This window comes from Carassius carassius, chromosome 22 (genome assembly GCF_963082965.1).
Source record: "Carassius carassius chromosome 22, fCarCar2.1, whole genome shotgun sequence".
In the NCBI taxonomy this organism is placed as follows: Eukaryota; Metazoa; Chordata; class Actinopteri; order Cypriniformes; family Cyprinidae; genus Carassius; species Carassius carassius.
Window position 1 is genome coordinate 24,672,483 of NC_081776.1, and position 72,089 is coordinate 24,744,571.

A 72,089-nucleotide genomic window follows, 5' to 3' on the forward strand; every position below is an offset into this window, starting at 1 on the left:
AAGCTCTGCCGTGGTGGTGCTGTTGTTAGCTGTATGATCATCCACCTGAAGCACTGCCATGGTGGTACTGTTGTTAGCTGTATGATCATCCACCTGGGGCGCTGCCATGGTGGTGCTGTTGTTAGCTGTATGATCATCCACCTGAAGCGCTGCCATGGTGGTGCTGTTGTTAGCTGTATGATCATCCACCAGGGGCGCTGCCATGGTGGTGCTGTTGTTAGCTGTATGATCATCCACCTGAAGCGCTGCCGTGGTGGTGCTGTTGTTAGCTGTATGATCATCCACCTGGGGCACTGCCATGGTGGTGCTGTTGTTAGCTGTATGATCATCCACCTGAAGTGGTGCTGTTGTTAGCTTTATGATCATCCACCTGAAGCGCTGCCGTGGTTGTGCTGTTGTTAGCTGTATGATCATCCACCTGAAGCGCTGCCGTGGTGGTGCTGTTGTTAGCTGTATGATCATCCACCTGGGGCGCTGCCGTGGTGGTGCTGTTGTTAGCTGTATGATCATCCACCTGGGGCGCTGCCGTGGTGGTGCTGTTGTTAGCTGTATGATCATCCACCTGAGGCGCTGCCGTGGTGGTGCTGTTGTTAGCTGTATGATCATCCACCTGGGGCGCTGCCGTGGTGGTGCTGTTGTTAGCTGTATGATCATCCACCTGAAGCGCTGCCGTGGTGGTGCTGTTGTTAGCTGTATGATCATCCACCTGGGGCGCTGCCATGGTGGTGCTGTTGTTAGCTGTATGATCATCCACCTGAAGTGGTGCTGTTGTTAGCTGTATGATCATCCCCCTGGGGCGCTGCCGTGGTGGTGCTGTTGTTAGCTGTATGATCATCCACCTGGGGCGCTGCCGTGGTGGTGCTGTTGTTAGCTGTATGATCATCCACCTGGGGCGCTGCCGTGGTGGTGCTGTTGTTAGCTGTATGATCATCCACCTGAGGCGCTGCCGTGGTGGTGCTGTTGTTAGCTGTATGATCATCCACCTGAAGTGGTGCTGTTGTTAGCTGTATGATCGTCCACCTGAAGCGCTGCCGTGGTGGTGCTGTTGTTAGCTGTATGATCGTCCACCTGGGGCGCTGCCGTGGTGGTGCTGTTGTTAGCTGTATGATCATCCACCTGAGGCGCTGCCGGTGCTGTTGTTAACTGTATGATCATCCACCTGAAGCACTGCCGTTGTGGTGCTGTTGTTAGCTGTATGATCATCCACCTGAAGTGGTGCTGTTGTTAGCTGTATGATCATCCACCTGAAGTGGTGCTGTTGTTAGCTGTATGATCATCCACCTGAATCGCTGCCGTGGTGGTGCTGTTGTTAACTGTATGATCATCCACCTGGGGCGCTGCTGTGGTGGTGCTGTTGTTAGCTGTATGATCATCCACCTGAAGCGCTGCTGTGGTGGTGCTGTCGTTAGCTGTATGATCGTCCACCTGAATCGCTGCCGTGGTGGTGCTGTTGTTAACTGTATGATCATCCACCTGGGGCGCTGCCGTGGTGGTGCTGTTGTTAACTGTATGATCATCCACCTGGGGCGCTGCCGTGGTGGTGCTGTTGTTAACTGTATGATCATCCACCTGGGGCTCTGCCGTGGTGGTGCTGTTGTTAACTGTATGATCATCCACCTGAGGCGCTGCTGTGGTGGTGCTGTTGTTAGCTGTATGATCATCCACCTGAGGCGCTGCTGTGGTGGTGCTGTTGTTAACTGTATGATCGTCCACCTGAAGCGCTGCTGTGGTGGTGCTGTTGTTAGCTGTATGATCATCCACCTGAAGTGGTGCTGTTGTTAGCTGTATGATCATCCACCTGAGGCGCTGCTGTGGTGGTGCTGTTGTTAGCTGTATGATCGTCCACCTGAAGCGCTGCCGTGGTGGTGCTGTTGTTAACCGTATGATCGTCCACCTGAAGCGCTGCTGTGGTGGTGCTGTTGTTAACTGTATGATCATCCACCTGAGGCGCTGCCGTGGTGGTGCTGTTGTTAACTGTATGATCATCCACCTGAAGCACTGCCGTGGTGGTGCTGTTGTTAACTGTATGATCATCCACCTGAAGCGCTGCCGTGGTGGTGCTGTTGTTAACTGTATGATCATCCACCTGAAGCGCTGCCGTGGTGGTGCTGTTGTTAGCTGTATGATCATCCACCTGAGGCGCTGCCGTGGTGGTGCTGTTGTTAACAGTATGATCATCCACCTGAAGCGCTGCCGTGGTGGTGCTGTTGTTAGCTGTATGATCATCCACCTGAGGCGCTGCCGTGGTCGTGCTGTTGTTAACTGTATGATCATCCACCTGAAGCACTGCCGTTGTGGTGCTGTTGTTAGCTGTATGATCGTCCACCTGAAGCGCTGCCGTGGTGGTGCTGTTGTTAGTTGTATGATCGTCCACCTGAAGCGCTGCCGTGGTGGTGCTGTTGTTAGCTGTATGATCATCCACCTGAAGCACTGCCATGGTGGTACTGTTGTTAGCTGTATGATCATCCACCTGGGGCGCTGCCATGGTGGTGCTGTTGTTAGCTGTATGATCATCCACCTGAAGCGCTGCCGTGGTGGTGCTGTTGTTAGCTGTATGATCATCCACCTGGGGCGCTGCCATGGTGGTGCTGTTGTTAGCTGTATGATCATCCACCTGAAGCGCTGCCGTGGTGGTGCTGTTGTTAGCTGTATGATCATCCACCTGAAGTGGTGCTGTTGTTAGCTTTATGATCATCCACCTGAAGCGCTGCCGTGGTTGTGCTGTTGTTAGCTGTATGATCATCCACCTGAAGCGCTGCCGTGGTGGTGCTGTTGTTAGCTGTATGATCATCCACCTGGGGCGCTGCCGTGGTGGTGCTGTTGTTAGCTGTATGATCATCCACCTGGGGTGCTGCCGTGGTGGTGCTGTTGTTAGCTGTATGATCATCCACCTGAGGCGCTGCCGTGGTGGTGCTGTTGTTAGCTGTATGATCATCCACCTGGGGCGCTGCCGTGGTGGTGCTGTTGTTAGCTGTATGATCATCCACCTGAAGCGCTGCCGTGGTGGTGCTGTTGTTAGCTGTATGATCATCCACCTGGGGCGCTGCCGTGGTGGTGCTGTTGTTAGCTGTATGATCATCCACCTGAAGTGGTGCTGTTGTTAGCTGTATGATCATCCCCCTGGGGCGCTGCCGTGGTGGTGCTGTTGTTAGCTGTATGATCATCCACCTGGGGCGCTGCCGTGGTGGTGCTGTTGTTAGCTGTATGATCATCCACCTGGGGCGCTGCCGTGGTGGTGCTGTTGTTAGCTGTATGATCATCCACCTGAGGCGCTGCCGTGGTGGTGCTGTTGTTAGCTGTATGATCATCCACCTGAAGTGGTGCTGTTGTTAGCTGTATGATCGTCCACCTGAAGCGCTGCCGTGGTGGTGCTGTTGTTAGCTGTATGATCGTCCACCTGGGGCGCTGCCGTGGTGGTGCTGTTGTTAGCTGTATGATCATCCACCTGAAGTGGTGCTGTTGTTAGCTGTATGATCGTCCACCTGAAGCGCTGCAGTGGTGGTGCTGTTGTTAGCTGTATGATCATCCACCTGGGGCGCTGCCGTGGTGGTGCTGTTGTTAGCTGTATGATCATCCACCTGAGGCGCTGCCGTGGTGGTGCTGTTGTTAGCTGTATGATCATCCACCTGAAGTGGTGCTGTTGTTAGCTGTATGATCGTCCACCTGAAGCGCTGCCGTGGTGGTGCTGTTGTTAGCTGTATGATCGTCCACCTGGGGCGCTGCCGTGGTGGTGCTGTTGTTAGCTGTATGATCATCCACCTGAAGTGGTGCTGTTGTTAGCTGTATGATCGTCCACCTGAAGCGCTGCAGTGGTGGTGCTGTTGTTAACTGTATGATCGTCCACCTGAAGCGCTGCTGTGGTGGTGCTGTTGTTAGCTGTATGATCATCCACCTGAAGTGGTGCTGTTGTTAGCTGTATGATCATCCACCTGAAGTGGTGCTGTTTTTAGCTGTATGATCATCCACCTGAAGTGGTGCTGTTGTTAGCTGTATGATCATCCACCTGAAGTGGTGCTGTTTTTAGCTGTATGATCATCCAACTGAGGCGCTGCCGTGGTCGTGCTGTTGTTAACTGTATGATCATCTACCTGGGGCTCTGCTGTGGTGGTGCTGTTGTTAACTGTATGATCATCCACCTGGGGCGCTGCCGTGGTGGTGCTGTTGTAAGCTGTATGATCATCCACCTGGGGCGCTGCCGTGGTGGTGCTGTTGTTAGCTGTATGATCATCCACCTGGGGCGCTGCCGTGGTGGTGCTGTTGTTAGCTGTATGATCATCCACCTGGGGCGCCCGCGTGGTGGTGCTGTTGTTAGCTGTATGATCATCCACCTGGGGCGCTGCCGTGGTGGTGCTGTTGTTAGCTGTATGATCATCCACCTGGGGCGCTGCCATGGTGGTGCTGTTGTTAGCTGTATGATCATCCACCTGAAGTGGTGCTGTTGTTAGCTGTATGATCATCCACCTGAAGTGGTGCTGTTGTTAGCTGTATGATCATCCACCTGAAGTGGTGCTGTTGTTAGCTTTATGATCATCCACCTGAAGCGCTGCGGTGGTGGTGCTGTGTTTAGCTGTATGATCATCCACCTGAAGTGGTGCTGTTGTTAGCTGTATGATCATCCACCTGAAGCGCTGCCATGGTGGTACTATTGTTAACTGTATGATCATCCACCTGGGGCGCTGCCATGGTGGTGCTGTTGTTAGCTGTATGATCATCCACCTTAAGCGCTGCCGTGGTGGTGCTGTTGTTAGCTGTATAATCATCCACCTGGGGCGCTGCCGTGGTGGTGCTGTTGTTAGCTGTATGATCATCCACCTGGGGCGCTGCCGTGGTGGTGCTGTTGTTAGCTGTATGATCATCCATCTGAAGTGGTGCTGTTGTTAGCTGTATGATCATCCACCTGAAGTGGTGCTGTTGTTAGCTTTATGATCATCCACCTGAAGCGCTGCCGTGGTGGTGCTGTTGTTAGCTGTATGATCATCCACCTGAAGTGGTGCTGTTGTTAGCTGTATGATCATCCACCAGAAGCGCTGCCATGGTGGTGCTGTTGTTAGCTGTATGATCATCCACCTGAAGCGCTGCCATGGTGGTGCTGTTGTTAACTGTATGATCATCCACCTGAGGCGCTGCCATGGTGGTGCTGTTGTTAACCGTATGATCGTCCACCTGAAGCGCTGCCATGGTGGTGCTGTTGTTAGCTGTATGATCATCCACCTGAAGCACTGCCATGGTGGTACTGTTGTTAGCTGTATGATCATCCACCTGGGGCGCTGCCGTGGTGGTGCTGTTGTTAGCTGTATGATCATCCACCTGAAGCGCTGCCGTGGTGGTGCTGTTGTTAGCTGTATGATCATCCACCTGGGGCGCTGCCATGGTGGTGCTGTTGTTAGCTGTATGATCATCCACCTGAAGTGGTGCTGTTGTTAGCTTTATGATCATCCACCTGAAGCGCTGCCGTGGTGGTGCTGTTGTTAGCTGTATGATCATCCACCTGGGGCGCTGCCGTGGTGGTGCTGTTGTTAGCTGTATGATTATCCACCTGGGGCGCTGCCGTGGTGGTGCTGTTGTTAGCTGTATGATCATCCACCTGAGGCGCTGCCGTGGTGGTGCTGTTGTTAGCTGTATGATCATCCACCTGGGGCGCTGCCGTGGTGGTGCTGTTGTTAGCTGTATGATCATCCACCTGAGGCGCTGCCGTGATGGTGCTGTTGTTAGCTGTATGATCATCCACCTGAAGTGGTGCTGTTGTTAGCTGTATGATCGTCCACCTGAAGCGCTGCTGTGGTGGTGCTGTTGTTAGCTGTATGATCGTCCACCTGGGGCGCTGCCGTGGTGGTGCTGTTGTTAGTTGTATGATCATCCACCTGAAGTGGTGCTGTTGTTAGCTGTATGATCGTCCACCTGAAGCGCTGCCGTGGTGGTGCTGTTGTTAGCTGTATGATCGTCCACCTGAAGCGCTGCCGTGGTTGTGCTGTTGTTAGCTGTATGATCATCCACCTGGGGCGCTGCCGTGGTGGTGCTGTTGTTAGCTGTATGATCATCCACCTGTGGCGCTGCCGTGGTGGTGCTGTTGTTAGCTGTATGATCATCCACCTGAGGCGCTGCCGTGGTGGTGCTGTTGTTAGCTGTATGATCATCCACCTGGGGCGCTGCCGTGGTGGTGCTGTTGTTAGCTGTATGATCATCCACCTGGGGCGCTGCCGTGGTGGTGCTGTTGTTAGCTGTATGATCATCCATCTGGGGCGCTGCCGTGGTGGTGCTGTTGTTAGCTGTATGATCATCCACCTGGGGCGCTGCCGTGGTGGTGCCGTTGTTAGTTGTATGATCGTCCACCTGAAGCGCTGCCGTGGTGGTGCTGTTGTTAGCTGTATGATCATCCACCTGAGGCGCTGCCGTGGTGGTGCTGTTGTTAGCTGTTTGATCATCCACCTGGGGCGCTGCCGTGGTGGTGCTGTTGTTAGCTGTATGATCATCCACCTGGGGCGCTGCCGTGGTGGTGCTGTTGTTAGCTGTATGATCATCCACCTGAGGCGCTGCCGTGATGGTGCTGTTGTTAGCTGTATGATCATCCACCTGAAGTGGTGCTGTTGTTAGCTGTATGATCGTCCACCTGAAGCGCTGCTGTGGTGGTGCTGTTGTTAGCTGTATGATCGTCCACCTGGGGCGCTGCCGTGGTGGTGCTGTTGTTAGCTGTATGATCATCCACCTGAAGTGGTGCTGTTGTTAGCTGTATGATCGTCCACCTGAAGCGCTGCCGTGGTGGTGCTGTTGTTAGCTGTATGATCGTCCACCTGAAGCGCTGCCGTGGTTGTGCTGTTGTTAGCTGTATGATCATCCACCTGGGGCGCTGCCGTGATGGTGCTGTTGTTAGCTGTATGATTATCCACCTGGGGCGCTGCAGTGGTGGTGCTGTTGTTAGCTGTATGATCATCCACCTGAAGTGGTGCTGTTGTTAGCTGTATGATAGTCCACCTGAAGCGCTGCCGTGGTGGTGCTGTTGTTAGCTGTATGATCGTCCACCTGAAGCGCTGCTGTGGTGGTGCTGTTGTTAACTGTATGATCATCCAACTGAGGCGCTGCCGTGGTGGTGCTGTTGTTAGCTGTATGATCATCCACCTGGGGCGCTGCCGTGGTGGTGCTGTTGTTAGCTGTATGTTCATCCACCTGGGGCGCTGCCGTGGTGGTGCTGTTGTTAGCTGTATGATCATCCACCTGGGGCGCTGCTGTGGTGGTGCTGTTGTTAGCTGTATGATCATCCACCTGGGGCGCTGCCGTGGTGGTGCTGTTGTTAGCTGTATGATCATCCACCTGGGGCGCTGCCTTGGTGGTGCTGTTGTTAGCTGTATGATCATCCACCTGGGGCGCTGCCATGGTGGTGCTGTTGTTAGCTGTATGATCATCCACCTGAAGTGGTGCTGTTGTTAGCTGTATGATCATCCACCTGAAGTGGTGCTGTTGTTAGCTGTATGATCATCCACCTGAAGCGCTGCCATGGTGGTACTATTGTTAACTGTATGATCATCCACCTGGGGCGCTGCCATGGTGGTGCTGTTGTTAGCTGTATGAACATCCACCTTAAGTGCTGCCGTGGTGGTGCTGTTGTTAGCTGTATAATCATCCACCTGGGGCGCTGCCGTGGTGGTGCTGTTGTTAGCTGTATGATCATCCACCTGGGGCGCTGCCGTGGTGGTGCTGTTGTTAGCTGTATGATCATCCATCTGAAGTGGTGCTGTTGTTAGCTGTATGATCATCCACCTGAAGTGGTGCTGTTGTTAGCTTTATGATCATCCACCTGAAGCGCTGCCGTGGTGGTGCTGTTGTTAGCTGTATGATCATCCACCTGAAGTGGTGCTGTTGTTAGCTGTATGATCATCCACCTGAAGCGCTGCCATGGTGGTGCTGTTGTTAACTGTATGATCATCCACCTGAGGCGCTGCCATGGTGGTGCTGTTGTTAACCGTATGATCGTCCACCTGAAGCGCTGCCATGGTGGTGCTGTTGTTAGCTGTATGATCATCCACCTGAAGCACTGCCATGGTGGTACTGTTGTTAGCTGTATGATCATCCACCTGGGGCGCTGCCGTGGTGGTGCTGTTGTTAGCTGTATGATCATCCACCTGAAGCGCTGCCATGGTGGTACTATTGTTAACTGTATGATCATCCACCTGGGTTGCTGCCATGGTGGTGCTGTTGTTAGCTGTATGATCATCCACCTTAAGTGCTGCCGTGGTGGTGCTGTTGTTAGCTGTATAATCATCCACCTGGGGCACTGCCGTGGTGGTGCTGTTGTTAGCTGTATGATCATCCACCTGGGGCGCTGCCGTGGTGGTGCTGTTGTTAGCTGTATGATCATCCATCTGAAGTGGTGCTGTTGTTAGCTGTATGATCATCCACCTGAAGTGGTGCTGTTGTTAGCTTTATGATCATCCACCTGAAGCGCTGCCGTGGTGGTGCTGTTGTTAGCTGTATGATCATCCACCTGAAGTGGTGCTGTATGATCATCCACCTGAAGCGCTGCCATGGTGGTGCTGTTGTTAGCTGTATGATCATCCACCTGAAGCGCTGCCATGGTGGTGCTGTTGTTAACTGTATGATCATCCACCTGAGGCGCTGCCATGGTGGTGCTGTTGTTAACCGTATGATCGTCCACCTGAAGCGCTGCCATGGTGGTGCTGTTGTTAGCTGTATGATCATCCACCTGAAGCACTGCCATGGTGGTACTGTTGTTAGCTGTATGATCATCCACCTGGGGCGCTGCCGTGGTGGTGCTGTTGTTAGCTGTATGATCATCCACCTGAAGCGCTGCCGTGGTGGTGCTGTTGTTAGCTGTATGATCATCCACCTGGGGCGCTGCCGTGGTGGTGCTGTTGTTAGCTGTATGATCATCCACCTGAAGTGGTGCTGTTGTTAGCTTTATGATCATCCACCTGAAGCGCTGCCGTGGTGGTGCTGTTGTTAGCTGTATGATCATCCACCTGAAGCGCTGCCGTGGTGGTGCTGTTGTTAGCTGTATGATCATCCACCTGAAGCGCTGCCGTTGTGGTGCTGTTGTTAGCTGTATGATCATCCACCTGGGGCGCTGCCGTGGTGGTGCTGTAGTTAGCTGTATGATCATCCACCTGAGGCGCTGCCGTGGTGGTGCTGTTGTTAGCTGTATGATCATCCACCTGAAGTGGTGCTGTTGTTAGCTTTATGATCATCCACCTGAAGTGGTGCTGTTGTTAGCTGTATGATCATCCACCTGAAGTGGTGCTGTTTTTAGCTGTATGATCATCCACCTGAAGCGCTGCCGTGGTGGTGCTGTTGTTAGCTGTATGATCATCCACCTGAGGCGCAGCTGTGGTGGTGCTGTTGTTAGCTGTATGATCATCCACCTGAGGCGCTGCCGTGGTGGTGCTGTTGTTAGCTGTATGATCATCCACCTGGGGCGCTGCCGTGGTGGTGCTGTTGTTAGCTGTATGATCATCCACCTGGGGCGTTGCCGTGGTGGTGCTGTTGTTAGCTGTATGATCATCCACCTGGGGCGCTGCCGTGGTGGTGCTGTTGTTAGCTGTATGATCATCCACCTGGGGCGCTGCCGTGGTGGTGCTGTTGTTAGCTGTATGATCATCCACCTGAAGTGGTGCTGTTTTTAGCTGTATGATCATCCACCTGAAGCGCTGCCGTGGTGGTGCTGTTGTTAGCTGTATGATCGTCCACCTGAAGCGCTGCTGTGGTGGTGCTGTTGTTAACCGTCTCTTTATCATCACTTTAATTATCCCCTTGCTTTAAGTAAATTGTTTTCTATAAGCCCTTGCTGATAAAAAGTTGAAGCATATTCCCCTTAGTTGTATGGTGAGATTAATTTATTTTTATAATGTCACTAGAATGGTCTCTTTTTTGTTTTGCTCATATTGGGAGTTTAAGAAGTAAATGATGTAAATACAACATTCTGTATATATTGGCAGATAGTCTGTTTTCCTTTTCCCTTTTTTATTTTCAATGTGCTGGACCAGGCAGTTTGTGCTTGTTTGTGTGTGCTTAGAGAAACGAGTGTGGATGTGTGTGTGTGTTTATGTGTGTTGCTCTTCCAACCAATCCCATGTCCCTCTCTCTTATCTACTTCTGACTGAATATGGTTAAAGGCTTATTAGTTATTCACTTAAATATTCGGAGTCTACTTCATAAAATTGATCTTCTTAGAGCATGGCTCTCTTATAACAAACCTGCTGTTATTACTCTGTCTGAAACTTGGTTAAATAGTAATGTACGTGATGATGAAATAAATCTCAATGGTTATAACGTATATAGAGCAGACAGAGGCAGTCGTGGTGGAGGAGTTGCTAATTATGTTTCTACAAGTTTATCTTCTGAACTGATTATTGCTAGTGAAAGCCCCATGCATTTTGAATGTCTTTTTGTTAGAATATGTTTTCATCAAAACAAACGGTTGATCATAGGAAACATATACAGACCCCCTAATTCTCCATCCGAATCAATATATAATATTCTTAGTACTATTATTCCTTAAATTGTCTTGATGAAATTATAGTATTGGGAGATTTCAATTGAAATTGGCTTGATAGGTCCTCTTTGAAAGAGAGGAATCTGTTTGAAAGCCTAAATCTTATTCAATTAATACGAGAGCCTACCAGAGTGGAGGGGAACTCCAGGTCTCTCTTAGACTGGATCTTGGTCACGCATCCCGATAGAATTGTTGATTCAGGTGTTTTATCTGATTGCTTTAGTGACCATTCAGTTATCTTTTGTATCTGGAAAATAAGGTTACCTCGTCTACCACCTAAAATAATTAAGGTAAGACAATTTAAAAATATGAATAATGATGCATTTATTCAAGATTTGTTATCTATTAATTGGAACAGGATGGAATTAATTCCTTATGTTGATGATGCCTGGAATTTCTTTTATACTGAGGTATTAAAAGTTATAGATAAACATGCTCCATGGGCATCAGTCAAAGTGAAGGGTAGACATCTACCATGGATTGCTGGTGATTTAATATATCTATTTAAGCAAAGGGATAAGGCTTGGGAAAAATACCATTTAACAAAAGATCTGGCAGATTGAATTAAATATAAGCGATTAAGAAATGTATGTACTGTCAAAACAAGAAATGCCAAATTGTTAGTCCATGTTAGCCTAGGTCAATTAAATAACATTAATAGATGCAACTTTTGGTTTTAATAAGGTACTAGGAAATATTGGAATCAGCAATAACTAAGACTGTTTTCCCTTATAGTCTTACCTACTTTAAATAATGGAAGATAAAGTGGAGAGGGAAGGGAATGAGGAAGAGCTTTAGCATTTAGCAATTCAACTTTTTTTTCTCATGAGATGGTGACAGTTCTAAAATGTTTCTTTATTCCTAACTTTCTTTTTAATTCACAATAAGCTGTATTTCTTTGTTCACTCTTTGTGATGATTGTTTTTTGTGTTTTTTTTCTAATGAATTCTATAATATTGAATTCTACAACATTATAAGAATTATATAACATTATCCATGGTAATGTTCTGTCTGAAAATTATTCTGATTGGCTGGCAGGTGTACATTAAAATCGCACACAGGTTCAAGTCAGTTTAATCACCGTTCTGTATTAATGTACTGCTTTTATTGACACACACACACACACACACACACACACTGGCACACAGAAACTTGTCAACGCTGCCTCACAACTTTTATTGATAAATAGCTTAGATACTTCAAAACAGTGATCCTCATCTTCGCTAAGAAATAAGATTAAGAAATAGTGATTAAGTAACTAAACTCACAGCTTACCTTTTTATAGAGAAATACGCAGATGCAGGTAATTCACACACACAACTGTGTGAATTTTGTAGAGTTAATAATTTGAAAAACGTAATTACAGATTGAAACGTCTGAAAGTTACACCTGCAAATAATATAAACTATACATAAAAATGTACTTCTTAACTCAACTTCAAGCATTACTTCCAGTGTTGGTCCACACACACACAAAAAAGCAGAGCAAACCGAGACCTCATTGCTTTCATAAATCACAAGGGAACTGAACCACAAACAGACTCAAAAGCGCACCGTACTCTGACCACCCCCTTAGGTCTTTTGGTGGGGTCTGATGTCACTTGGTTTGTCCACATATATGAGCTCAACTGCTCTGAGAGCGTTTTGAGGGCTCAAGCCAACTAGGTGTGTAAACACCATAAGATTAAATGCTTTATGAGTATTTTTCATTGTTAATTTATGTAGTCAACTAATGTCACCAAATGGAACCTAATTATAAAGTGTTGCCATTTATATATTTATAATTTTACCAAACAGCAAGTATTAAGAAAGTTGTCACAGAACACAGACTCAATAGCCGTGTTTCCACTGGGGAGCTTAAACCGGGCGTGCTAGTGCGTGCCAGGGCCAGTCGCGTTTCCACTGTCACTTCCGGGGCTTGATCATGCCTCGCCGGGGCTTCCTCTGGGCCAACGGCCAGGGTATTTTGGCCCGACAAAAACCTTGGGCCAAAGCGGGCCAGCTGGGGCTAGAGGAGTGGTTATGAACAAAGGCGGGGTTTCTCCGTGTCTGGAGAGCGTCAGTGCAGATAATTTCAGAAAGATAACAGCTTTAACACCAGCATTAAAGACTTTTTAAAATAAGTTGAGCTCAAAACTCACTCTTAGTCAGCAGCGAGTGTTTGAAATAACTTGACCTGATGTGGATTACATTCACTAAACAAGGCAGAAATATTTATAAGCGATGACTGTGCATGCTAAACATTAACGTTACCATAGTAAACATGGTAAATGCAACCACTTGGAGAAATCAGACATCAGCTTCTTATTCTCTATCACAATTGTGTATTTATTAAGTAACATATTTTATCTGTCGTCTTGTCTGAGAGTTTAGCTCAACGTAGCATAGCCTATCATCAAAATATAATAACCTAATGATTTTTGTTCGGGAGCCTTATAAAAATAGAGAGTCTGCGCTGCGGATCTTTTCAGAACACTTTTTTTTTAAATAACTTCTGCTCAAAACTCACTTTCAGTCAGCAGGAGTCTTTGCAATAACTTGATCTGATGTGAATTATAATCACCATACAAGGCAGAAATATTTATAAACGATGCAAAAGACTGCACACTAAACATAAACATTACCATAGTAAATATGGTAAATATGACCGCTTGAAGAAATCAGACGTCAGCTTCTTATTCTCAATCACAATCGTGTAATTATTTAGTAACTTATATTATTTGTCATAAGTCTCGTCTCGAGAGTTTAGCTCCATGTAGCCTATCATAGAAATATAATAATGTTTTATGTTTGGGAGCTTTTATAAAAATAGAGATATTATCATTCATTCTTAATGTGATTAAATTAATTCTTAATGACGCTACTGTGGCTACAAATAAATAGAAACAGACTCGACTTTATAAGCAGGTTATTTTCATAAGCGTTAAAAATAAATAAAATATAAATACATTTATTTCTGTGTGATTAATTTTGAGTCCAGACCAATTAATTCATTATGATCAATGTATCACGTATTCTATAGTAAAACATCGATGCTTTTGAATTTAAATATTTAACAAAGCATGCAAACAAAAGTCCACTTTTATCATGTTAGTTTTGTGATCACGCTAGTTCCAGTGACTTGTTTCTTAGTTTTCTGATAACTTCTGTTTGTCGGTGAGGCGTTTAAAGCCCGGGGCTATGAGCCCCGCCCGGCCCGTTTTAAGCACTGGCTCGCACTGGCCCGACAGTGGAAATACGGCTAATGGCACAGGTGAGTTGAAGTGAGTGACTCGGTTTATTTGCTATTTAGCAGGTGAATGGCAGTGATTGTGGAATACAGTAGGTGGCCAACCAAAACAGTGGTTCTACCGCCGCCACGTCTGCAAAGCGCATTTGCAGCTTGTGACCGCTGAGTGGCACTTTAAGATTATTAGTTTTCAAACAAGCACATTTTCGCAAATAGCCGTCAGCTTTGCCTCGCTGATGTGTTACATTTGACTTCTGCAGTCAGGAAAATTAAAGAAAAACACCGTAGTTAAAATATTGAATATTCATAGATGAAAGTTATGAAGTTATGTGCGTTTATTAGAATGAATTCAATTAGGATAAATGTCCATTCTATGAACCTGTGCTTATATTTTCTCTAAGCTGCACAGTATTACTGTCAAGCTTCATGTATGCATTGTTTCCTGCTCGTCTCATGTTGACGTTGTCACGGTAATTGTTTGATGTGGGGCTTACCGCTAATCATCAGTGATCAGTGGCAGCTGAATCTAATTCCAACAGCCTACTTTATGCACGTCCAACGAGTGCTTCAGAGGTTGCTAGAAATTAGGCTTTTTGTCAAGACGGAGAAATGTGTTTTTCATGCACAGTCTGTTCCTTTTAATGGGGTACATCGTTTTGACTGAGGGAATGCGTATGGATCCTGAAAAGGTTAAGGCTGTGGTAGACTGGCCAAGTCCAGATTCTCGTAAGGCCCTACAGAGATTTCTTGGGTACGCCAACTTCTACAGGCGTTTTAATCACAACTTCAGCCAACTTGCTGTGCCTCTGACCGCCTTGACCTCCCCCAGAACTATGTTCAGGTGGTCAGACACAGCCAAGGCTGTGTTTGCCAAACTGAAAGGTTGCTTTGTTTCAGCCCCCATCTTAATTACCCTTGATCCATCATGTCAGTTTGTGGTGGAGGTTGACGCGTCCGAGGTGGGGGTAGGTGCAGTGCTATCCCAACATTCTCCCACAGACAAGATGGACCCTTGGGCCTTTTTGTCCCATTGGTTGTCCCCTGCCAAACATAATTATGACATTAGTAACCGAGAGTTGTTGGCAGTCAAGTTAGCATTGGAATAATGGCGCCACTGGTTAGAAGGTTGGGGGTACCTTTTATAGTATGGACTGATCACAAGAATCTAGAATACATTAGAACTGCCAAAAGATTGAACTCCAGGCAGGCTCGGTGGGCACTTTTTTTGATTTTACTCTCTCGTACTGCCCGGGTTCCAAAAACATCAAATCCAATTCTATATTGCAAATTTTTGACCGTTCCGAACGCCGTCTACCGAGTGTATTTTACCCAAGACATTAGTGGTCTCCACACTCACATGGGAGGTCGAATTGAAGGTCAAGATGGCCTTAGAAGGGGTAATGCCTCTGCCTGGTTGCCCACCGAATTGGTTATTTGTGCTGGATAGATTACGTTTCGACGTCATTCAGTGGGGGCATTTTTCCAATGTGGCTTGTCATCCAGGAGTTAATTGTACTAAGTTTTTGGTCAAGAAATAATTCTGGTGGCCACTTATGGCTCACAACTTTCACAGTCTTGTTTTGGCTTGCTCGGTTTGCGCCACTGGTAAGACTTCCAATCGACCCCCAGACAGTTGACTTCAACCCCTGCCGTTCAAGAACCTGGTCCCATAATTGCGCTAGATTTTATTACCGCCCTCCCAGGGCAACACAGTAGTTTTGACCGTGGTGGACCGGTTCTTGAAAGTGGCCCACTTTATTCCCCTGCACAAATTACCCTCAGCCAAAGAGACAGCATTGACCGCCATTGACATGGCCTCCCGACAGACGTGGTTTCCGAAAGGGGACCCCACTTTGTGTCCAAATTTTGGCGAGTATTTTGTAGATTGCTGGCAGCAACTCACAGTCTGTCCTCAGGGTTTCAACCCCAGAGCAATGGTCAAACCGAGAGAGCCAACAAAGATTTGGGAAGGGTGTTGCGATGTTTGGTCTCTAAGAATTCTTCCTCATGGAGCCAAAAACTGTCAATGGTGGAGTACGCCCACAATACGTTACCAGTGTCATCGACAGGCCTATCTCCGTTCGAGTGTACTTTAGGATAGCAGTCACCAATTTTTCCCAGTCTGGAATCTGAAGTCACGGTCCCCTCCGTTCACGCCTTTGTCCAGAGGTTTAACTGCACTTGGCCAAAAAGTGTGACTTTCTACCAAGAACATTCCTCTCCATTCCGTTATAAGCTTGCTCCCAAATTCATTGGCCCGTTCACTGTCACCAAGATCATTAGTCCGGTGGCAGTCCGCCTTAATCTTCCTCCAACGTGCAGGAGAATTCATTCCGCATTTAATGTTTTAAAGATAAAGCCTGTGTTTCGTTCTCTGATTAATCCGCCTGCCCCAGTTCCCCCCTGTCTCGACTTGTAGATGGGGAACCTCCTTATCGTATTCTGGACTCAAGACGGAGGGGACGCGGATTTCAGTACTTGGTGGACTGGGAGGGTTACGGTCCGGAGGAGAGAAGTTGGGTGCCTGCTAGAGACATCCTGGATCACTCTCTTATCGATGATTACAATCAGAATTGTAATGTTGATGGTGTTGAAATTATTCAGCCAAGTGATATCTCAGATCATTTTTTAGTTCAGTGCAAACTTCATATAGCCAAAATTGTAAATTCTACTTCTTGTTACAAGTATGGAAGAACCATCACTTTTACCACAAAAGACTGCTTTTTAAGTTATCTTCCTGATGTAACCAAATTCCTTAGCATATCCAAAACCTCAGAACAACTTGATGATGTAACAGAAACTATGGACTCTCTCTTTTCTAGCACTTTAAATAAAGTTGCTTCTTTACGCTTAAGGAAGGTTAAGGAAAACAGTTTGACACCATGGTATAATGAGCATACTCGCACCCTAAAGAGAGCAGCCCGAAAAATGGAGCGCAGCTGGAGGAAAACAAAACTAGAGGTATTTCGTATTGCTTGGCGGGAAAGTAACATATCCTACAGAAAAGCATTAAAAACTGCTAGATCCGATTACTTTTCTTCTCTTTTAGAAGAAAACAAACATAACCCTAGGTATTTAATCAATACAGTGGCTAAATTAATTAAAAATAAAGCCTCAACAAGTGTTGACATTTCCCAACACCACAGCAGTAATGACTTTATGAACTACTTTACTTCTAAAATCGATACTATTAGAGATAAAATTGCAACCATTCAGCCGTCAGCTACAGTATCACATCAGACAGTGCACTATAGACCCCCTGAGGAACAGTTCCACTCATTCTCTACCATGAGAGAGGAAGAATTGTATGAACTTGTTAAACTTGTTAAATCATCTAAACCAACAACATGTATGTTAGACCCTATACCATCTAAGCTCCTAAAAGAGGTGCTTCCAGAAGTCATAGATCCTCTTCTGACTATTATTAATTCCTCATTGTCATTAGGATATGTCCCCAAAACCTTCAAACTGGCTGTTATTAAGCCTCTCATCAAAAAACCACAACTTGACCCCAAAGAACTAGTTAACCAATCTCGAATCTCCCTTTTCTGTCCAAGATACTAGAAAAGGTGGTATTTTCACAATTATATTCCTTTTTAGAGAAAAATGGTATATGTGAGGATTTCCAGTCAGGATTTAGACCGTATCATAGTACTGAGACTGCTCTCCTTAGAGTTACAAATGATCTGCTCTTATCATCTGATTGTGGGTGTATCTCTCTATTAGTTTTATTGGATCTTAGTGCTGTGTTTGACACAATTGACCACAACATTCTTTTGCATAGACTTGAACACTTTGTTGGAATCAGTGGAAGTGCATTAGCATGGTTTAAATCGTACTTATATGACCGCCATCAGTTCATAACAGTGAATGAAGATGTATCCTATCGATCACAAGTGCAGTATGGAGTACCTCAAGGCTCAGTACTAGGGCCGCTACTCTTCACGCTTTATATTTTACCCTTGGGAGATATCATCAGGAAACATGGTGTTAGCTTTCACGTTTATGCTGATGATACTCAGCTCTATATTTCTTCGCAGCCCGGTGAAACACATCAATTTGAAAAACTAATGGATTGCATAGTCGATATAAAAAACTGGATGACCAGTAATTTCTTACTGCTAAATTCTGAAAAAACAGAGGTGTTAATTATAGGACCTAAAAACTCCGCTTGTAATAACCTAGAACACTGTCTAAGACTTGATGGTTGCTCTGTCAATTCTTCATCATCAGTTAGGAACCTAGGTGTGCTATTTGATCGCAATCTTTCCTTAGAAAGCCACGTTTCTAGCATTTGTAAAACTGCATTTTTCCATCTCAAAAATATATCTAAATTACGGCCTATGCTCTCAATGTCAAATGTAGAAATGTTAATCCATGCATTTATGACCTCAAGGTTAGATTATTGTAATGCTTTATTGGGTGGTTGTGCTGCACGCTTAGTAAACAAACTACAGCTAGTCCAAAATGCAGCAGCAAGAGTTCTTACTAGAACCAGGAAGTATGACCATATTAGCCCGGTCCTGTCAACACTGCACTGGCTCCCTATCAAACATCATATATATTTTAAAATATTGCTTATTACTTATAAAGCCCTGAATGGTTTAGCACCTCAGTATTTGAATGAGCTCCTTTTACATTATAATCCTCTACGTCCGCTACGTTCTCAAAACTCAGGCAATTTGATAATACCTAGAATATCAAAATCAACTGCGGGCAGCAGATCCTTTTCCTATTTGGCGCCTAAACTCTGGAATAACCTACCTAACATTGTTCGGGAGGCAGACGGCAGATCTTGCAGTTTAAATCTAGATTGAAGACCCATCTCTTTAACCTGGCTTACACATAACATACTAATATGCTTTTAATATCCAAATCCGTTAAAGGATTTTTAGGCTGCATTAATTAGGTAAACCGGAACTGGGAACACTTCCCATAACACCCTATGTACTTGCTACATCATTAGAAGAATGGCATCTACTCTAATATTAGTCTGTTTCTCTCTTATTCCGTGGTCACCGTAGCCACCAGATCCAGTCTGTATCCAGATCAGAGGGTCAATGCAGTCACCCGGATCCAGTACGTATCCAGACCAGATGGTGGATCAGCACCTAGAAAGGACCTCTACTGCCCTGAAAGACAACTAGAGCCCCAGATACAGATCCCCCTGTAAAGACCTTGTCTCAGATGACCACCAGGACAAGATCACAGGAAACAGATGATTCTTCTGCACAATCTGACTTTGCTGCAGCCTGGAATTGAACTGCTGGTTTCGTCTGGTCAGAGGAGAACTGGCCCCCCAACTGAGCCTGGTTTCTCCCAAGGTTTTTTTCTCCATTCTGTCACCGATGGAGTTTTGGTTCCTTGCCGCCATCACCTCTGGCTTGCTTAGTTGGGGTCACTTCATCTACAGCGATATCATTGACTTGATTGCAAATAAATGCACAGACACTATTTAAAATGAACAGAGATGACATCACTGAATTCAATGATGAACTGCCTTTAACTATCGTTTTGCATTATAGACACACTGTTTTCCTAATGAATGTTGTTCAGTTGCTTTGACGCAATGTATTTTGTTTAAAGCGCTATATAAATAAAGGTGACTTGACTTGACAAAAGTAAAACTGCAAATGAAAGATACTGGCAAAACTAAAGAATTGGAGATGGTCCCAGACTGATCATGGGGAGCACCGTGTGAGAAATCCATGTTAATATAGATAGCCAACTTTGGGCCCATGCGTCAATCATTTTCAAGTTCTCACAGAAGTTATGTAGCACAATACATGCTGTGACAATTTAATTGATGTTGCTTCTCTAATTTCTAGAGTAATTTCTTTTCATTAGAATCCACCATCTGCCCTTAAGGGGTCCAAATACATGCTCTGACTCATTGAAGCTGTGCCTTCAGGGAAAGCCTTCATAACATTCTTGCTTAGACTATGACACGTATCATGTATAAACACTCACCCTATGCCTAACCCATAAAATATTAACAAAATAAAACAAACTCACGGGAGATACTCAGGAGATAACACAGATAGGACAGAGTTTAGGTCCAACCCTAATCAAACACACCTGAACCAGTTAATCAAGGTCTTAATAGGCATGCTAGAAACTTTCAGACAGGTGTGTTGTTGGAAGCTTGAGCTAAACTCTGCAAGACACTGTCCCTCCAGGACCAGGCTTGGAGACCCCTGGGATAAATAAAGTAATACCTGGTGAAAAGAGTGAAAAATCAAGACAATACAGGGAAAATCTAGGTCATACAATGGGGCAAACATGAAAGAACACACTAGACTTTGCTGTAATTTTACAGTTACTTACCACTTAAAACCCCAGTAAACTACCATATATATGTTTTACGTTAGCTACTTTAATATGCAATGCATTATGCATATTTTAGTGCCATTTACAGTAATTTACTGATGGGAATTTTCGGTACTTTACTGTTTGCCCCAAAATGGTAGTGCTACTGTAAATTGTTCTGCGGATGAAAAACATGAATCTGTTTTGCCAATATAATGTCTGGGTAAGCACAAGTGTGGTGAAATAAATGTATTTTTAAAATGATTAAAAATAAAATATATAAACTTTGCTTACACCACACTAAATTTAGATTTTATTTGTGTGCAAATCCAGCGCAACAACCTGGCAGAGGTTATATAAACTGAGGCTTGTTTCGGGTACATGCATAACGGACTTCCCCTGTGAGTGAGTGGCCAGACGTCAGCTGCTTTTCCTTTGGTAAGTACATATATCAATTAAATTAAAAAATATGAAGAAAGTAAATATAAAATCCATTTAGGCATAGGCTATTACCAGAGGTGAAAAGAGTACGAAAATATTCTACCCAAGTACCATTACATGAATGAAATTTTACTTAAGTACAAGTAAAAGTACAGTACCAGTCTAAAAATCTACTCAAGTAAAAGTAAAAAGTAGCTTGTCACAGTAAAAATTACTTACACTTTACATTTTAACAGTGGAAGGGAGGTAAAAATGGGAACAAGGGTCTCAGGGCCACAGCCCTGCACAGTTTAGATATAACCCAAATTAAATACATCTGATCCAGCTAATCTAATCATTTAGGCTTATTTGAAAACTACATGTGTGTGCTGGATCACGGTTGGAGCTAAACTCTGCTGGGCTGCGTCCCTCCAGGAACTGAGTTTGACACCTTTGGGATAGGCCTTTAAATCTCAAACCAGTTGAAGGAATCAGTTATTTATAATAATAAGACATTTGGGCTGTTACCAGGCAAATTAAATCAGTATCAGCAAAATTCATCTTTTCAATGCAAAGAAGCTGCATCTGAAGTGGCATTTCGATGTATTTAATCACTGTTTAATGCAGGACATGAATGCATTTAACCTGCAGTTACACATGCAAAAATAATGTTTTGAAATAGAAGACATAAAATGTTTGTACTCATTTGAAATTATAAAAAAATATAAAATAATACATTAAATGTGAAATTAAAAAAGCCAGTAGGTGTCAACATGTCACTGTTAAAAAGTGAGTCATTGCGATTGAACCAAATTATTTGAACGGTTGATTCATTCAGGAACAAAACTGTCACGATCATCAGCTGGAGTACTCATGATCTCCAGTAGAGGGCACTCCACTCAGGACTTTTGTATTTGATGTCCCTTTCCATTCCCTACTTCATTTCCCAGAATCCCGTTCTTAGGGCTAATCACAACCAGGTGTTCCCCATTACCCCTCCCCTATATAAACTTTGTTTGGAAGTCTTGTTTAGTTCTGTCTGGCATTTCCTAGCGTTTTCCCTGTGTTTGTTCCTTCCGTGTTTGATATTGGATTTGTGTATACCGCCTATGATTCTCTGTTGTCTGCCCCGACCTCTGCTTGTTACAGTTACTGATTCAGGATATCCTTGACATACCTGACGCTGTACTCTGATCATTGCCTGTCTGACCATTCTCTTTAATAAACTATTGCATATGGATCCGAATGTCTCTGACTCCTCGTTCCAAAAACGCCATCATTCCTCAGAGACAAAAAATGTTAGGAATAATTTTTGTTGTCAATAAACAGGCACTATGGTGTCTAAACCACAAGTCTCTTAATTAACTTTTTGGAACACCCAGTCTTCGTGTGATACTGATTTACTATGTGAAATTATATAAATGTATACATTTTTTGCCCCTATATTTTCAGTTTTGTGATAATGTTAAATGCATTTTAACAATCCGAAACGCACAGTGAAACAACAGTCTAAATGCGAGCACACACTAGTCTAATCTACTAGACTTCATGGCACTCTGTAGGAGTGTTTTGCTAGTTTTTTGGCAAAATACTGATAATGTCAAATCACACATCGTTAAAACAACAATTACGGTATTATCACAGACCACACACACCATGCACCACTGTCTTTTTAGCTAATTTGTGCAAAACCTTTCTGCTAAACTGTCAAAGCTTCATTTTAACCACCAATGCAACAATGCAAATATTAACCTTACCTCTACATGCTTGTAAATGGTTGATGTCGAAATTTAATCAACTGCTAGTTTGGTCTCCCTAGGCAAACACAGCTTAGGCTAAACTGCATAATAGAGCATAAATATGGCCATAGGGTTCAGTTTATTTCCTTCTTGTTCAATTTCAGCAGGGTCTGCATGCTCAGAGTATATTCTGGCAAACCAATCATATTTGTTTACCAATCATATTTCGTAATCGGCAAATCAAACTGTGTTACATGCCACTACCAACACGTGGGTAACTTGCAAAGCACAGTGTTTCTCCGTGTTTTTTCAGCACGATACCATAGAAAGTACGAGTTTTGAGAAGTAGAAGGTGGGGCAACAGTTAAAACATTTCAAAGTTAAAGTTCATGCAAACAGATATTAATAGACAAGTTTCAGTGAAATATTTATGGTTTAGGCCTATAAAAAAACTCAGTGTTAAAGCAGAGCACAAACAATTATATTTGGAACATTAGAATACTGTAGAGGATATCCAGTATGCGGTCGCTTTCGCGTATTAACTGCAGGACTAAAGAACACAATCTTTTTAGGGATCACATGCATAGTTATGTCCAATAACAATATAACACGATATAAGAAAAATCTGAGATGGTTTAAATGTCCTTTAAAAAAGAACGCAAACCACTTTTGGTATGGTGGAAATTTTAAGATCAACTTGGAGATGTTGTTGGACAGGAGACTTGCTCAGACTTTGAGATGAATTTGGCCATGAAACACTAGAAGAATCTAGAAATATAACAAGCAATCTGTCACAGAGCCGACAATATTCACTATACAATGACAGTTTTATCACCAAGGAACCAATCTAGAGCACAGGTAAAATGTATCTCAGGGAATGTCAGTGGTTGCAGCTCCAAGCGGCCAATGGGTCGTTGATACCGTATGTGGGTTATCTTGAGTTGGACGTGGAGCTGTGTGGTCAGGTAATTCCAGGGTGTGGCGTGCTGGTTGTAAGAGATCCTCCTGGTGGCACCGGGGCCCAAGTCCCTGGTATTTTGGGGATAAATGTGTTGAGCCGGTGCTATCAGGAACTCTTCGGGCAGCACGGCCCGGCCCTTTTTGATGCCCCGTCAGTGTCCGAGGCCTCCAGGCCGGTGTTTCAAGCATTGCAATACTGTTGCCAGGTGAGGGCTACCCCGCAAGATGGCCAGATAGGCAAGGTCCGGTTGCGGGGTCGTAGGGCATGTCGTATTCCGGGCGGCACCATGAAAGTCGTGGCTGCCACTTGTTCCGGACACTTTGCTGGGGTGCTTTTTGAACCTCCAGAAATGGGTTTGCCTGCGGGTCTTTTGGCGTCATCTGCATTAATGCGGGTAACCCGAGGCACTGTGTATAGGGCTGTGACGGTTGCCGTGACAACCGCGTCACCGCGGTGGTCGGTTGCTACCGCGGTTGTCTACTGCCACCGGCGGTAGTGCACGTGACGTCACAAACTCTATAGCAAGCATAATAAAAAGTTTTGTATATAAGTGTAATAACTGTAATAGTTGCAAATTCTAAGTCTAGGGTTATTAACAAATTACCTCAAACACAGCGTTTCCTTTAGATATGCAGATTTGAGCGCAGGAAAATACAGTTTATGCATTCAGCAAATTAATTTAGTGTTGGGCAATGGATCTTGTTGGGAAAGCAAATACCGCATCACCGATCTGAAGTCATCTGCATTCATGTCACCCATCAGCGTTTGCACAAGTTCTCGTGATCGCAAACGCTGGCTGGTCAGGTTTGGTGAGGCTTTCTCCAAACTGGCCAAATACGAACGAGACAGCGATGAATAAACGATGGTAACAAGAAATATGGCAACGATTCCTATTTCAAAGAGAGCGCATGCAGATGAGGAGTTACTGAGCTCGCTTGGTGGCGGAAAAGTAAACCGGACGCAACACAACCACGTTGCGACAGGTTTAGTCTGTCTAGTGTCTATACAGGACATTTGAATAAAATTCACAATTTTTACATCACGATTTATCATGTCGTATTGTGCTGCATCCAGTGTAGCATCACTGATTATAATGAGTATTTTGTCGCGCTGCGTCGCTCGCGTCCTTTAGATAGGGGGTATTTAACTTTCTTATTTAGTCTACTTTCTTGTTTAACTGAATTATTTCTTTGAAATTTATTTTAGTGTTTTGCAGGTGGCGTTCACTGACAGAAGTGCTCAAATAAACACTAACTGACGAGTTAAATAGGATGTGTTAGAGGAGTGAGACAGTGCTGGGCTGATTTCTAGACGTGCATACATATAAATATATCCTGTATATAATATATATAAAATATATTACATGCATGCACAGTTTAAGTCAGCTTTAATCACCTTTTTTGGTAATTCCATGAATTAACTGACCACGACACTGCTTGCACATAGTTTATTTCGCAGTTTGATATGAAAGGATACGCACAAAGGAAGCGCACGCAGCCTTTGAGCACAGGACCGTCCGCGCTCGCTTAACTTGCACCTGATAATAAAGTGAAGTGGAGCGCGTGTCTGAAATGTCTCCTGTTCAGTCATTCTGCGACTGAATAAATTCACTTCTTGTCTTGAGAAAAAGTGACGGAAGCAGCAGTTGTGAGTGGGTGGCCATCCCCGCCCCTACGTAAAATAATTTGAATACGTTAAACTGGAAAAAAGTTATCGCCTTCGTTAACGAGCAAATTTTGACAGTAATATATTTATATATATATATATATATATATATATATATATATATATATATATATATATATATATATATATATGTGTGTTTTTTTTTTCTTCTTTTTTTTTTCTTTCTTTTTTTTTTTCAAACACCGCGCCACCGGCGGTTGTTGGTCCATGACTACCGCGGTGGTAAAAATCAGCCACCGTCACAGCCCTAACTGTGTATGTACCAGTCGACAATGTAGGTAAAACCGATATAATGCTTTTTCGTAACTCCGTTTTGGGCACTTTGCACCGGGTATTTATTGTGAGCCTGCCCCAGGGTGTCTCGGAAGTTAAATCTGTTTTGGTGTCAGTGAATCTTCAGATTCCCACAGTTCTTCCTTCAGTGCAGGAACAAATCAAGCATTTTGATTTGTCTGTGTTGACAGTGACTGAACAAGAACAGATGAGGTCTCTGCTGTTAAGGTTTCATACGGTTTTCTCTGCGTACGACGGCGAGTTGGGATGTACCCAACTCCTCTCTCATGACATCCCCTTGACCGATTCGGTTCCAGTCCGACAACGGTACCGGCGGATACCTCCGTCAGAGTACGATGTGGTAAAAACGCATATAAACCAATTGTTGGATACAAGCATTATTAGAGAGAGTTGCAGTCCTTACGCCTCCCCCATTGTGTTGGCCAAAAAGAAGGATGGTACGTTACGTATGTGCGTAGACTATCGCCAGCTGAACACAAAAACCCGAAAAGATGCTTTTCCTCTGCCGCGAATAGAGGAAACCTTGGACTCACTGACGGGGGCCCGGTGGTTTTCCACCATGGACCTCACCAGTGGGTATAACCAGGTTCCGGTCACGGAGGGTGATAAACACAAGACCGCCTTTTGCACCCCTTTCGGTCTTTTCGAATGGAACCATATGCCATTCGGGCTCTGCAACGCCCCAAGCACCTTCCAGAGGTTGATGGAAAGGTTGTTTGGGGACCATCAGTGTCAGTCCCTTCTTTTGTACTTGGACGATATAGTGGTGTTTTCATCCTCGGTGGAACAACATCTAGAGCGGTTAGAGTTGGTTTTGAGTCGGTTAGAGCGAGAGGGGTTGAAGGCTAAATTATCTAAATGTACATTTTTCCAACAGGAGGTAAGTTATCTGGGACACGTAATTTCGGCCAAAGGAGTATCGACCGATCCAAGCAAGATAGAGGCAGTAAAGCAATGGCCGTGCCCTAAAGGGGTGTCCGAGCTCCGTTCGTTCCTGGGTTTCGCCAGTTATTATAGGCGGTTTGTAGAAGGTTTCGCCAAGTTGGCTGCTCCTCTGCACCGGCTGGTAGCGGAGTTTGCTGGTCGTAAGCCCAGGGCCCGAGTGGATTTAAGTTTTGGTGCGGCATGGATAGAGCAGGGTCAGGTGAGCTTCGAAGAATTGAAGAGTAGGCTCACCTCTGCCCCGGTATTGGCCTATGCTGACTTCTCCCTTCCCTTTATCTTGGAAGTAGATGCTAGCCATGGAGGTTTGGGAGCGGTGCTGTCCCAGGAACAGGGAGGGAAGGTGCGGCCCATAACTTATGCCAGCCGCAGTCTTAGGCCCACGGAGAGAAATATGTCAAATTACAGCTCCATGAAGTTGGAGTTTTTGGCGCTTAAGTGGGCCATGACTGAGAAGTTCAGAGAATACCTGCTGGGGCAGAGGTGTGTCGTATTCACTGATAACAACCCTCTCAGCCACCTTACTACCGCCAAGCTCGGAGCCACGGAGCAGCGGTGGGCTGCGCAATTAGCGGCCTTTGATTTCGAACTAAGGTATCGCTCTGGAAGGAGCAACCGGAACGCGGATGCTCTCTCCCGGCAGGGTCCCTCCATTCAGAGTGAATTGGAGGGGTTACTTCCTGGTACCGCTCTCCCAGCCATCGTAAGGCAGGCGGAGAAGACCGAGGTGGGTTCTCAAGCAGCCGTTACGGCTCTCCCCGGTCTTGCCGTGGACATGCAGTCATTGCAGGAGGAGGACTCCGTTATAAGTGAGGTAATGAGGTTTTGGAGGCGTGGGGTTCCTCAGAGTGCTGAGGAGCGTCAACAGCTGCCTAAAGCTGTGGTGAACTTGTTGCGCCAGTGGAGTCAGTTGTGTGAGCAGGACGGAGTACTGCATCGCCGAATTTTTCGCTCGGATGGGGGAGAAGAGTCCCTGCAGGTGGTGTTACCAGTGCTGATGCTGTTACATCAGGAGCATGGGCACCTGGGGATGGAACGCACAACTGAGTTGGTGCGGCAGCGATGCTATTGGCCGGGCCTGGCAGCTGATGTAGCACTATGGTGTCAAGAGTGTGAACGGTGCCAGGCCGCTAAAGACACCCAACCCCATCCTAATAGCTTCATGGGCCATCTTTTGGCTTTTAGACCTAATGAAATAGTGGCCATAGACTTCACCGTGTTAGAGCCGTCTCGGTCAGGGCTGGAGAAAGTGCTGGTTATGACCGACGTCTTCACGAAGTACACCTGGGCTGTCCCTACACGAGATCAACGTGCGGAAACAGTGGCCCAAGTCCTGGTGGCGGAATGGTTTTATAGATTCGGTGTCCCCAGTCGAATACATTTGGACCAGGGCCGAAATTTTGAGTCCTCCCTAGTACAGCAGCTTTGCGTATTGTATGGGGTGGAAAAGTCTCGTACTACCCCTTATCACCCGGCGGGGAATGGGCAGTGCGAGCGCTTTAATAGGACCTTGCACAATCTTCTCCGTGCTCTGCCTTTGTCCAGGAAAACCGACTGGGCTTCATGCCTCCCGCAAGTGCTGTTCTGTTGCAACACTACCCCTCATCATTCTACGGGTGAATCCCCATACCTTTTAATGTTTGGGCAAGAACCAAGGCTCCCCGTGGACTTCCTCTTGGGTAGAGTACAGGAGGTTGGGGTGGGTAGCGTGCAAGAGTGGATGAGGGAGCATCAGGTTAGGCTTCAGGTGGCTTTTGAGGGGGCACGGGGAAGACTGGAAGCTGCGGCTGGTCGCCGTAAGGCGCGACATGATGCCCACGTCCGTGATGCACCACTGGGGGAGGGCCAGTTAGTATACCTGCGTGAGTATGGCGCTAGAGGTCGTCATAAAATTCAGGACCTGTGGAGCCTGGTGGTGAGGGCACCTACGAAGGGTGGGGCGGTATATACTATTGCACCAGTGGGAGACTTGGGTAAGGTTAAATGCGTTCATCGCGCAGCCTTGAAGGCTCGGATCCGGAGGGAGAGTCCGGTCCCAGTTTCCCTAGATCCCCCAGTGGTGGAGGAAGAGGAGCTTCCCCTAGAGGTGTCCTCTGAAGACGCTGATCTGGTGCTGTTGGTGTCAGAGACTCCTCCGGTAAGTCAGGGCCTGGTGCCTCAGGTTCTGGTGTCTCTGGTGCCCTCTACATCACAGGGTAGACCAGTAGATGCGGAGGAAGGGGCACCGGTAAGGGGGGGCTCTGGGGCTCCTAATTTGGCGTTCGGGGTAATACCAGTGCCTGATAGTCTGTCGGAGAGTCTTCCGTGCACAGAGAACGTCCCATTGCGGAGAACTGGTCGTACTACTGCAGGTCACCACTCAAATCCGCGCCGGTTACCCCGTGCCATCGAGGAGGGGGGCTTGAGTGCTGCTGCAATACCAGCTCCTACGTCTAACAGGATCTCTATTCTGTTTAGGCCGTGGGACATGGGCCAAGAATAAGGGTATTAGTATGCCACGACAGAGGTGAGGGTCTTGGGGTCATCGTCGGGGCGCCGAAAAAAGAAAATGGGGGTAGAATGTGGCCGGATAAGTGATTTGGCCTGCCGATTGGTCCTTGTGGAATGGGGCTTTGATACTCCAATAAGGGGGAAGCGGCCTTAATATTTAAGGACCCTTATTTTGACGGGTTTACAGGTCCTCGTAGGTCTGGATTTCCCACTTCCTGGCATTTTGTTTCGGTTCTCGGTTCCCTTAAGGTATGTTTACACTCTCCTTCGGCAGTGTAAATACACGTATTACTTTGGTAACGGGCTTCATTTATGGTTTATTTATAGCGGGGCTGTTGGCGACGGTATTGTAACTGGTTTCTGGCCGAGTTGCTTTCAGGTACGTTGATGTCTAAATCATAAGCTCTTTCGCTGGTTTGGGGTAATTATTATGTCACATGTAGCCGTAAAGACGCGCTGGCAGATGCGGGTAAACGCTGGCCAGTAAACAGAGCTGCAGCACTGGTTGTTAGTAACCATACAATGCTGCGTCCGATCGTGATTCTACCTAAACTGTAAGTCACCTCTCCCTTGTTCACATTCGGGGTTTGGGACATTTAGGTTGATTTTGTCTTGTTGTTAAAGGTGAATGGACCATCACTGTCTCTAATCCATAGTGGAGAACGCTGCACGCGACGCCGCTGCTGTTTTGCTTCCCTGCAACGTTTTCTCAGTTCAATTTGGTACAGTGTGTGCTGCTGGACTGACGCCTGGTGATTACCTGGCAGATATGGTGGAAGGCTAGTTCTCTAGCGTTGCGTCTGCTCTGCTGCCTACAAGGGTTATTTAGTTTATTTATTTAGTTAACTTTATTTTTTTTTATTTTTTTTGTTTTGCCAGGTTGTTTTCTGTGTTTATTTTGAATTTTGGTTTTGTCTAACAGTGGGTTTACGTTGTGGTAAACTCTGTTTTGTGAGATTACTTGTGGACACTTCCCCTGTTTATTTATCATAATATAATTTTGTGTTTTGTTTCTTTTTCATCCCCTGTTCTGTTATTTTTGGGCCACTAGTCGCTGATTGGACTGGAGTATTAAAGCTGCCATATCGAGTGGCTTTACTTTAATTTCTTTTCATTATTTTGTGTATGTTCTTTTGATTGTTACTACGAGTCCTTTTGTTTCTCTCTCTCTCTCCAGGAGCCACTGAGGATTTGGCGCGGAACGGGGAAGGCTAGCTGCTTCATTCGAGTGGTGTGCTTGACCGTGTGCTACCCCGTGTGCTGTGTGTGCTGACAAAACGTTCTTAGGGTGTGGGTGTGCTGGTCTGATTTGCGGTGACTTGAGGTGGGTTTGGACACCCTTTTGGATTGCAGCCGGCCTGCCCTGTTCCCGCCAAGCTGGGCTCGGAGGAGGTATCTGTTACGTGTAAGAGTCTTGAGAGCGAGTTTTTATTGGTGGTGATCATTTTATAATTAAGATGTTTTTTTTGTATTGTCCCTCACGTCTCCTGTCATCTGCCTGTCCAAATGGTAACACTTACCTGTGTGTCTTTCTTGGGAGTTATTTCCCTGGTGCCCCCCAGGGTGGTGTAGTCGGATTTAAAGTAGAGATTAACTAACTTGACCAACCGTCACACTAATAAAACTCATCTTTCCATTTAAAGGAAAATGATATAAAATGATAAAGTACTATTTGTTCATACACAAAAAACAATACATTTATCTCTTATTTGACACAATATCAATGTACTTACCGAAGAAATGGCTGAAAATTGAAGAAATGTCTTGATTTCTGAAGAGTGCCAAAACACCAAAGTTTTGGGGTGACTTTGTGTGAGGTAACCTGAGACAACTTGCACATGGGTGGGGCTAACTCAACATTGACAAATGTGATTGGTATGCAATAAAAAATGTCAGAGAAGTAACAAATCACTGGATTGGTTAAAATAATGAGCGGCAAAAAATATGATTTTGTCTTTTTTTTATTTGACTTCAGAGTTGATGGTGGGCTTAAAGGGTACATGGGCTTAATGGGTACACTTACCCTAACGTTGCTATCTCCGCCTGTACCTTGAATTCATGGACAATGCCGGACTTTTGTGCTGCGTATGGATGTTCAAACGAAAGAAATCCAAAAAACAGACACCAAGGGATTACATTTCACAAGTGACAATGTGTTTTATGATATTAAATTATAAAACATATTTATATACACATACTCTTATTTATTTAGCACACATACTTAGTGTACACTTCAATTTTTGCACATAATATAACTATACAAAACTGCCTATTTTAATATACCTGCACATACCATTGTCAATTTGTATATTATCATTCCTTACCTACGTATTTGTATTTTTTATTCTTTTATTATTTGTTTTTTGTTCTGTCGCCGTCATTCTGTTGCACTGCGGAGCTTCTCTCACGAAAACAAATTCCTAGAATGTGTAAACATACCTCTCAATAAAGTTCAATCTGAATGTTACGAATTTATATTTATGGTTACGTTGGTTTGTTTCAGTCCTTGGTTAATGACCGCAGCTAATCCATGCTAGTTGCCCATTAGTTTTTGACAGTTAGGGAAACTGACAATGAACAGAATGTATTTATATCAGTGTAATATGATCGTAAGATGTTGGAAAGGTGGACAGTTGTTTTGGTCTCTATTCAGTAGTTTCTCCGACTGGCGCTGTGTGACACTACACTGATTTAAGGGGGGTGGGGGGTTCTGTATGAATGTGACTTTAGTAGATACTTATTTAATGTGGCAAAAGTATTGCGAGACAGGAATAAAGGAAAGATTGAACGGTCTTTGGCACTATATCTAACTTTCACATTATGTTCCTCTCAAATTTGTCATTTGCTTCCACCTGCAAATTGCTTTGAGTATCATATTTAATAAACTAATACAATTAAAATGTTTAAATTAACATGTATAGTCACACCACTGTAGCAATTTTGCACGCAGTAAGCTAAGTAGCTTATGTTTTGACTCAATAGTTCTTTCGAAATTTACTAATCTGGAAGAATGTGACTAATAAACTTAGGCCTACTATCACTATGCATTATATTTTGAAAAAGTAGATCTTAATATCTTGTAATATTAATATCTTAATATCAAAACCTTAAATTTTCTCTGGACTCGATTAATACATATCTGACAGTTGGAACAAACCCCCCCCAAAAAACTATAAAATTGCATTCATGACGATATATGGTGATTTTATTCTGGTTAGACCTTTGCCTACATTGACAATGATGCATTAAATACAGAGGGCTCCCCTGTTCCAAGATGGCGGCTCTATTGACGCATTAATTCCAATGAACTGCCGTACCCAAGGTGACATCTAGTGTATATGTCTATGATTTGGAGAAACACAGAGGAGTGAAATTGTTGAATAAAGTTGTTATTTTTGTTTTCTTTGTGTACAAAATATATTCTCGTCAATTCATAATGTTACGGTTGAACCACTGACGGCAGATGGACTATTCTGACGATGTCTTTCATACTTTCCTGGAAATTGACAGTGTATTTTACTTGACAGTCTATAGGACAGTCACAAGCCTCCCAGTTTTCATCCAAAATATCTTAAATTGTGTTCCAAAGAAGAACGAAGGTTTTACTGGTTTATTATATGAATAAGAAATGATTGACACTAACAATTCTGTAATAATAGTAATAAATAAATAAATAAATAAACGTGAACGTAAATAAATGTGGAAATGAATATTGACAAAAATACATGAATAAACAAATATGAAATTAAATAAGTGTAGAAATAAATACAAGTGGAAATAAATAATTATGTAAATAAATGGCGACAGAAATATTTGAGTAAATAAATAAATGTGGAAATGAATAAACATGGAAAAAATGTATGTATAAATGAATTCAGGTAGAAAAATATATTTTACATTAAAAAATGAAAAGTATGAAAACGTATTTATTTATTTTCTTTTTGTTTAGTCAGCTTCCATATCAAAGATCTCGCATTAAATGCTCTACACATTCTTCCGTTGGTAGTTATTACCAGCACACTATTAGACATCATATATTAATATATGTAGTTCACTAAGACTAAAACTCTGAAAACCTCTGACATATGTTTTATTATTCGTATGTTTTCTTTATGTAAATACCTATGCACTTTAGTGACTGTAGACAGACAAACGTGAACAGGACTTTTATTTTGATCTAGTAGTGTGACGTCATAAGGCTGCGCCGCGCTCCCGCACCTGAGTTTCAGCTGAAAAAAGGTTTGTGTTCCCTTTCATAGGTCACTTCAATGCTGCGGTGACGTCACCATGTATGGGAACACCTTCGGTGTGACGAATGTCTGAAGCCCTATACCATCCCACCAATCTTATTGGCCAAATAGCGCGTGGCACCGCCCAGCATGCGTAAGCATATATATACCTGGTGCCGCGCGCCATTTACCTCAGATTTCATTCCTTCAGTACGAAGCGAATCTTCTGTGTCCTATTATCTCGCGTTCTCAGCGATCATCTACGAGCATATACTCCTCTCCGCGGACGCGATGAGTCAACGAAAGGTAGGAGTCGTATGATGGGTTATCACGAGGAGGCACTTATGAGAGGTTCGTTGCAGCCTCTCTACAGGTTCTCTCCTTGATAGCCTATGGCTACAGTAAAATATGCATACACTTCCCCTGTGCACTAACGCCAATAGGAAGTATCCGCGCTCTGGAGTGTATTTCTTAAGTCGCCTCGCGTCTAACCCCCACCGTTTCGCTTCTGCGGTCGCAGAGGCCCCGCACGAGGTGTTGGTTAGGGGCGATATGTGCGGCTTGACTATGAATACAGTGATGCACTGGAGTTCCATGTGCTCGCTCTCCCCCACTCGAGCGCGTTAATCAACAGTTTTGCTCTTCAAATGGTGGATTACGGCTCACACAGCCGCCGCGTTTTCGCTAGCGGCTTGGCCCGATGTTATCTTGTTGGATTGAATCCTGCCGTGGATACGCTTCAGGATTATATACAACGAAACGCAGCGAGTTTGACGCACACGTTTTTCTTCATGTTAATATGCCAGGGACTATGCCCTTCACTGAGAGTGCTATTAGACTGCTAATGCACATCTACCCTCTCACTGCAGTCCCCATACTCTAACTTTGACTGTCTCGCAGCAAGGGCACCTCGAGTGTCATTGAACTGAGCTATCATTCGCGCGCCCCCTCAGACACTCTGCACAATCCAGTCTTCAGAGTTTGAGGGACGGCGCGGAGGCTGGCAAAGATGGCCAGCGTATGACGGTTCACACAGCCGCCGCGTTTTCGCTAGCGGCGTGGCCCGATGTTTATCTTGTTGGATTAAATCCTGCCGTGGATACGCTTCAGGATTATACACAACGAAACGCAGCGAATAAGACGCATGCGTTTTTCCTTCATGTTTGCCTAGGACTGTGCCCGCCTCCAGAGAGCGCTGTTGGACTGCTAATGCACATCTAAGCCTCTCACTGCAGTTTCCACACTCTAACATTTGACTGTCTCGCAGCAAGGGCACCTCGAGCGTCATTTAACTGAGCTATCATTTGAGCACCCCCTCAGACACTCCGCACAATCCAGTCTTCAGAGTTTGAGGGACGGCGCGGAGGCTGGCAAAGATGGCCAGCGGATGACGGTTCACACGGCCGCCGCGTTCTCGCTAGCGGCGTGGCCCGATTTTTATCTTGTTGGATTAAATCCTGCCGTGGATACGCTTCAGGATTATACACATGAAACGCAGCGAGTTTGATGCCTGCGTTTCCTTCATGTTCTCTAACATTGACTGTCTCGCAGCAAAGGCACCTTTCTTTCAGAAACAGTCTTGACTTACCCTGCTTTCTCGGGTTTAACAAACCTCCCGTTCTGATACAGAAAACCCAGTTTCCCCTTATTTCAGGGTCTACACAAGTTTCACTTAACCTCCATTCTGAAATGGGCCCCAGGTACATTAACTCTCACCCTGACTGACTCCTGAACTAGGATCTGATTGAGACACACCCCGAGATTAAGTTTGCATTTATCTTTCTTACTGTTAATTATTCTGATCTTAAACAGGACAAGGTGCCCAAACACACAGAAAAACTCCAGCTGAAGTGACTGAGATCCAAGTGACACTATTATAAATATGGCTTTTATTAAAGAGGAGAGTGAAGACGTGAAGATTGAAGAAACATTCAGAGTCAAACAAGAAGATACCGAGGAACAAACAGGTTGGTTTTCCTTCTCAAAACTATTTTGTCCTTTACATATGCTTTACATGTTTATTTGCCATATGTTTTTGTACACTTGTCTGTAGGGCTGTCACGATAACAGATTTTGCTGGACAATAAATTGTTTTCATTTATATAATTTACTGTTTATGTTGTCAGTCAACAAATTGAAATGTGTCCCTTTAAGACTACATAACCAGAGAGATGTTAATCTGTACAAAAATCCTGATTTAAATCGGGCCATTGTCTGATGAAATCAAATACACATAAGCAAAGACAATTCCTGTGCGATGTTTTTGGCTATATTTGCATGTAAAATTAGCAACATTAAATCCTCTCACTGAAAAGAGCGTAGAGAGAGAGGTGCACACTGTGAAAGCAAGACCTCATGCTCGTGCAGCAGTCCCAGTCGCTAGATTTGTCAGAAGTCGTTTTTTTTTTTTTTAAAGTCGCTAGGGGGTCTGAAAAGTCGCTAAATATATTGACCAAGTCGCTAAGTTGGCAACAATGTGTGCATCTTTCTCCCTTTTTTTTTTTTTTTATTTCAGCATCATATATATTTTTTTCTCCAAGTGCCCTTAAAAGGCTGTTTTCTACTCTTATTTCAGTGCTATGATTTAAACACTGCATGTAAAGAGTTGTCTCACAATGTAAATGCCCACTGCTAGGACTGAGTAACATGTAATTGTAAAATGTTATTAAAAGTCAGTGAGTGAAGTGACATACAGCCAAGTATGATGACCCATACTCAGAATTCGTGCTCTGCATTTAACCCATCCAAAGTGCACACACACAGAGCAGTGAACACACACACTGTGAACAGCCATTTATGCTGCGGCGCCCGGGGAGCAGTTGTGGGTTCAGTGTCTTGCTCAAGGACACCTCATTCGTAGTATTGTCCGTCCGAGACTCAAACCCACAACCTTAGGATTAGGAGTCAAACTCTCTAACCATTAGGCCAGACTTCCCCATGTCCATGATGGACAGATCAGATCTTTGTAACGGCTAGTTTGTGTAGTTGCTGGGGACTATTTCAGGTGCTGTGTAATGTCACTAAACCTGCTGCAGATGTGTGGTACAGCAGCAAAGTTCCTCAATTATTACACCAGAATGAGGCCATCCTTAAAAATATTTTGGTTTGCAGTAACAGTAAAAAAAAATTTTAATAATAAGGGTCAGTAGGTAGGTCTATATTTTTTTTTTTTCAAGTTTCAGTTAGGGCTGTGCGATTAATCGAAATCGAAATAAAATCGTGATTTCTAAATCGCTTTATAGCACGATTTTCCGTGGCCCTGACCTCGGGCATTATGTTATCTGAACCAATCAGGATGCAGCGCACCTAAGTGGAGCGCGAGAACAGAGCAGACTGGGCATATGCCTAACTCCAGGTTCACACACTCTGTCTGTGATGCGTAGCCTTTTTTTCGAGCCCGTGTTAATGGATCAGAACGTTCACACTGCACACAGTAAAAAGATGAGAACAGAAAAGTTTATAAATAGAAAGGTGCGAAAAGATTTAATATCTTGCGCGTGAGCACAGAGAGAGTTGTAAGTGCACAGGACACAGGTTGAGTGAGAAGAGACACGTTGTAAGGCAGCATATATCTGAGCCTTATACAGTCTATGATCTGAGCACGCGCATCTGGTTTTGTTAACAGAGCAAAGGAAATCTGCGTGCGAGTCAGTGATGCGCGGGCTGATCCAAAATGAGCGGGTGCCTGTGGTCGCCCGCGGTTACGAGTCATCCAAAAATATTTTTTATGAGATTTGGGTCGCGGTCGGTCTTTGAAATAAAAATGCCAATTAAACCTTTGTCATTTGTATAGTACTAGACACATTTTTTAAATACATAGGCCTATACTTTATTGGCTGAATAACTGGCATGAAGATGACGCACGAGCTCAGTCTGCACGTAGAGATGGAGGCGGCAGAGAAAACTGCATGCGGAGCAACGTCGCTGTTTTTGGTAAAACATGATTTTGACGACTTCATTAAGTTTTGTTTTATAGAAAACTCTTTTTAAAAGATTTTCATTTTGTATAAATTGTATCTGAATTTTGATCAATGTTTTATCAATCAGTTGCCAGTATTTAATAAATAAGAAGCAAATATATAGCCTAGCAGACAATGTAATAAGGCCCCGGCAGGATCACTATTTTGATAAATATTGGCTATATATTACAGAAAGCTTGAAATGTCTTCTTTTAAATGAAAATATTCAAACCAAAATGGGCCACTCTCTGATGATGTAATCCATATGAAATGTGCATTTCTCTCTGGCGTTCATGGCGAGTCTACATCGTCAACTTCATCTTTGCAGCGACACAGAAAACACCAGTTTATTACTAAACAATAAAATGACTCCTTGCATATTTTCGAACCAGCAGGCCATTCTGGGTTGAGCGAGCGACCCCACGGATTGAGTGAGCGGATCGGGATATTCAGAAATGCGCTCTCCGCTCACGAGCTCTGATCGGAACAAACCCGAGCATCAGTATCTGCTGACCTTGCAGAAACATACAAATAGACATAGCCAGACTAGACTATTTTAGTACAAATTATTAGCTTACTGACGATTTTTTTTTTATAATTCTTGAGAAAATATATATATATATATATATATATATATATATTTTTGCCTAGTTAGTTTTGCCTACGTTCCTATGGCCCAATGACGCTAAGATGAGCATTAACTGCTTTTTAAAAATGTGGGTCGGGTACAATATTTAATTAGATTTTTTTTTGCGGTCTGAGTTGCGGGCGGGTTAGTTGAAAACGTCGGTTGGGTGCGGGTTATTAATACATTGACCCACGCATCACTGGTGCAAGTGGATAGATTCGCGCTCGCGCATTATTTTAAGGTGCTTTCACGTTACAATAATGCGCTCTCGTTGCTGCTTCTGAACCGCGTACACATAACTTACTGTATACGCACTGCAGATGGAGTACGTGTGACCCTTGGGCAATAAATATATTGGGCAAAACATATAACACCTGAGGCACCTCTACAGTGAGCTTTATGACCAATGCATGGCAAAAAAGAAAAAAAAAATCCCTGAACACGGTTTTATTTTATTTTAAAAGTTTTTTCCATATGTCTAGACATTTTGTTTGACATCTTTACTTAGTGATTATTTTGACTTATGTCTGTTCTAGAGACATTTGATAAAGCTCTCATTGGTTTTCTTTTGGAAATATGTTTAAAATGTATACTGAATGCATTTATGACTGTAACGCATGTCTGTGTGTGTTAAAATCGTGATTAAAATCGAAATCTTTTTTCAAAAAACCGTGATAGGTTTTTTTTGTCCATATGGCACAGCCCTAGTTTAAATGTAAAAAAAGAAAGTACAATTTTGGTGATGGTGATTAAGTAGGTATGAATCTAAACAAACTAGCTTATCGTGACGTCACTGACTGTCTTCAACCCGTGCCTTCGGGCGCATCATTGCAAACTTCATTTTGATGCAAGCTATATAGACCACAAACAAATGGAAATCTTTTTCAAAAACATGTTAATTGCATGAATTTCAGGTGAGAGGAAAATTAGGTACTGTTAAACTGTTTTACTTGCATCCACAGCTAGGTGTCAATGCAACCTACAAATGTGAGACCGTTTACTTTTGTTTTCTTGGGTTGTCACTTTTGTGAAAAAAATCCTGTTTGATTTGAGAGACAAGTGTTCATTGAATCGATTGTAAAATTGATTTTGCATGTCTAAATGCATTTTATACAGCAAATAACACCAAATATAGGTAAATCCACGGACAACAGGCAGGAGGAATGTCAAGATTCAATATATTGGTAAAGACCAATATTTCAGATGATTTATTGGCGTGAAGTTACGTGCACAATGACAAACAGGAGTGCAACATCCTCGAAAAACAATAAGCAGAGTGGACTGTGTGTCCAAAGCTGCAGTTGCTGTGTGACACGTGTTCCAAAAAAAAAAAAAAAACCTGGACGCGCTCCGAGAGAAGGTTGTTAAAATCAATTTCCTATTTTCGTTTTCGAAACTTATGTTGGTTGGTCCAATCGATTCGTGCAATAGATTCTCGAACATAAAGTGACAGTCGACACGGTCACGGTTTTAGACTAGACGGGAGAAGGGATGGGAAAAGATCTGGGCACAGTTTTTCCAGAACTTCGTGTCAAGTTAAAGCAGTGAAGAGCTGTTTTAATGAATGTTTTAGATATATTATGGTGCCCGAACCCGTATGACTTTGTACAGTGACCGCGAACATTTTGTTTACTGCAGCCGCAGCCATCATTACCAAGCGCGAACCGTTGACTCTGACAGTGAATGAGAGGAGACGAAGCAAACGCTCAGGCCACAGTGTGACATCCATTAACCAACAGTGTAAACGGATGACGTCACAGGTTTTTTTTTAAAGAAAGAACGTAGTCTTCGTTTGTATGTAGGCCTAGGCAATTTATATATTTACAATACTTATTAAAATATAATTAATATTATTTTATTGCTTTTAAATTAGTTTTTTGAAGAGTAAAAAAAAATTGGTACGTCTTAATACAAATGTACAACCGGCAAGCCGGTTGGATTAAAAGCAAAAAAATAAATAGAGTCGGTCCTAAATTGACAGGGTCGGTCGGGTTACGGCAAAAAATAATATTTTTAATGATGGCGTGAGAGTATAGTTCCCAGCCATATCGGCCTAGAAAATCACAACTTTTCATTTTCCATCAGTCTTAGTACACGATGTAACTACAGAAGAGTCAAGTTTTAAATAGAAAATTTCATTTATGAGGGAGATGCTAATAGTCTAATCAGATTCAATGATCTATGCTAAGGTAAAAGTGCTTTTGCCAGACCGGAGATCGGCTGAATGGATAATACTCAACTGTTTATCTCTAGGGGAGTTGGAAAATGAGCCTATTTTCAAAAATAGTGGAGTGTTCCTTTAAAAGTGCTTTTCAGATGTGCTAAAACATTAACCATTTTTAAATCTAGACTCAAAACTCATCTGATGTGCATTTACATACCTGCCAACCTTGAAGAAATTTTATGAGTACTACAACCCCCCCCCACGCACGCATGCGAGAACCTGACAGCCCACCGCCACTGTATGCTCCACCGTTGCACACACACCTGTGAGAAACCTATGAGATACCTAACACTATAATACATATTATACACATAATATCCTTTCACCAATTAAGATTTATTAGTTACTTCATAACATATACAAGTAGACCATAAATGTTATACAATTACTGCAATCACTCCGAACATTTTGTACAGGAGGCATAGCCCATGGAAACTTCTTCCACCTGAAAATCTTGTCAGAAATAAAAGTAAACTGAGGACATTCTTTCTAAATAAATAAATCAAAACATTAAATAAATGTGCAAAACCAGCAGTTATCAATATCAAAATCAGTTTGCTAAAAACAAACAATTTTATAATTTACCATTCATAGTGTTTAAACTTTTGCATTGTTTAACTTGTTAAAGGTTGCAGATTTGGCTTTTTTAAGTAGTGCATCAGTGAAAGTCTCTTTGTAACAAATGCTGCCTTTGGAGGCAATCATGACTTTTCTTGTCACCAAAGAACATCTCTGTGCTCTTATTAATAGATTATTATTAATGTTTTTTTCAGGTTTTTCGGGGGGATACATTGAAAGAACAACATTGTTTGTTACATTTGTTACGGTTACATTTATTTGTTACATTTATATTATTTACATCAATCTTTTGAATGGTATAGTATTGCATATTGTTATTGAAACTTCATACTTCATGTTTCACTTGCTTATACATTTAGTCCGGAATTATATTTTGGAAAAAGTCTAACTAGTAAAATGTTTACACTATATGTGAAAACTAGTACAAGTATATAAATAAATAATAAGAGACTGACTCATGTTTATGATCTCTGCTGAATAAAGTGCTTCATTCTATTTTTCTGAGGAAATCCATTTCTCAAATACTCAACCAAATCACATTTTGGGGTGAATTATATCTTATTCCTCTCATCGCGAAGCAAACAGTAAAATAAAAATAAAAACTTTATTTAACATTAGAATCTGAATTGAGCGTTCAGCGCGCGGGCGTGGTCGAATTAGAAGATAATAAACGGACATTGCGTTGTTTTCATATGGATTACTTTATCACAGAATATTTGTTTTCGGGCAGCACTTGTTTAGTTTAAAAGTAGACATGTCAAGCTTTCTATAGATATCTCTCTCATGTCTCTTCGTGAGTATTCACGGAGTTACAGTTCATTTTAATGACGTGTTTGTAAATGATGATCAGCGCAGACAAAGGCTGCAGACAGCGCACCTTGTTTGTTATCTTTATTTTAACAAAGAAAAATAAAATAATGCACAAAGTTTTGTTGTTATTATGTCTGTATACAAATAAAAGTAGACCCTTTACAGATTTGATTGATGTATTGTTCTTATCTGTACGATTAAAACTGAAAGTGTAATTTAAGTTCTTTTCGGGGTTATCAGGAGAAAATGACTCATAACGTATATACGCGTTAACTGACTCAAGAGGGTTGAACCGAACAATTCAAAACGAAAAAGAAAACAGAATGCTCTCTGCTTATGTAACGTTAATCCATTCCACATTTCTCTGGCGCGTTCACTACAGCGAAGATTGCGAGACAGCATCGTCAACTTTATCTTTGCAGTCGACATAACATTGATACAGAAAACACTTGTTTATTAATAATTATATTCATAAAATATAAAATATTCATAATCATTACTTTTGCCAGTTCTTTGTGACAGCTTTTAGGTGCGTTATTGGCAGCGCCACCCTTACATGTTAGCGTGAACTGACTGAACTGAGCTCATCACAGCTGGACTGCTTGTTATGATGTCAAGGTCATTTTTAATATTCATAAATTCAATTAGGCTAAACATAGCCTATCCGTTACCTTTATCTTACGTTAATCGGCACCTGGCCTGTCTAAAACCTTCTAGATTTCAAGCCATTCCACCACTTTTCTGCCAACTAAGCTTGTGGATAGGAGGGGCAGGTGGGTGGCGGGTTAACATGCACCGCTCTGATTGGCCGAAAGCTTTTCACTCCACTTACACGCTGTGGATCAGCGGCAGAATCAGCGTCATAGATTGCGTAGAAACTGAAATCGGCGAAATGCGAGAAGCAACAAAATGCGTACCTAGAGAGCAGCGAATCGTACAAGCGTACTTATAGGTCAAAATGCGTGCAGAGTACGAAAAATGCGTACATGTTGGCAGGTCTGCATTTATTGAATGAGCGCTGTGTGATGTCCAATCTGATTGCACTGTATTCTCAACTTTTAAATAATGTAAAAATAAATTGTAATAATTGTAATAGTTTTTATTTTTGTGATTTTTTTTTTTCATGATATTTTTCCATTATTTTATGTAAAGCACTTTGAATTACCATTGTGTATGAAATGTGCTATATAAATACCTGCATTGTCACTGTACTGCAGAGATGGTGAGGCAGCATCTTTGTCTTCATCTTTGTGGCCGACACTGACTCAGAAAACACTATTTTTATAATAAATAAATAATTAAAATGTCTTATCTGTTTTTACAACACATTTGTTATTTTTTTCCATTGTTTTCACTAACAAGCTTTGTGTGTGCTTGAGTGCAGAATAGAATATACATTAAAGTTCCACAAATATGTAAGTAAATGTATTAATATAAACAAAATTAGGTGACTAATTGCTTAAAGGCACAATATGTACCGTATTTTTCGGACTATAAGTCGCATCAGTTCAAAAATACGCCGTGATGAGGAAAAAACATATATAAGTCGCAATGGACTATAAGTCGCATTTATTTAGAACCAAGAACCAAGAGAAAACATTACCATCTCCAGCCACGAGAGGGCGCTCTATGCTGCTCAGTCTAGGCTACAGGAGCATTGAGCAGCATATAGCGCCCTCTCGCGGCTGTATACGGTAATGTTTTCTCTTGGTTCATGTCTCTTAGTTCATTTTTCTTGGGTCATGTCAAATTAATTTTGATAAATAAGTCGCACCTGACTATAAGTCGCAGGACCAGCCAAACTATGAAAAAAAGTGTGACTTATAGTCCGGAATATACGGTAATACTTTGCCGCTAGAGGGCACGTATGCAAAATAAACAAAGTGTAGAATCATAGGAGATGTGGTTTTCATCCCCACAGCTGACGCAATCAAATGGCAGAAATTATGTTCATGGATGAGCTAATGATTTATTAACCTAGTAGAGTGAAGCGAAGTTGAAAGTTGTCGCAGTGAAACGAGGCCACTGAACGAGAGTGACACACGGCTCGAAAGCAGCAGAGCTTTTATTATGCCACAATTGACCAATTGTGCTCCTTCCGGTCATGTGTATGTGGGGGGAAAGCAGTGCTGTTTCATTCTAGATTCATTTGAAAGTTCAGTTACAATCAGGGATGTCCAGATCTGATCACGTGATCGGAAATCGGGCCCGATCACGTTGTTTCAGACCTGATTGGAATCGTATGTAACCTCCCAATCAGGACTCTGATATACATATATATATTCTCATGATTTTTTTTTAACACACAGAAACAGCAACCGTGCGGCATGATATCACTTTGTTGCAGAGAGGCTATTGGTTAAATGCCGGCGAAGTAGAACACGAAGGCAGCTTGAAGCGGAAAGCGTGAGTATGGGTGCTTTCACACCTGCCTCATTTGGTCATTAGTCCTATTGAACTTAAGTGTTGCATTTGATACAATCGACCATAGCATTTTGTTACACAGGTTGGAAAAGGTGGTGGGTATACAGGGGGTTGCGTTGCAGTGGTTGTCCTCTTATTTGAAGGATAGAACCTTTTCAGTGAGCATTGGAAGTATCTCTTCTCGGCCAGTTCCCTTGTCTTGCGGTGTTCCCCAGGGGTCCATTTTAGGCCCTTTACTATTCTCTCTGTATATGCTGCCCCTGGGTTCCATCTTTAAGAAATATAAGATCTCGTACCACTGCTATGAGGATGATGCGCAGTTTTATCTTCCAGCTAAGATCGAAAATAGTGATTCCTGGGACACGCTCTCTGACTGTTTTGAAGAGATAAAATGTTGGATGGCCAGTAATTTTTTGCAATTTAATAAGGGCAAAAGGGAAATTCAGATTTTAGGTCAGCCTAGTCCAATAGCTATCTCTCGTTTGGGCCCTCTTTCTGCTTGTTCAAACTGATGTAAGAAATCTTGGAGTTGTATTTTGATTCATTTTTAAACTTTGAGAAACAAATTAGCACCGTAGTGAAGGCAACATTTCTTGTCTTATAAAGATTTGGAAACCATTACAAATCATTAAATCATTACATGGGATTACTATTTGAAGAATTTTTAGTTTGACTGTGGAGTTACACATTTTTATTTGTCTTTTTGCCTTTAGATCTGATGGTGCTGAAAGAGGACAGTCAAGAACTGAATGATATGGAAGAAAAAGATCATTATTTCATAAGTGGAGAAAAACATTTTAGTTGCTCACAGACTGACAAGTCTTCCTCAAGAAAAAAGGCACAAAATACAAGAAGTAGACACTTATGCCAACAGTGTGGAAAGTGTTTCAGTCAAAAAGCAAGTATTAAAACACACATGAGAGTTCACACAGGAGAGAAGCCTTATGCCTGCCAACAGTGTTGAAAAAATTTCAGTCAAAAAGTATCTCTTAAAGTACATGTTAGAATTCACACTGGAGAGAAGCCTTACACATGTCCTCAATGTGGAAAGAGTTTTACTCAACTTGGGAACTTGGGAATCCACATGAGTGTTCACACCAGAAAGAAGCCTTACAAATGCCAACACTGTGGAAGACGTTTCAGTCAGAAAAGAAACCTTAATTACCACATGACAATTAACACTGAAGAGAGTCTTTTCACCTGCCAACAGTGTGGAACAACTTTCACTCACAAAGGAAGCTTTAACAGACACCTTAGAATTCACAATGTTGTGCAGCGTTACACATGCTCTCAGTGTGGAAAGAGTTTTGATCAACATCAAAACCTTAAAGTCCATATGAAATCTCATAAGGAGAAAACCTACACATGTTCTGAGTGTGGAAAGAGTCTCAGTCAAAAATGTACCTATAGAGATCACATGAGAATTCATTCTGGAGAGCAACCCTACAGATGCACTCAGTGTGGAAAGGGTTTCAATAACAAACATCACCTTAAAGAGCACATTCACACTGGAGAGAAGCCCTTCACCTGCCAACAATGTGGAAGAAGTTTTAGCCGAAAAAGGAACCATTAACAAGCACATGAGAACTCACACAGTAGAAAAGCCGTTTACATGTGGTCACTGTGGAAAGGGTTTCAAAAATAAAGCAGCACTTATGTACCACATGAATTTTCACATATGAAAGAACTGTAATTTATGTCATCAATGTGAAATTGTGGAAAGGTTCACAGACTGGAAACATCTTAGGAATCATTGCAGAAACAAGGCAATCTTGTTCAAAATACCTGATTGTTGGATTTTGGCCTTGCTTATAATCACCTACACCCACCTAAAGGATTATTAGGAACACCATACTAATACTGTTTTTGACCCCCTTTCACCTTCAGAACTGCCTTAATTCTACGTGGAATTGATTCAACAAGGTGCTGAAAGAATTCTTTAGAAATGTTGGCCCATATTGATAGGATAGCATCTTGCAGTTGATGGAGATTTGTGGGATGCACATCCAGGGCACAAAGCTCCCGTTCCACCACATCCCAAAGTTGCTCTATTGGGTTGAGATCTGGTGACTTTGGGGCCATTTTAGTACAGTGAACTCATTGTCATGTTCAAGAAACCAATTTGAAATTATTCGAGCTTTGTGACATGGTGCATTATCCTGCTGGAAGTAGCCATCAGAGGATGGGTACATGGTGGTCATTAAGGGATGGACATGGTCAGAAACAATGCTCAGGTAGGCTGTGGCATTTAAACAGTGCCCAATTGGCACTAAGGGGCTTAAAGTGTGCCAAGAAAACATCCCCCCATACCATTACACCACCACCACCAGACTGCACAGTGGTAACAAGGCATGTTGGATCCATGTTCTCATTCTGTTTACGCCAAAATCTGACTCTACCATCTGAATGTCTCAACAGAAATCGAGACTCATCAGACCAGGCAACATTTTTCCAGTCTTCAACTGTCCAATTTTGGTGAGCTTGTGCAAATTGTAGCCTCTTTTTCCTATTTGTAGTGGAGATGAGTGGTACCTGGTGGGGTCTTCTGCTGTTGTAGACCATCCGCCTCAAGGTTGTGTGTGTTGTGGCTTCACAAATGCTTTGCTGCATACCTCGGTTGTAACGAGTGGTTATTTCAGTCAAAGTTGCTCTTCTATCAGCTTGAATCAGTCGGCTCACTCTCCTCTGACCTCTAGCATCAACAAGGCATTTTCACCCACAGGACTGCCACATACTGGATGTTTTTCCCTTTTCACACCAATCTTTATAAACCCTAGAAATGGTTGTGCGTGAAAATCCCAGTAACTGAGCAGATTGTGAAATACTCAGACAGGCCCGTCTGGCACCAACAACCATGCCACGCTCAAAATTGCTTAAATCACCTTTCTTCCCCATTCTGACATTCAGTTTGGAGTTCAGGAGATTGTCTTGACCCAAACCACACCCCTAAATGCATTAAAGCAACTGCCATGTGATTGGTTGATTAGATAATTGCATTAATGAGAAATTGAACGTGTTCCTAATAATCCTTTAGGTGAGTGTATAATTAAGGTTTTTTAATAACGCAGAGTAACTGCATTTCCATGGGGTCGTGCAGTGAAATAAAAAACAAAAACAAACCAATGACAAGATAGCGTAGTTGTACAAGCCTATGGCCACGAAGCCCTACAGAATAGGCAGGACCATCTGGTTATATTAGCCCAGCCGGCCACTGCACAGATGTCTGCTATGAACACACAACTAGACCAAAAGATCGTATTTAATGGTGTTTTTCCATTACCACTGCCAGCTCAGCTCGACTCGTCTCGGCTCTTTTTTCGCTCTGTTTTCCATTGCAGATAGTACCTCCACCATGTCAAGACAATACCTGGTCATCATAGTGACGCCGCAGGAAACTGCCGTGATGTAATCTTCTACGCAACACACACCCGCTACCCACACACGCAGTACAATGGAGGAAATCGCGTGTATGCTGTTTTTGATCCTTGGGATGTGGCTGTTTATCACATCAAGAAGACAAACGTTGTTTCTGGAGATGCTAAGGGCAGCAAACCAAAACACTGCTGGCGGGGTTATTCGGGATACTCTGTCTTGTGCGTGCAATGATGACGCAGTGAATAGTGACAATTTTCTCTGGCCAATCAGCAGTCGGCCGTGTTTTCACATCACATTTCAGTATCGCCTCAGCTCGCTCAGAACCTCGTCGGAGGTGATGCGAAGGAGGCTGATTTAAGGCCCGATGTTCTGTCGATTTGTCCTACCCAGTCAGATTTTCCTACTTCCCCCAAAAACAGCTTTCAAAAGGTGGATGACTTTTGACTTTTTCGACATGCAGTACCACTTCAGTCTCATCATTCCCCTCGTACATGCGCTCATCAAAACTGAAACCAAGCCATTCACACACAACATATGTTTCATGCATTTTCTAGAGGGATTTCTTCTATCACTGTTGCATTCGCGTCTTGCACAAGAGAGCCGCATGTTTAGAAAGCCATGCAAAATAAAGTTCAACTTTTTAAAAACATATCTCGAGACTTTATGGTGGGTTTTCCCCATCCCACTGTTTTTAAATGAAAAATGTACTCTGTGTGATTGGTTTTCACCCCTTTGTATTAAACTATGCATGCATACATGATGCTGTTTTGTTTATAGTTCTTTAAGCAACTTATAGTTGGTTTATAAACATTATTTTAAATATTCACAGTCATGTTTCTAATGGTTTGAATAAACGTGCATTAGTAATATTTTGCCCAATGTGCCCTCTTGTGGCCTCAGGAGAGAAGCCAAAAGTTTTTCTTCACCCTAACTGAAATTAATGCATTTTAAATACGAATATAATTAAAATTTTGATAATATATAAGTACAACATTTTCAGCCTTTTTGACAGCCCTATTCTCCATCATTGCATACTCATTGATGAGACCTGCAGATAGTGATAAGAATTGGTTGATTAAAAAAAAGCAAAAAAATGCCGGAAGTCAACAGCAAATAAATGCCAGAATGTAAAATAAGTTATTTTATGCATTTAAAGGAAAACTAAATAAATGTAGATTATTGGTTGATTTACGTTCTTATATTTTGAACGCTATTGATGTGTCGCACAGTTTAATCCTTAAAGATTTTTTATTATTATTGTTATGAAAACCCTGTATTTTTTTAATCTCTTGAATTTTGTACAAAATGTTTCATGATTAAACGTCCGTTCACACTATTTCAAGTGGCAGTGGAACGAGGGTACTATATCAACCAAGATATGCTTGTTGAAATCAATAAAAAAGGTCCCAATCATAAGCTGTTTGAACACAGTTGTGTGGCCGCAGTGTGTGAAAACAACCAGCCTATAATGGTAAAAATCCACACACTCATTGTTTTATCATTAAATGAGTCGGTGAAAGTCCCGCCCATTTGTGATGCTCCCTGTCCTATTAACATATACATAACCCTGAGTGAGAAGCTGCAGGCTGCCATTACTGTTCTCTTGCTGTAGCTGCTGGAGGTACAATGTCAGCGCCAAAGAGCCATTAAAAGTGTTGTGTGTTGGGATGCACCAATTCAACTGCCGAAAAACCGCAAACTTGGCAAAACTGGAAGAGAGGCAGGAGCACCAGCTTATTTTCATTTAAAGGGGACATAGGCATAAACAGAGTGTTTAACTCGTACCCTAAAAGTGGCAATTTCAAGAAGCCATAAGAAATTATCCATGGGGTATTTTGAGATAAAACTTTACATACACACTCTGGGGACGTCAGAGAACAATTTAAAATATTGTTTCAATGCATTCTATGGCACCTTTAAATAGCGTTGTCTGGTAGTACTGCACATGGTCCAGGATGCACTGGCTGAACACTCACTGGATGAAGTCCTGCTAAGAGTTCTCATAACTACACTGTAAAGGATGAAGAGGAAAAGTACACACGGCCAATGAAAGGAAAAGACTTGCACCAAGAAATTGTGAAAAAGAAAGCATGACTTCACCTTACTGTCAAATGCCTATTAAAAAGTGTTTGGGAGAAAAGAGAGGAGCTAGCAGCTCTAGAACATAGTCTTTCCTGAGGTCTTTATAAGAAGATTATATTACTGAGTCTGTGATCCATGTCTTTTATTCCTGTCGTAATGAAATTTGAATTGTCCTGAAAAATTAACTCTGAAAGAGACTGGGAACCCTGACATATAAATTCAGTCATTATTTACTTACCTTCACGCTGTTCAGTCCTTGTGTGTGCGTGTGTGTGTTTTTTTAAATGAACACAAAAGGTGATTTTGGTAAATTTTGTCCTGCTGTTTTCTATTAATATAACATTAGTCAAAATGCCATTATTTGATGAGGCTTTTGAAGCTTCTGAACGTTTGGCTACATTGTAACAATTTTAACAGCACAATGTTATTTGATTTCTGTATTAGAAGTAACAAAATTATCTTACTTTATATATATATATATATATATATATATATATATATATATATATATATATATATATATATATATATATATAAATTTTGTCCTTTCTTTCCCACAAATGTCGCCGTCACCTTTACTTGCGGGTCCTGCTCCACGACACAAGATCTGCAGCAAATGCACAGGAATCAAGAATCAGAAAAGTGCTATGATAAATCTGTTTGAAATTACAATAATTAAAATAAACTACTGCTTAAGATTCAAAAGATGTTTTATTCATTTCTGTGGTGTACTCAAAGCCTTTGATGACAGCATTCCTTCATCAGTCACTCTGCACCAGATAAACATGTCTCTTCTGTCCCTGTAACATCCAGACAAGAGTCAAGTTTCCTCTGTGATTTATCTGCTCAATACAACATTTAAATGTTGTGTTAACTCACTTTTTATCCAACACAAATGCTCATCAATTTATCAACAGTACTAATGGACAAATAAAAAGGGTTAACTTTATGTAAATTTGTTTATTTACATTACATGCATTCATCTACAGTAAGCAGTGTTGTGAAAAGTGAGTATTCTACATTATTCACTCCAGTGTAGTTTCATGTTGTGACGTGCTCATCTGCAATACTTATCAAAGCTTTTCCTTTCAAATGTCAAATAGACATTTTGTAATTGTCTAAGATGTTTGCCGTCCCACAAGCTTCACTGGGTCACTCTGACCATGTCATGGTCCATCTGATTCCTGCATACAGGCAGAAATTAAAGCTTTCCAGAACTGTATTGGGGATTTCAAAGCAGTGGAGGAGAGAAGCTGTGGGGAATCTTCAGGTATGCTTGGATTGTACTGACAGGGATGTATTTCATAATCAGTTAATGCTAATTAATGCTTAACATGTATTAACAGTCAAATACAGAGCTTATCAGTTTAGAGAATCTGAGAAAGAACTACTAATAATTAATATAATAATAATGAATATCATAAGCATACATTGTGTCTGTTCTTTGACCATAGGCACTGAAAAACAACCTCATCATGACATTACTCTTTAATGTTGACAGTTTTCTGATGTGTATTAATAGTAACATGGCATGCAGGTTAACAAATAACATGTTATCTTTAAGTATGTTTACTGTTTAAAATTATGCTCAAAAAATGATATTGTAGATCACATAAATATTACATTCATTAAATGTTACTATGACAAGTACAGAAGTAATTGCTTTATGAATATAACTCAAATTGAAAAAACAAGTAAAGTTGTGTGAAAGTAAGCATGGAATGAAGCAATGCAAAATTAGGTGAGTGTCTGAGAGATTTATTGTCTCTCGATGAGAACAGGCTCCATGTATGTCCAGTTCATACAATGATCAGCTACTGTACTAGTGACTTCAGCTCTCTCATCCAGTCTGAAACAGACAGTGAGTCTACATGATGATCAATATATGTGGAAACATCACAAAAGCAAATCATAGCCATATTATAACATCGGTGATGATGAGACACATAATTTCTTATCCAAATGTAAAAATAATTTTCTTGGAGTAGCTGCTGACCTATGTTCAAGAAGACTGCATCAGAACAATACTTTAAGGTTTATGCATCGTTTTATATAACCAATTACAAATTATATTGATTACAATATTAACATTTTCACTGCAAGAAAATTTTTTCAGTAGCCTATGTATGTGACTTATTTAGGTAACAGAAACACTGGCTATATTCAAACTAAAGTTTTTATAAATGACTATAGCTATATTTACTAAGATGAAAAGTTAGTCCCAAACGAACCAGTTCATCCTGTTATGGAATTCCACCCTTAATTTCAGTACAGTTCAAGAGATTTCTCAATTAACTCCGCTGTCCTCAAGCCTTAGGTTAAATCCTTTATGTCCCGGAGGGAGCCGGTGATGGTGTCCCGTAGGTTCGGAGCTTCTCCCTGTAGCCTGCTTCCCGCCTGGCTTTGAGTGTGTCCTTTCTCGCTCGTCTGTCCACTCTTCTCCATGTTAACCCTTGCACCTCTTCCATGAGCGATTCCAGAGGTCTGGTGGTTGTCTCTGACCATTCTGCAGTCTCTTTGGTAAGCTGGGTTCACTTGGGGTTCATCTTGGCCATCTTCATTATGGGAAGCTGAAGGTTTCTCTCCTCTTATTTTGGTGATGTTGTGAAGAACAACACAAGCCACAATAATGTCACATGCCCTTTCTGGACTGACCCTGAGCCTGCACAGACACTGAAACCTTGCCTTCAGGAGGCCTATGGTCATCTCCACCTTGGCACAAGTTCTGCTTTAAGCCAGCTTGAATCGTGTCTGTGGTCCAGGCTCAGATTCAGGGTAGGGTGTCATCATAAGTGACAGACAAGGGTATCCTCTGTCCCCCATCAAGTGATCAAGTGTTCTATACTATTAAATGAATAAAAATATAAAAAAAACTGTGTAAGGCAAAACATATCCTGTTAAAATTTGAGGCACAATGTTGACCCCATAACAATTCTGGCATCATGTAAAGACCCTGGCCATTTGGCTTCAACATTATGAGGTGGGTTGCATCACATGTGATTTACAGCATTCCAGGCAAGTCATGCCAAACTGCCTGAGCGCAAGGAATTGTAGCTAGATTATTAAATGTATTGTAATGTTATATTTTCCTAAAGTCTATTCCTCACCATGTACCACTTGCATAATCACCACATATGTAGGCAATATTATCCGTAGGGGGAGCTATTGTTGTTTCGCGGGCTATGTGATGTCAGAGTTCGGAACTGCGAGTACATTGATCTAGTAGGAGTTCACGGGTACTAAGTCACGGGTTCAACTGCCGTTCTGGTGCACTTTCATGGAAAGAGGGTTGGAAAAACACAGGTAACGGGTTACCTGGAACGCGGCATAATTGAAATGACTAGCAACAAGGGCACTATCTTTTTTAATACATTAGAAGCTGTTGGCCCCATCAAATTAAAAAAGATTAGGGAAAAACCTACTGCACTATGGTACAACTGTAATACCCATTCTCTCAAGAAAGAAACTCATATTCTTGAATGCATCTGGAGAAAAACTAACTTGGAAGTTTATTTTATTGTATGGAAAGGCTATAAAAGCTGCAAAGGGCTGAGCATATGAAGCTGGGTCCGTGTATCATCTGATTAGTAAATTATTCCACATATTCTGGAAAATGAAAAATTATCCAATAAACAGGAAATCCTAAACAAAATAATATGGCTATAATAATAATTATCTATTTTTCGCGATACCTTTTGCGCATGCGCAATGAATAGCCACGGAAAAAAAGCCTATCATCATCTCTGGTACACTACCGAAAGACCCACAATGGGCTCACTCTAGTCATACATGCCTGCAATTTATGATATGTTTATGAATGGAATGACATATCGAGAGATGTCTGAAAGGCTGTGAGAAATGGGTGTCCAGTGGGTAGACTCTGAGATCAGTATCCAGAGACAACTTACCGATCATAATCTGTGGAGAAAAGGACACTCCTCTGATGCAGACCTTGAAATTGCAGTCTCTCGAGTAATACATCAGGTATAAATAATGAATAATAAAAGAAAAAAAAAGCTATACTATTTGCTGTAACTTGGATAGAGCAAGAAAATTGTTGCAAATGCAATTATGTCTATAAAAAACAATCAAGCTATCTATGATGCAGTGTACAGTTCATTATTGTATAATAAGTTCAAAATAAAATATTATAATTGTCATATATATCAAATATATAAAATATTTTATATAAATAAAATGTTTTAATTGTCATAGAAAAAAAAATGTGTTTATGTAGACCTGCAGTAACACGGAATGTGGGATCAGTTTTGTGTGGATCATGGCAAAGAGTTTTACCTCTGTCTGTAAGAAAGGCTGTCAGAATATAGACACAAACAGCAGAGAGCGCCATACCTACAAACTCGGTCAACAAGGATAAGGTTATTAGTCTGCAAGCCATCAAATTATGCATACACCAGCCATGAAAAGTAATATACTAGGCAAATTATTGCTTTTAAGTAAAGTGAGTGAAGTGACATTCAGCCAAGTATGGTGACCCATACTCAGAATTTGTGCTCTGCATTTAACCCATCCGAAATGCACACACACAGAGCAGTGAACACTGTACTTGGGGGTTCGATGCCTTGCTCAAGGGCACCTAAGTCGTGGTATTGAAGGTGGAGAGAGAACTGTACATGCACTCCCCCCCACCCACAATTCCTGCCAGCCCGGGACTCGAACTCACAACCTTTCGATTGGGAGTCCGACTCTCTAACCATTAGGCCACGACTTCCCCTGAAAGCTTGAGGTTCCTTTACTTATATTTTCTGCTATTTGATACTCCACCGCAGTATGAGTAATGACAAACTAATAGAAAATGTAACTGCTCTTGAAAACTGTCCAACGTAACATTTTAGAACTTCCAGTACATTTATCAGAAAATACTTACTGTACAGTTCAATGATTTATGATGGTGTATTTCAACATCACAATGTTGCTGCTTTTACTGAATGGGTCTGAGTATTTCTTCCATCACACACACCATTACTCTCTTTGTTTGTTTCTCTAGCTTCCAAATGTTTCCCTATTCCAACCTTTTATTGTTGTTATTACTACATAATCACACTGTGGAAAGGATGTAGCCAGAACTCAACAACCAGATAAATTACCCACTAAAAGAGGCCCTGGTACAGCTACAAGATCAGGAAGCAAGGACAGCCTGATGAGGTTCTGCACATCCAATCTGACTGGCCATGTGTGCCGGATTGGAATGAATAGATTTGTGAATTCATGGAATGCTCACAGAATCCCAGGTATGTTATTTTATGCTCCCAGCTTTAGTCAGAAACGCTCACAGAATTGGATGTTCATAGTGAGATGGACCCAATCTATACTAAAACATATACTATTTACAGTAGGTGGACAGCCAGAAGCGGTAACAGCGCTGCATGTACCACCACGCCGCAGGGCCATGACGTTAGTCCCGTGTTTAAATAATTTGTGAAACTACCGCCAGGTGGTGCGAAGGGATGGATTGCAAATTGAATGTAATTTTAAAATGTTGGTTTGTAAACAGAGATGAAAGGACGAAGTAAAACAACAATAACATTATAATATAACATTGTAACATCCTTAAAAACCCTTAGGCTACAGTCTACTCATCAAAAATTAAAAGAACATCTTTACACAAAGGATCTTATGCATGCTATTGTTATTAAACAGTCATTACAATATATATATATATATATATATATATATATATATATATATATAATTTTGGTTCATTCTTGGTTAAAAATAAACAAAACAAAAAAAAGGTTCCATATGCAGAGCGAAATGAGAATAGTCCAGCATTTATAAATAATTCTTATTAACTCTTATTAACTGTTATTATTCTTGATTTTTCAAACTGCTAACACTTTGCATTTTCATATTATGTCTTTACTGTGTGACCAAAAATTGAGTATTATCTGTTTCAGCTGTTTGTTCGCATTGTTGCTTCACGCGCACATATTCACTGGAAACAGCAGCCGTTCACCCTCCCATTCGGCGTAAGCAGCGGTTCACTTTGGCATATTTTTCCTCATAATTTTTTTCTGTTGACACTGAAACATGCGTGAACTACAAAGCCTATTTTACCTAATAAATAATAGTTTAGCTTCAAATGGGCAACATTACGAATATGGAAACATTTGGATTTGTCCCGAACGAGAGAGCCCAACCTTACCTTATGTTTCCTTTAAATTATTATTAATTAATTAATTTGTTTGTTTACAGCTAAGCCTACTGTATATTATATACTGCAATTATATTTATCCATTATAATTATATATTTTTATTATTGTTCTGTTCTGATCAATTTGTTAAATTTAAAGGATTTGTTGTAAAGTGAAGGGAACCAAAAATATTTTGTTGGTACATTATAACATTATTAGGCCTGCCGTTGTTATTTCGTAATGTAATACAATGCAACTTATACATGACTTATATATTTTTGTTCCTTTCACAAACTTAATTTTTTAGGATGTTTTTTTTCTTTGTGTTTATTCTTATATGATCCAAATATTTGTAATGTACAATAATATAGGCCTATATCTGCCTGCAGTTAAAAAGTTATCATATTTGTTTTGCTTCACCCATTTATGTAGTCTACAATTATAAAAAAAAAAATTAAATATAAACAAAAGTTGTCATTAAAAAAATGCCATCACCATGAGTCAATTATACCATTATAGAATTGGGGTAGTAATGTAGACGGTGAAAATACTGTGAAATTACAAATGGAATTGGATTTTAAAGCATAACAACTGAAGGTCTATGCAACGTTAGTCAACAAATATATTTTTTTAACCAATGGCACTTAAAGTTTTGAACTAAAATATTATTTTAACCATATAGCCTGTGAATAAATAAAATGCATACTTTTAAATGAAAGAACACTTATAGAATGTATGTTGCTTCTGGTGTTTGGATTAGTACTTCAATATAATGAGCGTTTAAGAATAGCCTACACTACACTGTCTATTTAACAGCATTAACTTACAATGATATATGTCTTCTTTCAGGTAGACTGAATGTTTTCCTGCCTTGCTAAATGTTGGGCTCATGATCAATAAGTTGTATTCGCTCAAACTGATTTTGTAAAATCAAACTTGCTGACGGTGAAGCTGGGTCAGTTAGTGCTAGTCAGGCTCGCTGGGAAGTGGGAGCAGCTGACAGAGGATTCCTCATGGTCTTAAGGCCTTCCTCAAATGTTTATGTTCACAAATAATTGTGTGCTTTGATGTGAAGTGTGGTTAAAGCACCACTCAGCGGATCACTACTCAGCGGCACTCGCAGCAGTTGGAGCTGAAATCTATAGGATGGTAGCTCTCCAGGAGCAGGGTTGGAGACCACTGCTATATAGGTTGTAGAAGCGATGTACCAGTAAACATAAAGACTTGTTTGCATTTATACAGGGAGAGGGATACCAAATTAGCTGGCTGGCTCCGCTCACATACTCTGGTCTGAGATAGACAAAGTGAGAGCAGAACAGCACTTTTCACATAATTACCCTGACCCTGCAATTCTTTTTGACAGTGTTGACAATTACAACTATGTCCTATTTAAAAAAGACTTTGATGTACCTGATTAATGTAATAAAGAGATTTTCATAATTTCATATGTCCTGGGTCATGTGGAACCTTGTCATAAATTGAGGGATGGCCTCACTATTATGGAATGCAAATTTTAGCACTTATGTTCTGTTAAACTCTAACAACATTCACTAGTTCAGTAAAGCCAATAACCCTGTGAATGTTGGTGGAAAAATCATCTGGTCAACATTTCAAACACAGTGAAGAATTCTGAAGCTACAAAGTAGTGCAGGATCTGCATCCAACTAAGCTTTTCACAGCATGCTGCGAATACCATGAACACACCCAGGGCCCAATTTTTTTAATTACATACAAAGACAAGACAGACCTCAGCAAACTAGACAAGTGAAGAAATCCCTCACATGCCTGAACTGTTCTTCATGTTGTCTTCCTGTTTTGATGGACTTTCTCCAATACATTGTCCAGTCCCCCTTCATCATTTAAGGCCATTCTTGGCCTTTTACAGCACTGATCTCAGGAGGGAAATTGAGGAAGCATAACAAGTCACTGACAAACTGACTTCCAAGATTCTCCGCCACTTCCGTTTCATATTATGGAAATCAGCCTACAATACAGTCATGATTTTTCGTGAGTTTTGTTTTCAGTAAAAGGACCCTAGATGAGTATACAAAATGTATAATGATTGAATAAGAGCTAATTTGTGAAACTGACATGTGGATGCATAATTTAGCAACAAAAGTTTGACAACTTTACTTGGTTACATCCCAAATTAAAGTAAATAAGGTAAATAAAAGTTTTCAACTGAAGCACCTCTTGTTCTAGTATTAGTCTATTAGTATTACTTGATCTAGTCTAGTATTTCAGCTGCATTATGGTCTGTCAAAATGACTGGGTCATTAGTTCCTAGGGCATCTTTCTCTTTTGGAGTCATAAATGGTAAAGTGGCCTCTTGCTCTGTGAATTTCATCACCACCATTCTGCTAGTGACAAGTTTCCACTTTGAAACTCCCCCCAGGCTGACCGTCCTGGGAATCAAACACCTCCGACCTTCAATGAATTATAATATCATTTTTTTTTGTCTGAGAAGTGTGATCATTTTGATAATCAGTTTTAATACAAAACTGATAATAATACAATAATACAATAATAATCTGAATATTAATCTGAATATTATAAATATGAAATATTATAAATATGAAAATAAATCCCCTGCTGAAAAAAAAACAGCATATGCTGGTTAGGTATGTTTTGACGCTGGTATGTTGGTTTATGCTGGTCCTTTGCCAGCACATGACTAGCATAAACCAGCATCCCAGCGTCAAAACATACCAAACCAGCATATGCTGTTTTTTTCAGCAGAAATTTTTTGGTTCAGACAGAAAAACAAAATATAAACCTGTTTTGCCCATTTTTCATTTTCAAGAGTATGTGGAATAACTGACTGATCAGATGATACACAGACCTGCTTTGAAACGATTTGTACCGTGAAAAGCTCTAAACAAATAAAAATGAACTAAATTGAATTTACACAATATGCATTCTTGAGTACACAGCCATAAGGAAACACAATGAAACTTACTGTCGTAATGCAAGCTGTAAGTTTAACATTCTTTCTAATTCTATGTGAGTGAATATTAGATGATTATACAATTAAGTCTGAAAATGATTAAGAATAATTACACACATGATGTTTTGTGTTTATTTCACGTATCTCATTATTAAATGGGGCTTGAAGGCTTTAATTGTAGCACCACGAAGGAATTATAAAAACTTCATGACACAAAGGGTAATTAAAATGTTTTTTGTCTGATTAAAAACATAAATGTTGTTAATTTCTGATAAATATATTTTGTATTTTACAAGCATCAAAATAGGGAACTAAAATATCTAACAACAGATTTAAAAACTACCTAAGCATAGAAAATCAAGTAATGGAAAACATGACATAAGGTGGTTTTAATAAGTAAAATGACTTCACAACATTAAAGTCTTAGAAGCAATGACATATTATAAGATGACTCTCCCACATGAAAACAACTAGAAGATATTTGTTGATTTTTCTTTTTTTTCCTCTGAACTGTCATGTTGAACAGCAGCTCTGAAATTTCTTTGTCTTTAACCAGGACAAGGTGTGAGAATGAGAAGAATAACAATTAAAATGAAAATGAAAATAAAATTCTCTGGAAATGCTGCTGAACTGTGGACTGGAAGTAGTCAGAAAAGGTGAATATATGTGCTATGAATGTCAAAAGTGTATCAAGTTTCAGTGTCATTTCTAGGGATTTTATTTGGGATTCCTTTATATATATATATATATATATATATATATATTACTGTGTGTCTTATAAAATTACTGGCTTAATTTTTATGAGTGGTAACTTCTAGATCTTTTTTTTTTATTATTATTTCCAGACATAAATATTTGAAAACATAGAAAATAAATGAATATTAAATAAAATGGGTACATAATGTACCATTATGAGATTTCACAAATACTGGAGGTAGATGTGAATTTCCGAAATTTTTTTGTAATAATAGACATTTTGCATTGGAGTTACCTTTCGAATGGGAAGTCGTGATGTATCCTCTAGGCTGTTGCGCAAAGGCAAAAGGCAGTAAATAAGATTTCTGTCGAAAATGAGTAAATTATCATTTTCGCACATTTAAGACATCTTTTATCAGGCTATTTAATACAAGTCAATATATAAGCCATATGCTATGTCAAGTTAAGGACTTTTGCTAGGGACAATTAATTCAAATATCGATAGTATCGATAGTATACCGAATTTGGCCTTTACATATAATTTAATCCATACCACGTTGGTTCTTCTATGGGAGGAAAAAGTTTAATGAGCAATTTAGCGTGTTGTGTTTATATTCTGGGCTCATCTGGTTGCCTCCACATAGCATATCTATAAATAAATTGTATATAAAATTTGGTCTTTTATGTCTTCACATTAAGCACTTTTTTAGGCTAATGGTTTTCATTGGGCGGAATACACTTAATGTGCAATTTAGTGTTTTGTGTTTTATATTCTTGATTTATGTGCTTGCCTGTACATGTTATATGTTTTTAATAAACTGTATACTGAATCTGGTAATTTAATATAACTTAATGTATTAAGCCACATCAAGCATTTTCTTTAAAACTGTTTTCTGTGGGAGAAAAGCGCTTTACATGAACGGGCTCATAAGCATTTTTCACATTAAGAGTTTTAGAATGACACTGGCAGAGTTCCTTCAGAACAGCAAAGAATACCAACATAGCAATGGTGCATGTACATAATGGTTTAGTCATATCAGCATTTGTTATTGTTCATTTTCAAAGTGTAACTGGTGTATTCAAATGCATACTTTTAAAAGAAAAGAATCCGTATCAGTATCAGCGATACTGGCTCTTTACCTGGAATTGGATGACTACAAAAAACTGCAGTATCGTCAACCCATATCTTTCGCCTTTGTAGGGCAATACTGTGAAAATATACAGTGTTAACAAATACACAAGATTGTTTGCATAATCAATGGGTAAAAACAAGCTTATGATTTTGGAAAGCTTGGAAGATGTAGGGTTATTCATTATAGATGAAACAGTGTTCTAAAATGTTACAAAAATTACTTATCTATTAATTAACTTAATTATATAAAATTATAAAAATGTCATGAATTATAAAATGTCATTCTAGAGGGAAATATTATTCTTGTTTGCTATTTCAGACTGATAAGCAAATAATGAAAACATGCACTGACCCACTTGTTCCTGTTTCCTGAGAATGAATCTTCCTTAGTAATAAACCAGACCAGAGAGAGAGTGTGCTCTTGTTTTTGTGACATATCAGGACACAACTCTGTATAATGAAATGGGTATGACACAGGTATTACAAGGAGAGGGTGACTTATGAGGACATAACCCATGTCCTCATTTTTCAAAACGCTCATAAATGATACAGAATGAGTTTTTTTGAGAAAGTAAAAATGCACAAAGTTTCCTGTGAGGGTTAGGGGTAGGGTTGGTGTAGGGCAATAGAATATTTTTAATAGTTTGTTTTGAATAGTAGAATAGTTTGTACAGTATAAAAATTAGGGATGTCCAGATCCGATCACGTGACTCCCGATCAGGACTCGGATATATATATTCTCATTAATTTTTAACACATCTTTTGTTATGCGGTGGCACAGAGTTAGACCCTTTTGACTCAGAAACAGCAACGTGTGCGCCATGACATCACTTTGTTTTCAAGAGCTGGTGTGAATAAATATAGATTCAAACTCAAAGAGACATGATAGTTTGCGCATGACCTGATATTTCATTCGGACCCAGGATACAGCGAGATGAACATCACAGAGCGCTAAACTCTCATGCAGTGTGTGTTTCATTCATACTCGAAGCAGGAGCGCGCTCTCGCGCTGATATCAGGATATTCCTAATATGGACAAAAGCGTCCAGCTATGCTGTGGTGCGCACAGGAAAACAGAAACTTATGCAAACACGAAGACGTTAATATACGATCACGACAATAAATTGTTCTTCAAGTCATCTCCAGCAGGTGATAAATAAAGTATGAACAATGCAGTGCTGATTGACATAGTATTTATTACAGTATAGAAACTATTCTGCATTATCATGTGATAAACAGTGTTTGTAGTATATAAACAAATCATTATTATTTGTTATTGTCCAGCATTTATAGATTTCTAAGCCAATTAAAAGCTAGAAATTAGAGAAAAAATAAAGTTGCCTATACTACCAGTCAGAAGTTTTTGAACAGTAAGCTTGTTAAGGTTTTTTTTTTTTTTTTAAGAAGTCCCTTCTATTCACCAAGCCTGCATTTATTTGATCCAAAGTACAGCAAAACAGTAAGATTTTGAAATATTTTTACTAGCCTATTTAAAATAGCTGCTTTATATTTGAATATATTTCAAAATGTAATTTATTGAACATCCTGGATCAGTTTTTTCGCTCTTCTTTATTCTTTTTTTATGTATTATAGAAGTATCGGATCGGGACTCGGTATCAGCAGATACTCAAAATCAAATGACTCGGACTCGAGGACAAAAAAACCTGATCGGGACATCCCTAATAAAAACCATTACGCATATGGGATGAACCCACTTTTCATAAAAACAAACCTTTTCTGATTCTCAAAACCAATTTTACTGGCTTTTTAAAAACTTGTGTTATGGAAGTGAAAGAAATTTTAGAGCTACTCTCCAACACGGCAGTTCAGAGGAAACAAAGTTTTGCTAATATTATTTGAGGTGAGTGTTTCATCTTTATGATTATTTTTATGTGTCGTCTTATGATGATATTGGTAAATTATATATGATATTGGTCACTTTGTGCTTCTTAGACTTTTATATGCTGAAGTCATTTTGATGATTTTATTCAAAGCTATTCATGTCGCAGTCAAACAGATAACCAAGTGTGTCTTTGTCAGTAAATCATTGAAAGCGTTCTGATATTGACGCACGGTGTGAGATGATAGTTTCTCTTTTTACTGTTTATTAGTTTGTGATTTCTGTATTTATTTAAATGTGCTCTTAACTCTTTGAGGCAGAAACTATCACTCAACATCTTTATGTATCTGCAGACAGTTTTGATGTAATACTGTGTGTGTATGTGTGTGTATATATAGTAAACTCAAAACTCATTCAATTATAGGAGTAGCATTTCTACTCCACTAACACATTCAGTGTAGAGCTGTGACACAGTTGTAATGCACCAGCTAATGACACAAACTCTAGGCTGTATTTAAACTGGCATAAAAAAATAGTCTTTTTGGCTGACGTCTGGGATAGACTGGGATTTTTTTCTTCAGGTGTTAGATATATTCTGGTCAACTGTCACTGACAAATAAGTACTTGTTCATAGCTTGGAAAAATACCCCAAATTTAGAAAAGTCACCTTACTGATAGATTTTGTAACAAAAATGTAATCTATTGTCTAGCGATCCTGATTCTACAAACATCTCCAATTATCTTTATTTTCTGAGAGGTGAACCTTTTTCTCTGATTCGTTCTTGATGACTGGTGCTTCCCCTCAGCACAAGGTTTGGTAGAGTTGTTAAGCGCAGCATTCCAGCTTTGTGAATATTCATAGAGAATTACCAACAGCATGAGTCTGAACCAATGATTTGTAATGTTCACACCCATGCTAATGAAAACAAGAAGAAAGGGATGAATGAGACACATCACATCTGAAGCGTGTATGTAAAGACGCCTCTCTTAGACAGCGCGTGACAGAATAAACAGACTACAGTATTTCAAAATATCTGTCTTCGTGAGTATTCTTGCAAACATAATCTGTTTTGTTTTAAGTGAACATTCTGAGGAAAAACATCTGATGATCAAATGATTGTTTATAATTGATTAGCTTATTAGTTTTTCTTACTAGAATGCTTCTGTTTATTTAAGATAAAAAAAGTTATCCACTATTTTATTTGCATCTTTGTTATATATTTTTAACAACAGACATAAAGTAAAAACAGCTATATTGTGATTATTAGTATAGTAATTTTTATTAAATTAAATAACTGGATAAAAGATCCAATTTTGCTCTGTGATTTTGCTTTGGAATCTTCAGAAAACTTTAACTTGATTTTTCTCAAAATCAAGATCTCTATCGACATCAAACGGGTGTGGCTTAGTAATTTTTTTGATAAATTCCAACAAATCATAAATAATTTTGAAGGACACTTAATATAGACTAAAAAAATAAGTAGTTTTTGAAAATTTGCTCATTGCAACTCATTATCCTTAGGATTCCTGAATATAATTCTGGGGCTTGTATTTTCTCAGGATTTTTCCACATAAAATTCAGTATATAATTAACCTGGTCTTATCCTGTGTTGCTGTGTGAAATTTCTGTTTTATGTTTTTAACCAATGCATGATGATAGATTAAAGTCTCGTGAAGTTTGTCAATGACTGGAAGTCAACCTTTTTTTTTCAACCCTGAACATCATCTTCAAATTCTTTATTCACTCACAGTTGTAAGATATTTTAATACTTCTCTAGTAACAATAGCCTGCTTCCTCCTCATTTTTCTCTGCTGCTTGAATTTCCTCCAGTTAGAAAGTTTCCTACATCATGTCTCTCTTTCTATCAAATCGAGCCCTAATATTTTCAGAAACAGTTTGTCTAATTTTCTTGTTAAAATTGGCAGCAATAATACTTTATTTTGAAACATAATGAAACAACACCGAATATAATACTTTAAGGATTTTTGTATTTATTTATTTACTTACCATGTTTTTACTATGAGAGTGTATATGACCCTTATAACTATGAGGGGGCGTGCAAGACTTAATTCATATTGGCACTCTTACACGGTTACATTCTCCTTTCACATACATACATTCTCCCTTTCAGATACATATATTTTTTCTTTCACACACTTTCATTCTTTTTTCACATGCATACATTTCTACTCTTACACACACTTACATTCTCCTTTCATATGCATATATTTTTGCTTTCATGCACACATACATTCTCCTTACAAATACATATATTTTTGCTTTCATGCACACATACATTCTCCTTACAAATACATATATTTTTGCTTTCATGCACACATACATTCTCCTTACAAATACATATATTTTTGCTTTCAAACTCATACATTCTCCTTATACATATATTTCTACTCTCACACACTTACATTCTCCTTTCATATGCATATATTTTTGCTTTCACGCACACATACATTCTCCTTACAAATACATATATTTCTACTCTCACACACATACATTCTCCTTTCACATACATATACACACATACATATATAGATGTATGTAAGAGAAGAATGTATGTATGTGCGAGAGAGAGTATAGTGTAAACGGAAGGCGTTTAGTTGAAACGGAAGGAGTATAGTGGAAACGGAAGGCGTTTGGTTGAAACGGAAGGCAGGTTAGGCGCGATCAGGCTCACCGTGACAGGTCTTGATCAGCATGGCTGAGGTAGCCGCAGATGTATTACAGCAAGCTATCTGGGTTTTAATAAAATAAATAAATATCATTATTGTGAAAAGGTTACATGGCCTCGTCTTTTTTGAGCGAGTTGTGATTGAGGACGCGAGCTCAGCCTCAGTCGTGTTGCCAGATAGATGTATTATAAGCGTCCAAGGTTTTTTTTTTTTCATTTAATTTAGGAAGTGAATTAAGTGGGAGGTTGCAAGTTAGGGACAGCGATATCTTTATATTATTTAAATAACTCAAGACTCATTGCGGTTTATTTATTTTTAGATTTTCATTTACTCATTTAATTATTTTTTTCAATTGCAGCTCTGCGTGCAGCAATAACTCAGTGCTAGATTAGTGATCTATAAGCGCCACCTGTTGTCAGAGATTGAATTAGCATTTTCATCAGAATCAGAAAGAGCTTTATTGCCAAGTGTTTACACACAGAAGAAATTTCGTCAGGAGCTTCCAGTACAGAAATTACAAACATAGTGCAGACACACATATAATTAAGGAAATAAAACTAATAATAATAATGAAAAATTAATTCAGCCAATCTGATGTTTTTGTTTTGTGCACTTGCTTCATGTTGCATATATTTTTTGTTTGTTTGTTTGCTCAAGGTTAGTTTGGCCAGTAACAGAGCAAAATAAACATTTAATAAATGTAAAAATAAAAAAAAAAAAAAAAAAAAAAAGAACTAAATAAATTGGCAACGAGAATGGGAATCGGCTCATTTGATTGTAAAATATATAAAATCCTGATCAGTGCATCCTTAACTGGAATAGTTAGGACTACCTGAAAGACCTGAAAAAGCATGGTTTATTTCAGATTTATCTTTGAACTATTGTACCTATTTGTGCAAAGTGGTTATTATTTATTACAATACAATGTTAAAGTTAACAATGATAACAATTAGTCTTATTGATTGATTGATTGATTGTGGCAAGTCCTGTAAAAATTTTGCCAGGGCAAGTAAAGAAAAAATTAAACCACTGGCCGAACCAGACCAGTAGAAAATGTCTTTAGCGTTAAGCCCTGTTAATGCGATCAAAATCAGTGTCTTAGAACTTGTACACAGATCTGTAGAACACGTAGGTTACATAATGATTTGTTAAAAATAAAAACGTAAAATATTTACTTGAAAAGAAAACAGGATGACTTTAAAAGAAAATAGCATAACTGTAAAACTGTGAGGAAGAGCTGAGCATGTCTTGCTCATGTATTTCCTGGTCTGAGAGTGACGTCCTGCTTATACAGGAAGTAATGGATACCAAAAAGGGTAGAAATATATATATATGTAAAAGGAGAATGCATGTGTGTGAAAGCAAAAAAAAAAATTTATGTATGTGTAAGGAGAATTTATGTGTGTAAAGCAAGAATATATGTATTTGAAAGGAGAATGTATGTGTGTGAGAGTAGAAATGTATGTATGTGAATGGAGAATGTATGTGTGTGAGAGTGCCAGAATGAATTATGGCTTGTATGGCCCCTCATATATAACCATGTAGCATACATTTAAGAGCTGTCACCCTCCTGACAATTTTTTCTTACACCTTATGTGGATTGAGAAATACATCACTTTTCAACACACCTGGCTTGAAATCTTAAAAGCTTCATGTAGCTTCATCTCACCACCACTAGTTCAAGGTGTTGGTACTGTGTTTGCGTCCACTCCACAAATTACCATAAATATGCTAACATGCTATATATATATATATATATATATATATATATATATATATATATATATATATATACATATGCAGTACAAACCAAAAGTTTTGGTTTTGCACCTTCTCATTTTTTTTATTTTCATGACTATGAAAATTGTAGAGTCACACTGAAGGCATCAAGGGCTATTTGACCAAGAAGGAGAGTGATGGGGTGCTGCGGCAGATGACCTGGCCTCCACAGTCACCGGACCTGAACCCAATCGAGATGGTTTAGGGGTGAGCTGGACCGCAGACAGAAGGCAAAAGGGCCAACAAGTGCTAAGCATCTCTCGGGGAACTCCTTCAAGACTGTTGGAAGACCATTTCAGGTGACTACCTCTTGAAGCTCATCAAGAGAATGCCAAGAGTGTGCAAAGCAGTAATCAAAGCAAAAGGTGGCTACTTTGAAGAACCTACAATATGACATATTTTCAGTTGTTTCACACTTTTTTGATATGTATATAATTCCATATATAATTCCACATGTGTTAATTCATAGTTTTGATGCCTTCAGTGTGACTCTACAATTTTCATAGTCATGAAAATAAAGAAAACTCTTTGAATGAGAAGGTGTGTCCAAACTTTTGGTCTGTACTGTATATATATATATATGTGTGTGTGTGTGTGTGTGTGTGTGTGTGTTAGGAATGGAACAGTACACTATTTCACAGTTCAGTACGTACCTCGGTGTTGGGGTCACAATTCAATACGATTTCGGTAGAAAAGGAAAAAAAAAATCTACTATGTTTGGTTTCTTTTCATTAATTTTAAACAGACAGTAGTACAAATTTAAACAAATATTCCACTTAGATGAGGAAATATTAAATATTATTACATTATGTACTAATTATTATTAGTTTTTTTTATAACTAAGCCTATATTATTATATACCGCAATTATATTTATCCATTAGAATTATAGATTTTTAATTCTTGTTTTGTTCTGATAAATTTGTTAAATTTAAATTATTTGTTGTAAAGTGAAGGCAATTAAATATATCCTGTTTGTACATGATAACATTATTAGGCCAGCCGTTATTATTTCTAAATGTAATATAATGCAACTTATACCTGACTTATATTTTTTCCTCTCACAATCTCACAAACAAATTTATTTTTTTGCGTGTTTAAAAAATAAAAAATAAAGAAAACATTCAGCAAATGAAAAAAGGCGATTTATCCGTTAAAATTTGTTACTCTGGGTTAATTATTTTATACTTCAGAACAGAGCCTGGGCCTAATCTGTAGTAATCTATAATATATATTTTTTTCATTGCATCTGAAAATGTCTTCGTTTATCACATTCACTTCACGCGCTCTGGCGCAGATTCCCCTCTTGCGTTGCTCAGCTGTGGACGATTTAAAAATGTTTGATATGAAGGTTGCTGTCCCATTTTATAAAGGAATTGTTCATTTAAAAAAATCGATTTATATTGTTATTTCTAATTATATTGTTAACACAAGTTAATTTAGACTATTTAACATGCACTGTGACATTTTACCATTTTTATTTTAGAATTTAAAGTTAGTTTAATAGTATTTAAATTCAAGTTTACAAAAAAAAGGTTTTAATTGCTAAAAATATTTGTATTAATTAATAATATGTTATTATTTTTATTAATTAATAATATGTTATCATGTTTATTCTTGTAGAAAATACGTGTTTATTCTTTAAGAAAATAAGGGAAAAAATAAGGGACTATATTTGTTTTGCTTCACCTATTTATGTAGGTTTCAATTATAAAAAAAAATAATAATAATAATAAAAAAAAAATAATAATAAAATAATGTCATTAAAAAATACCATTGGCCTGAGTAATTTTGAACATTATAGAATTGTGACTTTAAAGGTTAGTGATTTAGGAGGTGAAAATACGGTGAAATTACAAATGGCATTGGATTTTAGAGCATAACAATTGAAGGTTTATGAAACATTAGCCAATTAAGCATTTTTTAAACAACGGAACTGTAAGTTGTGAACTAAAATATCATTTCAACCATACAGCATGTGAATAAATAAAATGCATACTTTTAATAACATTTCATTATTCATAAAATGCATAATGTTTCTGGTGTTTGGATTTGTACTTCAATATAATGAGCTCCAAGTTTAAAAATAGCCCTAGACTAGTTTCTCTCTCTCTTTCTCTCTTTCTCTCTCTCTCTCTCTCTCTCTCTCTCACTCTCTCTCTCTCTCTCTATTTAACAGAATTAGCTCAATGAAATACGTCTCCCTTCCGTTAGAATGAATGTTTTCCTGCTTGCTAAATGTTGGTCTCGTGATCAATAAGTTATATTCGCCTCAATCTGATTCAGTAAAGTCAAACCGCAGACGGTGAAGAGGAGTTCTGCACGCTGTGAGGCAGGAACAGAGGATTCTGCTTGGTCTCAAAGCCTTCCGCAAACGCTATGTTCACAAATAACAATGATTTTTGTAAAATAATGATTCATTATCAATTGATCATTTGTTATTATGATTATGGTCTTGTGAAAATAATAATATGGGCTCAGAGAAAATAATGAATACAAAGAGTAGTGCTGCTGAGTGCAGGCATGTTTCAGCCCAGTAACACACCGTTCCTCAGAGCCAAAACACAGACCGAATTCTGTTCAGCTGGAGGGGGTTGGGTTTTTGGGGTTAGTTATGTGTGGCTTGTGGGGGTCGAGATAAACGTGTGAATCTCTTGCTCTTTCATATGGACAGTGTCTTATGAGGCTTTCACTTGCTGAACTGGTTTATATAGGACTGTTGTTTTTGACATAGACTAAAAAATGGTCTGCCCCCACATGATATTTTTCTAGTTCTAGTCGTTTGTTTGTTATATTCAACTAATCAGAGGTTATATTAAATTTACATAATCAAATCTTAATATATTCCAAACACAAGCACATGCATTAAGTTTGAAACAAAGCACATGCAGAAGTAGCCTAATAATTGTGAAAAATGAGACATTTTAATTATTAATTAATAAACAAATGTTTTCTTGTCGGCTGCAGAATGAAATTCACAGTGCTAGCTCTCTCCGACGAGAGAAATGCAACATTCACAGATTACACAATTCGTTTTCATTTAAAAAACATTTCAAGCTTTCTGTAGATATATTTTTAATGTATGTGAGACACCACTATATTATGTTAATAAAAAAAATATAAATTCATTATCAGGAAAAAAATTAAGTGATGAGACGGCACCTCCCTGTCATTAATGCACATTAATAATTTTTGCAAAAACACTTGAATATGAGCGTCGTGGTTTTCACTGGCTCCAAGAGCGCTCCATCACGAGTACAATTCATGCCAACAGCCCATAATATAACTGCATATTCAGCAAGAATTAATGTTAAACATATTTAGCTATAGCTTGATCAGAAGGTTACAATGACTGCAAGAGTCGAGCGGGATGTTACAGGCTATAAGAGCTTTCTGTTTCTTTTACTGATTATTTTCGGGTTAAAGCATGATTTAAACAGATACATCACATTCACACGCAATCGCTTTAGCAATTACGCATTCAAAAAAATTTAATCTTACAGTGCTACTACATTATTAGTAGGCTATTTGATTTTGAAATCTTGAAGAAATTCATCGACCTGTTTAGATAAAATAACTGACAAAAATGTACTGTTATTTTCATCACAAACAACATTTTCATAGCAGAAAGCAGCAATTAAAGATTTAATGCTTACAATGTTATTAGTTTGGCATGTGATAGGAAAGAAAAGTTTACACACAATAGCCAAGCCACGTTGAAACTCTCTTGTTATTTTTTTTTTTTTTTATAGGCTACGTTATGAACATAACATTTCAAACGTACTGAAATACTTTATTCGCGGAGCGTGTTTCTGGTATCAGTGCGCGCGGAGGGGAAGTTGTTGCTGCTCACAGACTCTGCTGCAAGTGAGAGAGACGTTTCACCCGACAAAATGAAGACCGCGGGAACACAAGCACAGCACATCCGCCAAAAATCAACCTGCAGCAATGCTCGTTGATCGACTCGCCAAGCTTTACTTTTGTAGGTCGCATGGCACTAAATAATACAATAATATGACCACACAGTCAATACAGATATTTAATAAAAACATTAAAACAAACAGGGCTGTAACATAAAACAATAAAATACGCATGCCAGGTCTACATTGGACACAAGTGGAACGATCCAACAAAAGACAACAGAACCCAGTGATGGACACACTGGACACAATCCCTGAACTGTGTTCAGATGATTTGACACTATAGTGTGATGTCATCAAGTTTTGACACACTTTTAGCTCGTCCGGTGACACAGACAGTGACTGCTCTATTTACAAATAAGTGCTATAAGAAAAAAAAAGATGCAAATATAGACTAGAAAATATATTAACTGGTCCTCCGTTCATGACACTGACTCACTGCTGAACTGCCAGTTTTAATCTTAACAGCTCTTAAAGCTGAGTGGATGGTTAAATGCATGATGGGCTAGTATTAAATAAATAAATAAAAATAAAGGTCTTTCCAGCATTAAGGTAATAACATTACTGTTTTTATTTATTTTTTAAAAGCAAGTAAAGAAGGCTCCCTTTAAAATCACTTAAGTTGTCAATTACTAAAGCTCTTTTTTATATGTGTATTTTGTTGATTATAATGAGAGAACTTGAGTTTAATCGTGAGGACGTTTTATTAATCCGTTCATTCTTAAGAATTTCAAAGATTAAATCGTGCAGGTTTAATTTATTCGTTTCTTGTTTTAGGCTAATTAGGCCTAAATAATGGGAACGAAATTATACAGTGCTTCACGTTTATACATGCAACAATTTCTTAATCAGTTTACAGACAAATGTCTTTTCCCCAATAAGTTATGTCAAAATAAAGTACAGGTAATGAATAACAAGAATGCATGTTGTTTTATTAAAGGAAAAAAATATATTTATATTTAAAATATAAATTAAAATATAGGCATAATATATGAAAATATTGTCATTTTGCATATTAATCCATGTAGCCTACCCCCTAAAATAGGCTACCACTTCTAATGCTCCATTGCAAAGTAAACCACAATTTCTTTTGAATAATATAACACATAATTAATATAATATAAATAATACTGCACACCTTTTAAATGTGTCAAATCTAAAATATGGTTTAATACCATGTAGCTTAGAAAATATAAGCACAGACTCAGGCACAGGCTTGACGTTTATCCTGCTTGAGTTCGTTCTAAGAAACGCACATAACTTCATAAGTACCAAACTTTCATCTGTGAATATTAAATATTAAATATATTAAATATTTAAACTATAGTGTTTTTCTTTCATTTTCCCTGACTGAAGTGGTCAAATGTAACACATCAGCGAGGCAAAATTGACGTCTATTTGCAAAAATGTGCTTTGATGCGCTTGTTTGATAACTTCTGGTTAAAGCGCCACTCAGCGGTCAAAAGCTGCAAATGCACTTTACAGACCCCGCGGCGGCGGTACCCGCAGCGGTACAAAAGGGCCTTTTGAATGTCTACCTACTGTAAGTACTATCAAAACCTCATTAACAGTTTGTAAAATACACGCTGATGTCTATGGATATGGCAATTATGATCCTTTCAAATATCTGACTACATGCTTTTATTGATATCATATACAGATTGTGTAGGTAACTATGAAGATTACTCTGCTCTTATCCCAGTTTACCGGAGACCTACTTTAAGGTGCTCCAGGAGGAGAGGATGAATTTGTGTGTTGTAAATCCCAGAGCTTGGATTTAGTTTGAACTAACTCACTCGGTATAGATCAACTAACATGGTCCATAGAAAAGTGTTTAAACTATCAAATATATTTACTTGCACGTATTTCAGAATCGGAATATCAGATATTTCATAATATAGTGAGCATGTTTGTAAATATTTTGAATAATAATAAAATAATAATAATAAAAACTAAATAAAAGTGAGTCATGTGTCATACAGATCTATTGTGGCTGCGTTGTGTCACACTTTATACAACAGTGCTTTTTTTTCAATACTTTGCATTTTAAAAT

The 72,089-nt window shown here is 40.1% G+C and overlaps 1 long non-coding RNA gene across 1 annotated transcript; it reads left to right on the forward strand.

Annotated features, from left to right (window-relative positions):
* The first annotated feature begins 32,739 nt into the window (after nucleotides 1–32,739).
* On the forward strand, nucleotides 32,740–45,490 carry LOC132099160 (uncharacterized). Its single transcript, XR_009423031.1, has 3 exons — nucleotides 32,740–32,809; nucleotides 34,612–34,766; nucleotides 44,137–45,490. It is a non-coding gene; the product is annotated as an uncharacterized LOC132099160 (long non-coding RNA).
* The last annotated feature ends 26,599 nt before the right edge of the window (nucleotides 45,491–72,089 follow it).